The sequence below is a fragment of the Labeo rohita genome, unplaced genomic scaffold (assembly GCF_022985175.1).
Source record: "Labeo rohita strain BAU-BD-2019 unplaced genomic scaffold, IGBB_LRoh.1.0 scaffold_57, whole genome shotgun sequence".
In the NCBI taxonomy this organism is placed as follows: domain Eukaryota; kingdom Metazoa; phylum Chordata; class Actinopteri; order Cypriniformes; family Cyprinidae; genus Labeo; species Labeo rohita.
This window is the reverse complement of record NW_026129493.1, coordinates 1,023,883-1,077,265: the sequence shown is the minus strand read 5'-3', so window position 1 is coordinate 1,077,265 and position 53,383 is coordinate 1,023,883. Positions and strand designations below refer to the sequence as shown.

Sequence of the window (53,383 nt, the reverse complement as noted above, 5' to 3'; positions counted from 1 at the left end):
GTTTTCTCTCAGGACAGAAAACAAAATGATTTCTAATTTGAATCAGTACATTATAACGAAAACAATACCTTAAAAATGAAAAAAATTTGATTTTTATGATCTGAAATTTCTTAAACTGGGTGAACCCCTGTAATCTTTTGTTCAAGGATCCAGTAGACGTTCAAACACCCAACCGAAAAGCGTGCAGATCAGCTGAATCATTTTGCTGTTAAAAATGAACCTTCCATTCATCATATCATCATGCAAAACTAAGAATAAGAATAATCGTAAATGACGATCGGGTGTGGGCGGATAATTTATTTGAAGCTGCAGATTCGGGTGACGTTTGAGCTCATCCGCTCATCTCTAGTGCGCACATTAACCCGTCGGCTTTCAAGTAGCTACTGGACAAGACTTTCGTGATAATGCATCGAGTCAGTGACATTTCCGTCAACTGTCTCTGGACTCGGACAGACTCGGGATATTTTCCAAGTCCGAAAGGCTTGAGTCCGAGTCAAGTCCGAGTAAAAATGCATCCGAGTCCATGACAAGTCCGAGTCGCCTAAAAATTGTACTCGAGACCGGACTCGAGTCCGAGTACCCCAACTCTAGAAATAACCAAATCAATCAGGGTAAAAAAGCGGTACCACAAAAGACAATTTAGGTTCATACAATCTCACTAATTTGATCCTGGTTCATTGAGTGAAAATAATTTGATATGCATGCATATTCTACACTCATCATTAAATTATCTAAAATTAAAAAAATAAAATAAATAAATAAATTATATAACAGCCAGCTTAAACTTTGGAACAAGGAAACCTTGTGTCCACAAGAAAATACACACTGGAGAGAAGCCTTTCATCTGCCAAGAGTGTGGAAACAGTTTCATTAAAAAAAGGAAACCTTCAAAGTCACATGAAGATTCACACAGGAGAGAAGTATTTCACATGTTGTCAGTGTGGAAAGAGTTTGTCATCCTGGAAACCTTAACGTCCACATGAAAATTCACAATAGAGTGAAGCCTAACAGATCCCCTCAACCTGAAAAGAGTTTCAATCAAAGTGGAAATCTTGACGTCCACCAGAAAATTCACACTACAAAAGAACCTTTTTACCTGCCAACATTGTGGAAAGAGTTTCACTCAAAAAGGAAGCCTTAAGAGGCACATGAATGTTCACACAGGAGAGAAGTCTCACACATGCAAACAGTGTGGAAACAGTTTCAGTCGACGAGAAAACCTTGACAGGCACATGAAACTTCACAATAGAGAGAAGCCCAACAGATCCTCTTAATGTAAAAAAAGTTTCAAACAAAATGTATGAAAAAGACAGTTCCGGCCCTTGATTCTGGTTAGTTGAGCCACATTTGAAGCTGTTGTAAATTACTCTACAAACATACACCTTTTTTGTTTGTTGCCTGTGTGTTGCTCGGTAACCACTTTGTTGCAACCACAAAAAGCATGTTACATGCTTTTTGGAAGTGGATGCAGTTGGAACAAGTGCATGAACTGCAAAAAGGTCATTCACCCTGTTTTTGGGGTCAGTGTTGTATGGTGCTGTAGGAGTGTTTTCAGTTGGAGGGTCATCTCCTTCTTCCCCACCACCAGCCTGTTCTTGGCTGGTCCATGAACACTCTGGATGAAAGAGAGGAGAGTTTTACAATTACCTTGTGAGTTTTTTGCTTTGTAAATGACAAAGGTATTGAACAAACTGATCTGCAACAGATATGTGACAAATTTCTTTGTGTATTTGTGTGATTTTCTGACAAAAGGGAAGTACCCAATGTTCTGATCCAATTTGTCAGATCCATTCATTGCATTGTATTCCACAATGCATGCTGGTTTTTGCTTTGCAATTTTTTTCTTGGTGGCTTCTCTGCCATAACTAAACTTCTTCCATGTTGTTCTCATTGCATGTTGTGACCATTTTCACTGTTTGTTTGTCTCGCCATGCCAAGACCATCACATTGGCAGTGTGATGCATGACTGTTTCCCCAATCCTAATGCTGACCCATATTTGAGATCTCGAATGACTAATTGTCATTTCCTAATTGTACCACAGACATGGGTTTTCAAATCATGTAGGTGCTTACTCTGTGGTACAGAGTTGTAAAAAATATCCATAAATAATCTGTAACCATGACCTGCTGGGCGAACAAGAAGAGAGACAGCTGTGTCTTTCAGTAGCCTGTTTCAGAATCACACAAGATGCAGGGTTTTATTTTTATGTTTGATGGATTTTTGAGGATTGTACATCCTGAAACCTAGGCGCCCACACCACAGAAGCATACCCTCATCAATGCAAATGTTTGTGTTAGACTGATACATTTCACAGAATTTGGACACGAGGTAATCTTAGACAGGGGAGACTTTGTACAGTTTGTCAGTGTCATTGGCTAGTTTTGATTTATTATCATTGAAGTGAAGAAATCTGCATATGATTTTAAACCTGTTCCGAGATATGACCTTGCTGAAGTAGGGGGTAGCTAACATTTCATCTGTTGACAAGTACACATCAAGTTGAGGCTTATGAATGATACCAGTGAGAAAAAACAGCCCCAGGAAATTTTTCGTTTCATTTGACAGGCTTCCACGGATTGATTCTAGCGTGTTGTAAAGTACTGTCCATAGCCTGAATACACTGATCTGCATACAGGGTGGTCTGATCAACAATGTTCTGAATCAGTACATCAGAAATGACCAGCTCAATAAAGTCTTCAGGTTCTATTGAATCAAGAGCAGCAGCATCACTGACAGGCTCAGGATTCTCAGTGAAGGGAAGGTTTTTTGGCACTCATGAACATGTTCAGGATCTTCAGCTGGATGGTTCACAGCGGACCCGGTTGATGTGCTTCACGTGTCCAACCTCTGCCTCGTTGCTGTGTTCTACCTGTAAATAATTATATGAATAACTGAAATTACATTCAATAGACAGAACAGACAAACACATATGCATACATATGTTTACATACACACACAAACACATATACATATGTTTATATACATATTTAGATCATGCACACACACACGTGTATATATATATACAGAATCTCACAAAAGTAAGTATACCCCTCACATTGCAGCAATCATTTTGGTATATCTTCTCAAGGGACAATACTATAGAAATGAAACTTGGATATATTTTAGAGTAGTCAATGTGCAGCTTGTATAGCAGTGTATATTTACTGTCCCCTAAAGATAACATACAAGTGAACAAGTGAACTTGTCAAAACTGTGTCCAAAGTGTCAATATTTTGTGTTCGCATGGAATTCACCAGAGCTGCACAGGTTGTTGCTGGGATCCTCTTTAAATCCTCTATAATGACATCATGGAGCTGCTGGATGTTAGACATAGTGCACATGGTCACCTTCTGCTCGAGGATGCCCCATAGGTGCTCAGTAGGGTTCAGGTCAGATCACCTGCACCTTCCTCAGCAAGGCAATCATCATTTGGGGTCATCATCATGTTGGAAAACTGCCATTTGGCTGTTTTTTGAAGCCAGGTTCTGCACCTGATGCACAGAACAAGCACTCAACTTCGTCAGTCGACCCTTGCGAGGCCTATTCCGAATGGAAGCCATCTTGGAAAACCTCTGTATGACCCTGGCCACAGTACTGTAACTCAGTTTCAGGTTGTTACTGAACCTCTTATTACCTAGGCTGTCTTTGTGGAGAGCAACAATTCTAATTCTCAAAGTTTTTTTTGCCATGAGGTGCCTTATTGAACATCCAGTGGTCAGTTATGAGAGAATTGTACTCAAAGCACCAAATGTTAACTGCTCTAATACAAGATACACAACTTTGTATGGTCCTGTCACGCAACTGAAGGAGTGGACGCCTGAATCCATCTGGACCTTCAAAATTATATTAATATTTGTCTAATCATTAATAAGATTAATAATATTCTTGATTCTAATACGGTTGATTTGATGAGGGACTACAAGTAATCTGTCTCATTCACACTTCCTTGATCAAATAGAGTGTGTATCTTTTTCCTGCTGAGTTCTATTTTCTCCTAGGGTCAAGTTGTCACAATGTAAAAGGGGGTCAAGGAGGACCCCTGACCTAGGAGATCCATGAGTGACCAGAACAACTGTTACAAAGATCTAATAGTTATAAACATATATTCAAGTAGACTTTAGTTCATTTTGTATGTCTTTTCTTTGATGACTGTACACATAGTGAGATGTGTAACCAACCATACTGATAAGAGCCCTGCCAGGACTAGCCAACCTTGGAAGATGGATAAGAGTTTGATTGTATGTGTATTTTCTTCAATTGACTACATCGCTGACTCCTGGTCTTCATTACCACACACCTACACTTTGGGTTTAACTGTAATTCCCCTACACAACCAAAAACATGAACACGATGAATAGGACATGTGGCTTTGCATGGGTAAATGACATACTGCTGTTATCACTTAGGGTGTACTCACTTTTGTTGCCAGCTATTTTAACAATAATAGCTGTATGTTAAGTTATTTTCAGGGGACAGTAAATATACACTGCTATACAAGCTGCACATTGACTACTCTAAAATATATCCAAGTTTCATTTCTATAGTATTGTTCCTTAAGAAGATATACTAAAAATGCTGAAATGTGAGGGGTGTACTTACTTTTGTGAGATACTGTAATTGACTTTGTATGCTCAAAATCATACAATACTTTTTCTAATTTGATAACATTTTATAAAAAACTGCATACCATTTGTATCTTGATTGTCTTGCTGATCACTTTTTCTTGTCTGGTACCCTGCAAACTCATTTTAAATGGTGAATTTTTTTTCACCCTAATGACATTAGTTTGCTATTTGTTGAGAGCCGGTCGGGAATCATTTCGACAACCGTGCAAACTCAGTTATAGACATCCTTGAAGAATGATAATATTAGACTATGGAGCCAGCTGAATTGTGTATATAAATGTGCAGACAGACACTTGCCAGCTGTAGTCAAATAAGCAGACTAAGTATTATATAAGACTCTGAACTTAAAACTACATTTTATGAAGCAGTGATGGTACTGTGGCTGTGATGGGGGTGGGTAAAGATAGTTAGGGGGCAGTTGTGGCCTAATGGTTGAGAGTCAGTAAGCCAAAAGTCGCAGGTTCAAGTCTCGGTACCGGCAGAGATTGTAGATGGGGGGAGTGAATGTACAGTTCTCTCTTCTACCCTCAATACCACAGCTAAATCCAAAAACCTTGGCAGCTGACTTGTTGCTTCTCTGCGTTATCCGACAATAACTTTACCAGGATTGTGGGATATCATAGGCAAGGAAAAATACATCTATGCTGCCTTTAAAAATCAACAAGATGAAGGTATCTCAGGAGGCAGGAAGTGAAGCTAACACTGGATTCAAACATGCATTGATGCCTTTATATCATGAAACGTGTCCTCCAAATGCAGCATTTTCCAGTTTTTGGATGCAGCCGATGACTAAGTTGAGACTCTTGAGCAAGGCACCGAAACTATAACTGTTCCCTGGGCGCCGTAGCAAAAGTGGCTGCCCACTGCTCCGACTGTGTGTGTGTATACTTGTTTTTGCTACATTGTGGGGACCAAACACAAGATATTGTAAAACAGGGACTGAAAAAATATATTATTAAATATTATCATTTAATATGAATTTGAAAATTGAACAAATTGTGAATTATAGTGCTCAATACATATCTCTGGGTTGTATATTGAGGTCTTATAACTTCTTAAAATCTTATGTTTTTCTTAAAACTTACTCTTTTATATCAATTATTTTAATTTCCATTAATTCTGCTACATTTTTGCCTTAAGGATCTTCATTTTTCTGCTTCAGTATTCAAATTTTTATGACAGCAGTAGACAAACTCACTGCATGTGCTACAGCTATCATACCTATGGCTATAAAAGTAAAAAAAAAAAAATGTGAGCGATAAATGATTCAACAAAAGGAATCCTTATCACAACACTTTAAACTTATCATACCAAAGATAAATAAGAATCAATGTGTGCTCTTTGGCCTTGTGTGTTTATTTATCTGTGGAGAAAGCAGGTGCTGACTCTACAAGACTAACTAAAGTTTCACTGCACAAATCCAGTTGATCCAGCCCACAGTTCGGGGTTAGGGCCTTAAATTTGAGGAGAGAAATTTATTTTAAAAAAAATATAACAATATAATAAAGATATTAGATGTTAATGGTAACCAAAACACACTCTTTATTCTAACCTTAAAGGAAAAGAATGGAAAGGATGTGATGTGAGGCCAATTATGGTGTCCCATAATCAGAATTTGTGCTCTGCATTTTACCCATCCAAGTGCACACACACAGCAATGAGTAGTGGACAAACACACACAGACGTTTTTGTGAATTGTGGGGACTTTCCATAGAGCACACATTGATTCTTATTTATCTTTGGTATGATAAGTTTACAGTGTTGTGATAAGGATTCCTTTTGTTGAATCATTTATCGCTCACATTTTTTTTTTTTTTTTACTTTTATAGCCATAGGTATGATAGCTATAGCACATGCAGTGAGTTTGTCTACTGCTGTCATGAAATTTTAATACTGAAGCAGAAAAATGAAGATCCTTACGGCAAAAATTTAGCAGAATTAATGGAAATTAAAAGAATTGATTAAAAAAAAAAGAGTATTCATATTAACTTATAATATATAATAATATAATTTTCCAGTCCCTGTTTTATAATATATTGTGTTAGTTTGTACTATGACCTGAATCCACCTGAGTACAGAAAGGAAAAAAAAAAAAAAGAAAGACTGGTCTTTGACCTCTGTAAAATCACTCCACCCAACACTTGCTGCTTTCATCAAGAGGAACAACAACTTTAAATGCAGGAAACTTTACAGGTAAGCTTTGAAAGACCCTGTCACTTTGTTATGAAACATCATTATAACATACAACACACTAAATAAACCATTTGGTTTAATCATGAATGTATTTAACAACTGCGTAAGCTGTAGTAACCAGTTTTACTTAACAGAATTTAGTCATCTTGAGAGATTTAAAGCTAGAGTAGGTAAAGTTTTTGTTCCATGAGCTAAACAGTGGACATGTTTTATAGCTCTTTTTATTTTTTTATGGTTAGTTACAAACAGTGCATAAAAGCTTACAAAACCATTATATGTTGTATTATTGTAATGTGCTTTGTACTGTAATGTTATCTAAGTGGTGAATGAGACGAGTTTGACCCTCCACCACTGCTGTCTCTCATAGCACTTTGTGGATTCTGCTCTGGTTGTCTGTGGTTTTAATAGAAAATTGTATGTTACTATAGAATTTGACTTTTGTTTGTATAGTGTATAAGCCTAACAGATTGATCAAAACAAGTGACTTCATTATTATGTTACATTAATAAATAAGTAACTTATATAAGTGAAATATAAACTTAAATACTTAAATACATAATTTATTAACTTAAAGGGCACTTATTATGCACCTATTACAATCATAATACTCCTGCAGAGTTTTGTTCCAACCCTGCTTTAAAACACACATTATGCTGTTTTCAAATAAACCTGAAGGACTTATTAGTTGGATCAGGTATGTTTAATTAGGGTTGCATCTAGACTCTGCAGGGCTCTTGGTCCTCCAGGAATTGAGTTTGACTGGCATAGCATATACATCTCTGCTTTGTAAACCTACAGCAATTAACAGTTGGTAGCAGCAACATGACTGACAGCTAGAGAACCAGTTGTACACAGATCAGGCGTACACATGGGAAGAGAACACTCTGAAAGTGGGACGAAATTGCTTGATGGTGTTTGACTCGACAGTGCAGGGAGGACATGTTTGCTAGCACCACCAAACTAACAGTGCAGTGTGGACTTATTTCACTGGCATGGTGCAGATCAGTTAAAATACTTTGATAACATACGCACACAAATACGTTTAAGATGTTATCTAAGCACTTTAACGACATGACATTCACAAAGCAGTCTGGAGTAAAAATGATCTGCGCAGACATAAAGGTATTTAGTTAGATTTTGAGGCATAATACCTTGAAAAATAAAAGTAATCCACTGTGTCCTCAGTGGCTCAGATGTTGTTTTGGCAAGCTTCCCTTGGTAAAATTCGCATTCCACAAGCTAAATATCACGTTTTAACGCTTTAACCTGCGGACATAAAAAACAACCTGCGACAACAGTTTTACAGTAGCTCAAATCTGCATGAAAACGGCGGACTTGACAACACTGGTGTGTGTGACATTGCCACTCTTTTGCCTGGCTAGTTTCTCCATAGGTGGCTAAGATCAAACAACCACGTAAACAGCTATGCTACATTCAATATAAAAAAAGATTTAAAAAAATGTCTGAGACAGTTTGGTCTGTTTAGGAAACATTTGCGCTTATTGATATTTGGGCAGAGAGAAGCATTTGTGGGTATAGAGTGTATGCACAAGACTTAACTTTGATAAGAAATCAGAGATATTTTTTTATAGACTACCGAAAGCCACAGAAAAGTGAAGCAAATGAATTGCTGCAGTTCACAGAAACAAACTAACTCTAGGTGGCAAAACACAGATTCCCAGTTACCACGTCATGTTAATATGTCGAATTTTGAAGTAAAATCATACCCTATATATTAGATTACAATATATATCGTACTGACAATTCATCAGTTAAATATTTACCATCTTGTATTATGCATAACTGGATGTTTTTAAATAAATACTGACAAAAACTATATACATTTTTGGGCTGGACAATATGATGGTAATATAACTTTGATATAAGTGATTACATGGATTTAGACCAACCTGTTTTGTATTTACAAAATGCGTTGACAGGCAAATCGGTTTTATTTATTTCTCCGGTGTCAAAATCAGACACATATAAATGTCGGAAACACGATTCCTGGCTGCATATCAATATCCATGGACCACTGAATATGTGGTAAGTTGTAACGAATACTGTATTGAGTACAACACCCTTTAATTTAAACTGATAATTATTTGTTTTACTTGGGTTTTCGCAGCTTCCCTATTAAATACATTCATGCAGCAGTTCTTTTGCCACTCAGTCTGGCTGGCGGGAAAGTGACGTCAGTGCATACCCTCTATACCTGTTGTCGCCTTCTGTTTATTTTATTTTTCACATGAAGAGTTGTCCTTTTTTCTGTTATTTAAGAAAGTAAATATCATAAAAAAGGAGCCCCAAAAACAGAAATATCTAATTATCATTAATATCACTGTTTACAATACATTGGCGTTACCAAGGTAACGACTAATGCATTTGTATTACATTCCAAAGAGCTCCGTTATCAGCACCACAATGGAAACCATCTCTGTGCTGATTGGCCTGGATCGGCATGGAATGGAATGGTTAAGCAAAGAGAGAGCAAAGAGGCCCAATAGTGGAAAAGTAACTTAAGACCATGCAGGACTATCAGTCAGCTGCTGTGGGTGGGGCCTAAACAATCTGATGTCACATTGCTTAGAGAATCAAAATGGCATGGCTAGTGAGACTGATTTGGTTTAATGGGGATTAAAATATAAGGGGTGGGTGGATTTTTATCATTGTAGGGTGGTTGTGTTCACACACTGCCAACATACATTTATGACCAAACACCATGTAAATTGGATTTTACATTATAAGTGCTCTTTAATACATGAAGCATTTAATGAAATACGATTAAATATAGACAAATATGGATTAAAAATTCACTCTATAGCTCTGTAACTATTTTTCCAACATTGAGTGTTTGATACAGTTATCAATTGTAACGGGACTCGACAAAAGCATGGGTAGATCCAAGTGCGAGCTTTATTGTACAGATCATGGTCAAGACAGGCAGGGTCAGACACCAGCAAACAGTAACATCCAAGGCAAGACAAAAGTGTAATCCAAAAAACATGCAAAAAGATCAAAATCCAAGAGAGCAGTCCAAAGAATAAACAAGGCAATGAAACAAGGCAAAACTATGGCAAAAAAAAAAAAAAAAAAAAAAACAACAAGGAAAAACTTTGACTATGAAACAAAACAATGACCATGGAAATACAAAAAACAAGGCAAAAACGCTTGGTAGAAAATGCTTGGTAGAGTCCGCACAGGCAAAACAATACTTCACAAACTCCTGTTTGGCATGGCCCTCCTTAAATGGCTGCCTAACAGGAAGTCACCAAAGAAGCAGCAGACGGAGCTGTAACAGAGTACATGGGCAAGGGCTCCCTCTGCTGGCGTGGCGTTACAGAATCCCCCCCTCTAGGAGCAACTCCTGGTGCTCAAGAAACAACAGTCCAGGAGGGTGGGGGAACAGAGGTAGACCAGGGGGTGGGATGGGGGGGCCAGGTCCATGCAGAGGAGGTGGGCCTGGATCATAGCGCAGTGACAGTGAAGCACTGGAGGAACTGGGCCATGGAGCAGGGGCAGACAGTGAAACACTGGAGCAGAAGTCAACCATGTTAGATTCTGAGGAGCCATGTCATGGCAGGCGGAGCAGCGGGCCATGGCGGAGCAGACAGGAACAAAGATCCCCACAATGGAGCAGACAAGTCCAAAGATCTTCACGGTGAAGCAGATGGACCACTTCCTTGGCCGTGATGGAACAGGCAGAGAATTCATGATTGGCCTCCTTGGCCTTGACATGGCAGGGAGACAGCTCAGAGGTGGCCTGGTTTATAGGAGGACACCGCGCCCTTAGGAGGTTCTGCAGCTGGAGCTGCCACCTCCAGGGGCACTGGCGCAGACTCATGGTTAGACGAGGCCTCTGGAGCAGACTCGTGGTCAGACGAGACAGTGAGTTCATGAATGGATGCCACCTCCTTGAGAGGTTCTACAACATAAGCTGACACCTCTGGAGGCACTGGCGCAAATTCGTGGACAGGAGGAGCCTCTGGCACAGACTCGTGGACAGATGAGACCTCAGGAGCAGACTTGTGGTCAGATGAGGCCTCTGAAGCAGACTCGTGGTCAGACGAGGCTCTATACGATAAGCTGAGACGTGACGCAGCTCTAGGAGGTAAGAGGAGATGTGACGAGGCTCTGGTTGAACAGCTGTGACGTGACGTGGCTTTGGAAGGTCAGACAGGACCTGGCGAGGTTCTGGCATGACGGCCGTGGCTTGGCGAGGCTCTATGATAGCAGCCATGTCGTGAAGAGGCTCTGTTAGGAGCGCAGCTGTGTCTTCACTTGACTCAGGGAGGTCTGCCGTGACTTGACTTGACTCAGGGAGGTCTGTCATGATTTGACTTGACTCGGAGGTCTGCCGTGACTTGACTCAGGAAAATCAGCTGAAACTTGACTTGGCACTAAAAGTGCAGCTCTGACTTGACTTGACACCAGAGGATCAGCCATCACTTGACTTTCTTTGGGGGATGGCAGACGTATGGCAGACATGATGAGATTCTGATGAGATGACCTTGGCATGGTGAGGCTCAGGTAATTTTTCCTCCAGGTAACTGGGTTCGTTTAATCCATGGCAAAAAATGTCCTTAAGCGCCACATCATTGAAAGCCACCAAGTGGCAAAGTCCATGATATAATCCTCAATAGAGTGATTACCTTGACGAAGATGAAAGAGGTGTGATGCTGGATCCATGGTTGATCTGTATTCCGTAAGCTGCTGGATCTGTGGGTGGCGAAGTATTCTGTAATGTGACTTGAGAAAAGCGTGGGTAGGTCCAAGCAGGGCTCTGAACCGGTTCAAGGAACGAAAACGAAAAACGAAAACAAATGACATTGAACAGGAACAAAAACAAAAACAAAAACAAAATTAATTTTAATCATTCTGAACAGAAACGGAAACAGAAATTCCAAATTAACCGGTTAATAACGGTATTTTTATCGTTCTCTTTATTATATCAATTTGGCAGACCAAAAACATGAATTTAAATTGTGTGCTCAAATGCAACGGTGACGCATACAACGTGAAATGCCCGCGAAGCAGACGTCATAAGCAGAGCCGTTTCTGATGTGACAAGCTTAAGGTTACCAAGCACCTGGCTGTTTCATGTGCAAAGGTATGTTTAGAATTAATCCGTGTATCATTCGTCCATTCGTTTTTTGATTTAATATTGAAAGAAGAAACATGAGAAAACGGCTCCTTTTTCGTTTTTAAATTTTTTCCAGAAAAACGAAAAACAAGAATTCAGCTTGATTTTTCGTTTTTTGTTCAGGGGTGGAAAAATGAATAAACAGCTTGAATATTCGATTTCTACACGAATATTTTTTTTCAGAAAATAACCGATCGTTTTGCTAGATAAGATCCTTCTTCCTTAGCTGGGATCGTTTAGAGAGAATCGCTTTACATTTATTTTCCTCTTAAAAATACTTAAAATGAATATTTGCTTCAAGAAACATTTAAACACATTTTGCATTTCATAAAATAATTACAATAAATAAAACCATGATATTGTTTATAGACTGTAACATTGGATTTTTCAAAGCTGATGAGCAGCGTTTGTGTGTGCGTGCATGGTTGTGCATTTATGATGTCACACCTCTGCAGAAAAAAATAAAATGCAGCACAGAAGGCAGATGCAAAATGCCTACTGAAAGCCATTTCATAATATTGTAGTAAATTAACTATATAGCAGTTGACACTGCAATTACTTCTACTGCTATACTTCATATATATTATGAAGTATTTTTAAATTAAATTCTCAAAAGGGATTAATTCCCAAAATTGTTGTTTTTTTTCTCCATGTAATTTTACAAAGCAGGTATCCCAACATCCACCCACATTTATAAGTATGGAGTCAGTTCTGCTAATATTAAAAAGTTACATATGACTTCTCATTAGCATTAATAAACATTATCATAATGGCATTTTTTCATCAATATTCTTTATATATAACAGGAAAAGACAGTTTATTCATAAAATCTTCATATGAAAGCTAATGAGCAACAACAACAATAATAATAATAATAGTAATAATAAAATAAAAGATGTATCCTTCCAACTCTGTTAATAAAGACATTTTCTTTTAACTGTAATATAAACATTAATCTATAAAATTATTTCATGTATGGAAATGTTATGTACATAACATAATTTCCAAGCCTTGTGATTTGTTGGAATTAGACAACATCATAGGAAATTTACTAATAGAATTATCATGAAGTGATATATATATGATAACAAACAACATAAATGGAATAAAAAACCAAATTGAGTCTGATTTAAATAAACAGTTTGTAAGCCATTCTACTTTAAATGAATCATTTAAATAAAAAATCCAAAAGCTTAAATCCACTTTCATTACTTGGTCTCTGGAGGACTTCTTTTTCTTAAATGATGATGTTTGTTCCTTCAAACAAATTTAATATTATTATTATTTTATTTTATTTATTTATTTTTTGACATGTTGAATCTTGAACAAAAAGAGATAATGCAGAATAAACAAATCTAGATACTCCTTGTATTTTAGTTATTAAAACTCTACCTATAATACTCAGATCTCATTTTGTAACCAATTTTTGAAGATATTTTGAGCTTTTTTAAATTTAGGTAAAAAATTTTGTTCTTGTCTCTCAGCCATGTCTTTGGTGACCATTAACACCAGTTTATTCTAAAGCAAAAGCTATATTTGGATTTAATAGTAAAAAATTAGGTTATTCCAAAATATATCATATAATATATAATAAATACTATTTTTTTTAGTTTGTGTGAATGTAAATTTTTGTTTTTGAGAAAAATCATATATTTGATTAATATCAAATCAAAATTTAAGGTTTTAACCAAATCATAAATATAATTTGAGAAAGGAAAACAACAACAAAAAAAAAACAACAAAAAAAACCAAATAACTAATTATTTAAAAGTTGGTCCAAAGTTTATTTTATTTTTTTTATTTTGTGTGTTTGTGTGTGTGTGTAACTACTTATGTAGTTTTTGTGATAGTTTGTCTCTTCATCTAGAGTCAGTGGTGGAGAACTGTTCAAATCCATTATGGATGAAACAAAAACATCTGGAGATGAAGATTTTTTTCCAGGATGCAGGTACTTTTTGTGTGTGTGTGTGTGCGTTTTGTAAAGTTTAATATTTACATTTACATTTATTCATTTAGCATTTAATATGGAAAACAATAAGACCCCATAAGACTTGTCAAGGTTTTTTTTTTTTTTGTTTTGTTTTGTTTTGTTTTTAAACACTTTCTCATCATGAAGGATTAAATCTGTTCTGTTTTAGTTCAGTTCATCAGAAGAGATCAGAAGCAGAGCCCAGCTGTGTGTCTATGAAGAGTGACGGGTCTATGGCTAAGCCAATAATGTTTAACAGTGAAGATTCATGGCCTGGTCTGAGGTATAACATTTGTATAAAAATATAATTATAGCATGACATTTTATATTATCATATATTATCACAGATCAGTTCACAGTTTATGTAAACACAATTTCTGTATAAACAATGCGTAAATTGGTTTTAAAGTGCTCTTTACAATAAATTTGATGATAAATGATTTGATATTGACAAGTTGATTTGTTGCATACAGTAAATTTAAATGATAAACTTCAATCTCTCTTTGTTTTAGTTCAGTTCATCAGAAGAGATCAGAAGCAGACCCCAGCTGTGTGTCTATGAAGAGTGACGGGTCTATGGCTAAGCCAATAATGTTTAACAGTGAAGATTCACAGCCTGGTCTGAGGTATAACATTTGTATAAAAATATAATTATAGCATGACATTTTATATTATCATATATTATCACAGATCAGTTCACAGTTTTCTGTATAAACAATGTGTAAATTGTTTATAAAGTGTTCTTTACAATGAATTTGATCATGATAAATGACTTGACACTGACAAGTTGATTTGTTGCATACGGTAAATTAAAATAATTTTAATCTCTCTCTGTGTAGTCCAGTTCATCAGAAGAGATTAGAAGCAGAGTCCAGCCGTGATTCTCTGAAGAGTGACACATTTATGATTCAGCCATTAGATTATAAAAGTCGACATACACGGCCTGGTTTCAGGTATAAGATTTCTGAAAGAGATACTATATGATATAAAGATATGATACATAATGTAGAAGAAATTGGGTCTCATATGCTAAGCATGTGTATGCAGAAAGTTGTGCATGAAATGTGTGTATGAATGATTTTAAGAACAAATCATGATTCAACAAAAAAAAAAATTGTACTAAAATGTATTCTAATTTAACAAAAAAAGTAGAAACAACTGAAACCACTTTTGCACAAAAAGCACTTATGATCATGTTAAGCAGTTATATTTCATTTTAACATGATTAACCTATAATTATAAACAAAGTATGTTTACTAATTAATTGTTACATAAACCATATATAAAAATATATAATTATTAAATAATAATTGAATCTTTAATACATTTTATCACATACAGTGACAGTAAGAAAACTGCATTACATGTTCAGCTGTAAGGTTTCTCTGAATAACGCAGATATATGCACAACTGGCTCATGAGAGGTCTGTAATCTGGGTCTGTATGAAAGGTGTTTATAGTGAGAACTGGTGAGAATTTAGCATTGCTTGAGGATCAGGTGAGAGCACGTCTGCAAACAGCAGCATGTTTGACGAGACTGAGATTAGGTTGTAAAGGAAAGGTTGTGCAGACAGCCAAATTCCAAATTCACTAACATCAGGACAGGGTTAAGAACTAATTCATGTGTGTATATACGTGTAGTGAATTAGCCAGAGATTTTTAATGAGAGGTTCTCCTGTGCACACAAATACAAAATAATCCATGCCATTATTAGTGAATGAGACCCACTTTGCTTAATAACACATGTACTAATGTGGATTTTTATTATTTTTTTTATTATTATTTTTATTATTTTACAGACGTGAAGTCCTTAACACATTTAGATCGAATCTGATGAAGAAGTTTGAGCATCTCTATGAGGGAACAGCAATGCAGGGAAACCCAACACTGCTGAATGAGATCTACACAGAGCTCTACATCACAGAGAGTGAGAGTGGAGAGATCAATAATGAGCATGAGGTGAGAAAGATTGAGACACAATCCAGGAGAACAGCAACAGAGGACACAGCCATCAAATACAATGACATCTTTAGACCTTTACCTGGACAAGACAAACCCATCAGAACTGTGCTGACAAAGGGAGTCGCTGGCATTGGAAAAACAGTCTCTGTGCAGAAGTTCATCCTGGACTGGGCTGAAGGGAAAGAAAATCAGGACGTCCAGCTCATATTTCCACTTCCTTTCAGAGAAATCAACTTGATGAAGGACAAAACACTTAGTCTTTCAGATCTTCTTAATTTATTTTTTCCTGAAACAAAAGAAATGGGAATATCTAGTGATATATATAAAGTGTTGTTCATCCTTGACGGTCTGGATGAGTGTCGTATGTCTCTGGACTTTAGGAGTGAAGTGAAACTATGTAATATATCTGAATCAGCCTCAGTGGATGTGCTGCTGATGAACCTCATTGTGGGGAATCTGCTTCCCTCTGCTCTCATCTGGATCACCTCCAGACCAGCAGCAGCTGATCTCATTCCCTCTGATAATGTCCATCGAGTGACAGAGGTACGAGGATTCAATGAGCCACAGAAGGAGGAATACTTCAAGAAGAGAATCAGTGATCAGAGTCTGGCCAACAGGATCATCTCACACCTGAAGTCATCAAGGAGCCTCTTCATCATGTGTCACATCCCAGTGTTCTGCTGGATCTCAGCCGCTGTTCTAGAGAAGATGTTGAGTCAAGCAGAGAGTGGAGAGATTCCCAAGACTCTCACTCAAATGTACACACACTTCCTGATCATTCAGACCAACATCAAACATGAGAAGGACTATGAGAAGAACATGACAGATGAAGACATGATTTTCAAACTGGGGAAACTGGCTTTTCAGCAGCTTGTGAAAGGCAACCTGATCTTCTATGATAAAGACGTGAGAGAGTGTGGCATTGATGTGACAGAAGCATCAGTGTGCTCAGGATTGTGCACTCAGATCTTCAGAGAGGAGTTGGGCTTGTATCAGGGGAAAGTCTTCTGCTTTGTTCATCTGAGCCTTCAGGAACATCTAGCAGCTCTATATGCACACCTCTCCTTTACAAACAAGAAGAAAAATGTATTTGACCAAAACAAACAAAGTCTGTTGTTTAGGTTTTTTAACCAGAAGAAATATAATTTATTATCTGAGCTGCATCAGAGAGCTGTGCATGAGGCTTTACAGAGTAAGAATGGACATCTGGATCTTTTCCTGCGTTTCTTTCTGGGTCTCTCAGTGGAGTCCAATCAGACTCTCTTACGAAAACTACTGACAAAGTCAGGAAGCTGCTCCTACAGCAAAGAGGAAACAGTTGAGCACATCAAGCAGAAGATCAGGGAGAATCGTTCTCCAGAGAAATCCATCAATCTGTTTCACTGTCTGAATGAACTGGGTGATGATTCACTGATGCAGGAGATCCAGCATTATCTGAAATCTGGAGAAATAAGAGAAACCAAACTCTCCTCTTCACAGTGGTCAGCTCTGGTTTATGTGTTGCTGACATCAGAGCAGAAGATGGATGTTTTTGATCTAAAACAGTTTATTGGAAGAAAACATAGAGCAGATGAAGTTCTTCAGTATTTGTTACCTGTGGTTAAAGAATCCAGATCAGTTTGGTAAGTAACATTGAAAACAATCACTCCATGGCATTGGGGAAAATGGACAATCTACACATCAAAACAGAGAGAAGTCAGATAAATCCCAAAGTGGAATATGTGCACTTATTATTGTAAATATATGTAACTAGGATCAATGGCTGCTTGGTAGTACTCCTACAGAAATAAGTATCATGTCTATGAATGTACGACCACAAATATTCTCATATACATGCTTACAAATATTTGCTTATTTTGTAACCAGTTGACCAGGCTGAAATTTATTCAATTTATTTTTCACTTATTGTGTTATACTTTGGAAAAATATTTATGTATGTACCCATGAAGGAGTGTTGTTTGTTTGTTATTGTGTTGAAGTTTATAAAAATAAAGTAAAAAAAAAAAAAAAAAAAAAAGAAAACAATCACTCCACTTTAAAAACATGACCACATTTGTGATTCTAGCACACGCTTTAATTTTTTCCAAATTAAAAAAAAATCTAATTTTTGGCAGTGAGCAGGAGAGGTGTGTGAGACACTTACTAATCCACCTGAGGAGGTTTTGTGTGATCTCTATATCAGACCCTACAGGATTTGCAGGGCTTTTTTCTTGTGTTGTTTTGCAATGAAATATACCCAAGACAACATTACTCTAACATTATTTATTATTTTTCTGACCTCAAGAACCACTGGGCTCTGTAATTTATAAAAAGAGAACACTGATAATAACATATTTTCAACATATTTTTAACATTTCACTTCATATGTAATACCAAATCTACAATTAATATAAACATACCATCGATGCATTAACTTAACAAATGCAAACAATGCATTAATTATAAAACATTTAATTAAAAAATGAATTCGGATTACATAAGCAGTTAATTAACAGAATCAGGGACATGCACAGACACTTTAGGGGCAGGGGCTCAAATAAAAAAAAAGGGCACTTCTCATTTTATTTTATTTAATTTTATTTTTAGTTATTTATTTTTCAAAACAATGTTAAATATATTAACACACCTCTGAATTTCTTATTTTAATTCCCTCACACTTACCCAACTGTATCATGTTGTTTCATTTTTCAACAGATGTCTACAAAATAATTATTTCACATAGAGACCATGGTCTGCTTTAGCATTCACTAATTTTATCACAAGAACAGGCAACAACAAAGGAAACTAAGTCACAATGTACAGTCATGTGAAAAAGTTAGGACACCCTACTGAATTCCATGGTTTTATGTATCAGGACATCATTTTTTTTTTTAAAAAAAGGGTGCTTGGCTGGTCTTACTTTGAAAATAAAACCTCAGATGAACAACAACACATGACAAATTGCACCGTGTCATTATTCACTGAACAAAAATAAAGCCAAAATAGAAAAGCCATGTGTGACAAAGTTAGGACACCCTTACTATTAACACTGGAATTAAGAGGGTAAATAACAGTCAAGCACTGATAATTAAATACCTTTGATTAACTGATCATCAGCAAGTGCGAGCACCTCTATAAAAGCATAAGCTTTGTCAGTTTGCTGGTCTGGAGCCTTCAGGTGTGTGTTAACACATTGCCAAGGAGGTAAGACATCAGCAATCATCTTAGAGAAGCAATTGTTGCTGCCATCAATCTGAGAAGAGTAATATCTGACCTTTATTCACAAGTGAGAGACATTTAAAACAGACACCTCTCCTTCCAGGAGTGGACGTCACAGAAAATTCACCCCAAGATCAGACCGTGTAAAGCTCAGAGAAATGGCAGGCAACCCAAGAACTACACCTCAGACTCTACAGGCCTCAGTTAACAGGTTAAATGATAAAGTTCATGACAATGGCATTAGAAAAATATGGGACGAAAATGTCATGTTTGGAAGGCTTGGCAGAAGAAAACTTCATTGCAGCATTGCAGCACAGTTTAGGTCTGCAAAGTTGCATCTGAACAAAACACAAGTCTTCTAAAATAGTATCCTTTAAACAGACAAGACCGAAGTGGGGATGTTTGGCCATAATGCACAGCACCAATTTTGGTGAAAACCTAAAAAGCATATCATCACAAACACCTCATACCAAAAGACAAACATCCTGGAGGAGGGCTGATCATTTGGGCTTGTTTTGTAGCCACAGGACCTGGACACTTTAGAGTCATTGAGTTATCCATGAACTCCTCTGTATATCAAAGTATTCTACAGTCAAATGCAAGGGCATCTGTCCGACATCTAAAGTTGGGCCAAAACTGGATCATGCAACAGGACAATGATCCCAAGCACATCATCAAATCTACAACAGAATGGCTGAAAAGGAAAGAATTAAGGTGTTGCAACAGCCCAGTCCAAGTCCAGAGCTCATCCTGACTCAAATGCTGTGGTGAGAGCTGTGCATAAACAAATGCCCACAAACCTCAATAAACTGGAGCAATGTTGAAAAGAAGAGTGGTCCAGATTCCTCCAGAACGATGTGAGAGACAGATAAAGTCACACAGAAAATGAATGCTTCAAGTTATTGCTGCTAAAAGTGGATCTACAGGCAACTGACTCATAGGGTGTCCTAACATTATCACACATAGCCTTTCCATATTGGCTTTATTGTTGTTAAATAAATAATGACACAGTGTGATATGACATGTGATGATGTTTACCTGAGGACTTATTTTCTAAATTTTTAGACTTGCCAAGGACCAGATCATTTTTTATTATGTCCCGATACAGAAAACCATGAAATTCAATAGGGTGTCCTAACTTTTTCACATGACTGTACATGTTTTCTATCCTGAAAGTTTTAAGTATATATAATTATAATAAATGACTGCACAAAGGAGAGGGACATATTTTCACTAATAATTTGTTTATTTTACACAAGACAATAAATTGTTTTAATACTTTTGTTGTTATTATAGTATATATGCACATGATACATTGCCTTAGCTAAACTTTAGCTAACTTTGGACATGGTAACTCGTGAGTCATAGACGTTAACAATACAAATTAACTATATTTGCCTTTTGTCTTTTGGATAATTCAGTGTAAATTCGAGGCACTGGTAGTTTAGTCTTTGCACAAACAGAAACACGCGCACACACACATATACATATATTAATTGTAAAAAATCCCCAGGAAAAAAAAAGTGCTTTCTCTTCAGGAAAAAAGGGCAGGTGCTCGAGCCTCGTTTGATGTTTATGTGTGCATTTGCCTAAACAGAATGCCAACAGTGCATTAAGAAAAAAGGCAATGCATCAACTTACGTATTTAATTCATCTATTCTAAGAGTCCCAACTATGCGTCATTTCCACGTAAATGTAAAAAATGTGTGTGTGAAACTATAGCTCAAAGAAGATTAAAATCATCTCCGAAAACTATGATAACCTCAGTTCCATGAGAGTAGGAACAAGACATTGCAGAACTTTCTCTGCTATGAGTAATACTTCCCTTTCAACCTTTCCTGGCTCCCGCCAGTCTAATTGACTGACCAATTGTCGCGAAGTATACAAATTGCATGCAAATACTGACAAGCTCAAGAGGCAGTATAAAATGTGGTGCATGCAACAATTATGTCAGAATCTGATACAGAATGCACTTTGCTGGTCGAGCAGCAAACACGGTGTAGGGTAACAGAGCAAATCAGACAAATTGAAGATTCTATCAGAACATTGTTGAAACCTGAGTCTGAGTTCCACAAATTGGCCCAAGACAACATGGATGATTGTAAATCAGGCCCTAGCACCAGCCAGCCTGACATAAGCCCAAACAGCCAACTCCTTCACAGCTTTGAACATCTTGCAACATTAACACAAAATAACACAATTATTGATAATTCCAACTCAGGAAGGAGATTGTCAATTTTGGAGCAAGAAACCCAAGATTAACTTCCTGGGATTGATGGTCACATAAGCGATACTTAGAGATGTATCTATAGACAGCCTGATATCTCTACTTTTAATGTAAATGCCCACATCAATGTAAACAAAGCTTGACGATTCATCAAGTTCATCTTGGCTATTGTTCCTTTCTGGAAGAAGACATGCTGACAGGAATAACACAGAATTCACCTCAGATGAGATCATGGCTGATCCAGCGGAAGAGATCAGTCTGATGAGTTGTAACAAGTTGTTTGGGTGAGAAACGTGACAGATTGTGGGCGACCTTGAGGCTGGTGCAAGGTAGGAACAGGGCAGAGACAAGGAAGGCCTCCAAGGTGGATCAGGGAGTTCAGGAAGCCATGGCAGAGCAGGGAGCTCAAGGGGCCGTGGCGGAGCAGACAGTTCAGGAGGCCATGGTGGGGCAGGCCGTTCGGGAAGCCATGATTGGATGGCCTCTTATCCCTTTCTGATGAGGAGGAGATTGCAGTTTGGCGCTTCTCCATTTCCGTGCTGTGATTGGCTGGTTCCATCAGAGTGGGGGAACATGTGGCTGCCCACCCTTCTTTCCTGGAGGAGAAACATAGCAATATCCCAAGTTACGACAACATCTAATTGGTCAAGACACCATTTGGGATGTGTCCAGAGGCTGAGTTTAAAAACTCAGGACACCATCAAATTTTGCTTTTAGTCATGCTTCTAGCTTTTAGTAAGGGCTCTTAGCCATTGCTTTTAGTCATGCTTTTGGCTATTGATCTTAGCCATCGCTCCTATAACCATGCTTTTAGTTTGTGCTTTTTGCCATCAATTTTGCCGCCGCTTTTTGCGTTCTTTGAGTGCTCCCTGGCTTGCATGTCAGCCACTCTTTTAAAAAAAAAAAGATCCACCATCTAGTCTCATCATCTTATTTCTTTCTTTCTTTTACTTTAGTTTCTCTTTTTCCTTCAGTTGAGAGTTTCGTGTTCTAAGTTAAGTTTTACCACTAGGCTGTGTCTCAGATATCCGTGCCCGCCTCAAAACTTCAACTAGCATACACGACTCTGCATCATCTCCATCATCATTTGATGTAACTACAATAAAATCATTTAATTAAGACACTATTTAATGTTTCAATGTATTTTTAAATGCTTTGCATTGTGCAAAATTATCACAAATTATTATTAATGTTTTGAAATCTTTTTATATCGGTGTGTCTCCTTGTTTACAGTTATAGCAATGATGTGAACATGAGTTCCATCAACAGCTCCAATAACTCCAAGAAAGCCATAATCCTCATAAAAGTGGCATGTTTTTGCAACATGGTTTGACGGTCAGTTGGAAAGTCAATGAACTGCCATATAGTTGTGGCCAAGAGAAAAAAATGTGTTACTGATTTTGTAAGCATAGTGCATATTAGCTTGGAGTGAATTTTATTTTAATTCAATTTTATCAGTTTTATTTCTGATAATAATGCAAAGAAACAAGCCAAATTGTCCGGTCATAATTTTTGGCCATGCTGTCATACAAAGAAATTATGAACACATCCAAAAACAAGAGAGGACCAACAAAATGATAATAACCGATTATATTGTAGTCAGTGTCAGTGTTGCCAATTTAGTGCTAAATGTGACTTCCTCACACTGAGACATTATTCAAAAGCACAGCAAAAAACAAAAAAACAAAACAAAAACAAATAAATAAATTCTTGGACAAACCGTATTTAGATATTTGTATTTATATAGATCAGTGAACTCACCATTATGACCACATCCTCATCAGCTACATTTAGCAACTGTTTGAACTACTTTCAATTGAAAGCAGTTAGCAACACTGACCTGTGTTTTTGTTTGTTTGTGTTTTTTTTGTGTTTTTTTTACTTTAATATTTTTATGTTTTAAGTGAAATGTGAGGTCATTAAAACCCTCCACATCACTTTTAACCATACTCAATGCCGGTCGTTTCTCATAAAGACTTTTTAGAATACATCCCAATCCATCACTCCAGATAATTAAGCTCTGAGTGCTGCTGGCCCCAAACTTGTCAAGTAAGAAGTTAGTTCATTTTGTGGCACATCATTAAAATGTGAAATGGTCTTGTAACACATTGTCATCCATTAATGCAGTGATACAAGTGTCAAACAGCCTGATCTCCTGATCAACTTTATGACTGTTTGGCCATCTGCCATGCACTTGTTGAGTTTATCCTCTTCACTGTTGTATGCTTGACTGTGTCAAGAATCTGTCTTAATAGCAAATGGGAGTTCAAGGTTCTCAAAGTACTATGCGCATACTTTATACTGAAGCTCCTTATTGGCAGCAAAGCTAACATGTAAATCTTCCAGATAATATAATATCTTTGTGGTCACTGGACATCTACTCAGGAAGATTATGAGAAGCTGGAGGATAACCTTGGACTTGTCAGCCATAATGAACATCTGGGCATTTAGAGATTGAGCCAGATTTGTGTCTTGAAGTGTCTCATGTACTCTTTCCACCAATGATGCTGGACGCCTGCTACACATCTGTGAATGAAAAATTCAAACAGAATGACAGTCAGAACAATGTTCACCCCAATGTTAAATGTAATTACATTTCTGAAAATTAAGGAAAAAGTATACAACTAGGCTGTGACACTGATGACTTTGACAGATCAGCAAAGAATAATTTCACATAATTTATTTTGTACAGAGATTAGTATTTGATTCCTACCTCCATTTCAATCCAACATGCTCTGTGTTATACTGTACTGCTGAAAACTATGCTATCCAGCATGTCCTACATATATTTCTTTCCTGCTGGTACCTTTTTTGTGAGGAAAGAAATATATCTTTATTTACGTGAGCCAGCCTGGTAAAACACCTGGTACCAATTTAGCAAGAAACTATTTATTTGGTGAAATAATGAAGCAAAAAATGCCTTCTACCTGTAGGCAGCATTATTACTGTCAATCACAATGGTGTCTTGATTAACAATGTTGTATTCTTGTACACGCTTCACAACATCTTTCCAAAACGCATCAGCATATAAGTAATCAAGCACTTTTTCTCTAAAACCAGTGACAGAAAGACTTAAATTTTCTTTGTTCATTGGAACTTGCTGCAGTGGGGTCCAGCCTTCCCTGCATTGCTGTAACAGGTGTTTTATGAAGAAATGAATAACTGAAACATACATTTCAAAACTAAAGGAAGGCCATTTATTTGTTTTCAATATAGTTGTTTGTTTTGTTCTTCAAACAGGCTATGTGGATGCAATGTCACTGCTCAGACTTGTGGGAGTTTATCATCAGTTTTACAATCCTCAAACACTGTCCTGAGAGAGCTGGACCTGAGTAACAATGACCTGAAGGATTCTGGAGTGAAGCTTCTCTCTGATGGACTGAAGAGTCCAAACTGTCAGCTGGAGATACTTAGGTAAATGGTTTCAGTAAAATAAATTCAGGAGCACCTTCTGATCAGTATTACGAGGTGATATTTGAAAGTGATTTACAGGGTTTTTTATGCCTTTTTTTTAATGTCATTTTTTCCCTAACTTTATTAAAAGTGTCACCTTTTATGTTAAATTCAAAGATGTATAAGCTTTATCAAAATTTCTAATTAAAACTATAGAATAAGAAGAATAAGTTACAGATCAAATGAAATCAGTGTTAAAGTGCTCCTATTATGCGTTTTCAAATATGTCCTTTCATGCAGTGTGTCATGTAGCTGTATGTGAACATAAACTATCTGCAAAGTTGTGAAGCCGACAGTGCACGATACATAAAGTTATTGTCTATCAAAAAAAGAGTCAACTCACATTTGCCTAAACGAGTTGTCAGGATTTCGAATATTTTTCTGTTACGGCCACGTCATGAAGTAACAGATTTGCATAATGTCCACCCACGTTCTACGTCGCAAACAACTTGCCCGGCCATACATTTCCATGGGGTTTACGTCACATGGAAATTTACACGTACATTATACGGAAGACGCTGTATCATACGCTGTGAGTAAAACTGTTTTATATTCACTTCCAAAAGATGATGAATCTACAAAGATTGTATTTTCTGGCAATTGTTCAAAATACGTAGTTGTGTATGTTATGTTGTGTAACAACCCTGCACGTCTTGCTAACCGGCTAAATCACACTTCTGTAGTTCTGTTAATCAGCTGTGGACCCACTGTAGTCTGACAATTTGTGATTGATGCAGCTTGACTGTCTGTCTGTCTCATTAGTTGGAGTAATGAAAAAGGATGGCGCATGAAGCGGCTTTCACACTGAATGCGGAAAGCGTTGTGCTATGAAACACGTTCATTTCAATGCCTTCCGCCCTGCGAGGACGGCTTGTTTCTGCCTCGACCAAAGCGGACCCGCAGCAGAGCGCACACACTGCCAACAAAGTTCAAATGAACTTTTGCCGCTGTGCTCTGAAGGGCTGCACTGAACCCAGCGAACCCAGTTCGGTGTGAAAGCTGCTATAATGCATTATACATTGCTGAAGTTTACAACATAGAGGTGTGCCTGGTTCGGTTACAAAAGCAAATTGCGAGCACTTTCCATGGTAGTCCGAGCTAACTTGTCGATCAGCCACTTCAGCCGTTTCATCGTCAGACTCTGGCTGGAATTGTTATGGTAAAATCGATGCCATCTTTTCTATGTATTGAGAAGTATCAGGGCTGTCAGTCAGTTATGGCAGTGGGTGTTTCGTTCTCCGACACGCTGTAGCTGTAGACCAATCATAAAGGACTGTTCCATCTGACCAATCACAGCAGTGAGGGCTCACGGAAAGGAGGGGTTCAGAGATTCTTTGAACTGCTTTGTACGAGTTGTTTAGTAATCATTTAGAAATGGGGTAAAATTAAATCTATTTTTGGAGAAAACTGAAGTGTTTTTTGACCTTGCATACATGTAAACCTGTTTTAGGAGTCTCATGAAACAATATTAGCAATCTTTAAAATGGCATAATAGGGGCACTTTAACAATTGCAAGGAAGAACACAAAGTATAGGTGTAGGTGTTTTTACAGATGTTTAATGGGGCTAAGTAGTAACAAAGTTACCTTAAACCCTAGTGTTAAGTGCCCAGCTCACCATCACTTAGCTGAGAGTGCTCTTTGTTTCTCTTATACGTGAGCAAGAGTGTCTTACATACCACATAGACCTGATATGCTACATGTAAATAATATGCATTGTTGCATTTTCTTGTCAGAATTACAGAGTTGTTTTGGAATTGTTCAGTTTTTTCAAGAACAAACAGTAGCTGGTTTCTTCAGTAGTGGTTGGAAATAATGCATAAAAGGCAATTTCACTCTCACCACATGACATCAAATAGATAAAAACAGAAAGTGATGTTAAGCAATGTTTTAAGTGATGTTTTTCAAGTAACACTGGTGACTCCACTGGACAGCCAATTCCATCATATAATTTAGAATGAGTAATTTATGATGGCATTTTTTTTTCATATACATTTACTTTTAACACTGACCTTACGACATGACCATATAGGAATAATTCATGGCTGAAATGGGTATAAATATGTGAAAGAGATTTATCTGATTGTCACATGGACTATTGGTGTGTTTTCAGATTGTCTGGCTGTATGGTGACAGAGAAAGGCTGTCATTATGTTTCTTTAGCTCTGATTTTAAACCCCTCACACCTGAGAGAGCTGGATCTGAGCTACAATCACCTCGGAGATTCAGGAGTCAAACTACTCACTGAAAAACTGTTGGATTCAACCTGCTCATTGGAGAAACTGAAGTATGTCTAGCAGGAAGATTTTAGATTGTTCTATTTTAACTCCTCAGTATCTATGTGCTATATATATAATAGGGCAATCAATTAATTAGATTTTAATGTAGTATTTTTTAGAAATCAAGGAATCGCAATTTTTAATAGAAATATTACCAAATGTTAGAATTACACATATTGACAGTATGCCAATGATAACAGTAATGAGAAAAGAATGATCCACGTGATTAACCGCTAATGCATGACATGCTCATATTGCTAGGTGCCATTCACACAGATTGCGCTTTTGTTTTGACAAAGATGTGACAAGGGCAGTGGAATAGGAAAATGTGCATGAAGGGGGTGAACTTCCTTTAACTTGAGCCACGCATTTTTAGAATGTCGTTTCATGCATGAGATGCTGCAAGAGACCTGAGTGCAACAGTCAAACGTATCCATGTTTACATAGAAAAAACAATGGAAAAGCAGTGTAATCGAATTTTTAAAAAAGCCTGTTAAGAACTACTACTACTATTTCATGTTTGCATCATGGTCACAGGCTGAAAGCTGTTGTTTATTGTTTTTACAGAACATTTATAGTTAATTTTCTACTTGTTCTATACCTTCTGTCCTTTTGAATTTGAATTTTCCTTGATTTTTGAGATTTTTCAAATAATTTTCCTCGTAATATTTTTAAACATAAGACAAGTTTGTGCAAGATGTACAGTCGTGGCCAAAAGTTTTGAGAATGACACAAATATTAGTTTTCACAAAGTTTGCTGCTAAACTGCTTTTAGATCTTTGTTTCAGTTATTTCTGTGATGTACTGTAATAGAATTACAAGCACTTTATACGTTTCAAAGGCTTTTATCGACAATTACATGACATTTATGCAAAGAGTCAGTATTTGCAGTGTTGGCCCTTCTTTTTCAGGACCTCTGCAATTCAACTGGGCATGCTCTCAATCAACTTCTGGGCCAAATCCTGACTGATAGCAACCCATTCTTTCATAATCACTTATTAGAGTTTGTCAGAATTGGTGGGTTTTTGTTTGTCCACCTGCCCCTTGAGGATTGACCACAAGTTCTCAATGGGAGTAAGGTCTGGGGAGTTTCCCAGGCCATGGACCCAAAATTTCAACGTTTTGGTCCCAGAGCCACTTAGTTATCACTTTTGCCTTATGGCACGGTGCTCCATCATGCTGGAAAATGCATTGTTCTTCACCAAACTGTTGTTGGATTGTTGGAGGAAGTTGCTGTTGGAGGGTGTTTTGGTACCATTCTTTATTCATGGCTGTGTTTTTGGGCAAAATTGTGAGTGAGCCCACTCCCTTGGATGAGAAGCAACCCCACACATGAATGGTCTCAGGATGCTTTACTGTTGGCATGACACAGGATTGATGATAGCGCTCACCTTTTCTTCTCCGGACAAGCCTTTTTCCAGATGCCCCAAACAATCGGAAAGAGGCTTCATCTGACAATATGACTTTGCCCCAGTCCTCAGCAGTCCATTCGCCATACTTTTTGCAGAAGATCAATCTGTCCCTGATGTTTTTTTTTGGAGAGAAGTGGCTTCTTTGCTGCCCTTCTTGACACCAGGCCATCTTCCAAAAGTCTTCGCCTCACTGTGTGTGCAGATGCGCTCACACCTGCCTGCTGCCATTCCTGAGCAAGCTCTGCACTGGTGGCACTCCGATCCCGCAGCTGAATCCTCTTTAGGAGACGATCCTGGCGCTGGACTTTCTTGGACGCCCTGAAGCCTTCTTAACAAGAATTGAACCTCTTTCCTTGAAGTTCTTGATGATAAATTGTTGATTTAGGTGCAATCTTAGTAGCCACAATATCCTTGCCTGTGAAGTAATTTTTATGCAATGCAATGATGGCTGCACGCATTTCTTTGCAGGTCACCATGGTTAACAATGGAAGAACAATGAATTCAAGCATCACCCTCCTTTTAATGTCAAGTCTGCTATTCTAACCCAATCAGCCTGACATAATGATCTCCAGCCTTCTGCTCGTCAACATTCTTACCTGAGTTAACAAGACGATTACTGAAATGATCTCAGCAGGTCCTTTAATGACAGCAATGAAATGCAGTGGAAAGTTTTTTTCGGGATTAAGTTAATTTTCATCACAAAGAAGGACTATGCAATTCATCTGATCAGTCTTCATAACATTCTGGAGTATATGCAGATTGCTATTATAAAAACTTAAGCAGCAACTTTTCCAATTTCCAATATTTATGTAATTCTCAAAACTTTTGGCCATGACTGTAGTTGTAGTTAACATGCATCTTTTCTGCAAATCTATTTAACAAGTGATTTGTTTAACATTTACGTCATGTTAACAACTTCATGTTATTGAATAATGTTGTAATTACATCTTTAAGATGATTAGTTCAAAATCATAAAAAAATCAAGAAAAGAAATTAAATAAAAAATAATATAAGTATATGTTTTTTGCCATATCACCAAGCCCTGCTACATAGTATATATAGTTGCACAGTACTGTGCACAAGTCTTAGGCCATTAGTATTTTCACCAGCTAAAAATGGTTTAATGTGTTATTTCTATTTTTTGCTGTAGTGTGTCAGTAGGAAATATCAGTTTACATTTTCAAACATTTATTTTGCCATTAATTGTAATAATCCAATGAAATTTTTGTTTGCACAAGGAGTCTGCTCTCATTATCATCCAGTCTGTCTGGAATGACATGAAGAAAGAGAAAAAACTAAGACAATCAAGAAGAACTGTGGCAACGTCTCCAAAATGCATTTAAGGGCAAAAGTTGCTTTAAACTGGTCACACCAAATGTTCACTTAATTTATTGATCAAATCTATATATGATATTATTTTTGACAGCATCCACATTTGACAAAATTTTCCAAAAGCTTTTAACATTGCTGTAGCTTTGTAGGTAGGTTTCTTGAAGCATTTCTGAGACTTTGCCACAGTTTTGTGGATTTAGTCTGTCTCAGTTTTTGTGTTTCTTCATGTCATCCCAGACTGACTGGATGATGATGGTATCATATCTCTCGCTTTTAAGCTAATGACGGCATTTCAAGAGGATTCTTCTATATTTAATTGTACAATTTAATGTTTGGTAACTTTATTCAATTGCTGCGTATTTACGACTTGCTGAAGGACAAGTAGCAAAATATGGCATTATAATGGGTTTACATGGAGGTGAAGATTGATTTAGGTTCACTTAAATGAGAAGTTGTTATTTTTAACAGTCTAATAAATGTTAAAATTGATAGCTCTCAGTTATGTAAGTAATAATTGATGACAGAGCATTAAATTATTAGAAAAATAATGCACACCCACTTTGAGTGTGCATTATATTTCTAATAATTCAATGGACCAAAGTCAATTACTCCACTTAAACTACGGTTACCACACATGGAAAAGTTCGTTTATTTCAGTAATTCAACTCAAATTGTGAAACTTGTGTATTAAATAAAATTAGTGCACACAGACTGAAGTTGTTTAAGTCTTTGGTTCTTTTAATTGTGATGATTTTGGCTCACATTTAACAAAAACCCACCAATACACTATCTTAACAAATTAGAATATGGTGACATGCCAATCAGCTAATCAACTCAAAACACCTGCAAAGGTTTCCTGAGCCTTCAAAATGGTATCTCAGTTTTGTTCACTAGGCTACACAATCATGGGGAAGACTGCTGTCCAGAAGACAATCATTGGCACCCTTCACAAGGAGGGTAAGACACAAACATTCATTGCCAAAGAAGCTGGCTGTTCACATAGTGCTGAATCCAAGCATGTTAACAGAAAGTTGAGTGGAAAGAAATGGAGTGTTGCCCAGTGGTCCAAAGTCCTCTTTTCAGATGAGAGCAAGTTTTGTATTCCATTTGGAAACCAAGGTCCTAGAGTCTGGAGGAAGGGTGGAGAAGCTCATAGCCCAAGTTGCTTGAAGTCCAGTGTTAAGTTTCCACAGCCTGTGATGATTTGAGGTGCAGTGTCATCTGCTGGTGTTGGTCCACTGTGTTTTTTGAAAAACAAAGTCAGTGCACCCGTTTACCAAGAAATGTTAGAGCACTTCATGCTTCCTTCTGCTTTTTAAAGATGCTGATTTCATTTTCCTGCAGGTTTTGGCACCTGCCCACACTGTCAAAAGCACCAAAAGTTGGTTAAATGACCATGGTGTTGGTGTGCGTGACCAGCCAGCAAACTCACCAGACCTGAACCCCATACAGAATCTATGAGAGGAAAATGAGAAACAAGAGACCAAAAAATGCAGATGAGATGAAGACCACTGTCAAAAAAACCTGGGCTTCCATACCACCTCAGCAGTGCCACAGACTGATCACCTCCATGCCACGCCAAATTGAGGCAGTAATTAAAGCAAAAGGAGCCCCTACCAAGTATTGAGTACATATACAGTAAATAAACATAGTTTCCAGAAAGCCAACAGTTCACTAAAAATGTTTTTTTTTTTTTAATTGGTCTTATGAAGTATTCTAATTTGTTAGGATAGTGAATTGGTGGATTTTTGTTAAATGTGAACCAAAATCATCACAATTAAAAGATCCAAAGACTTAAGCTGCTTCTCCACTGTCGGGGCAAACGGTTCTTAGGTCAAGTATGGTTCCAGTTGTGTTTCTACCTGAGCCTGGTACGGCACGGCACGATTACAAACCGTTCTCGGCCCAGAATTCTCGGCACGGTTAGACAACCGTGCTGAAACGTGCTGATAGAGTGTGTGTCCTAAGCAGAAGCGTGCCATTTGATCAAACAGCCAAGTAAACAGTTACGCTGCGTTCATAGCTCATGCATTAATACTGTAAATAAATGTGGTATTTTTTAGAAAGGTTTTACCTTATGTGTCCGTCTCCGTTGGCATGCATATCCCCTCAGCATTTGTTGGTAACATGATACCTGTCATCACTTTCTGTTTATTCTAGTTTTTTTGCGCCAAAAGTTGTGTCCTTTTTTCTGTTATTTAACAAAGTAAATATCAGATTCAAAAAGGAGTCCCAAAAACAGAAATATCTGATCATTGTCCATATGGCTGTTTACATTAGAATTGCGTTACCAAGGCAACGACTGACGCATTTGTATTTACATTCCAAAGAGATCCGTTATCAGCACCACAGTGGAAAATAAAACCGCACCCGTGCTGACTGGCCCGGATCGGAACGGAATGGTTAAGCAAAGAGAACGGTTCGGCCCGAAGGTGGAAAAGTAGTTTTAAACTACTTTAGTCTGTGTACATTGAATTTAATACACAAGTTTCACAATTTGAGTTCAATTACTGAAATAAATGAACTTTTCCATGACATTCTAATTTACTGAGCCATTTCCAGTTTGCACAAACAATTCTATAACTTTTCTGTACAACATCTGTGTATCATCATTTCCAGTAGTACCAAATTCTCTTTCTTTTTCAGTAAGTTTTGAATGTAGTTCATTAGATACTGCAGTTTCCTCCATTTTCTGAGTCCATACCTCTTACTAAAACAGTTTCTATTCTAGGCGTCTCGTCGCAAGTAACCACTTCTGTCTCTCTATGGGATTCACCCTGTACAACTGCATTCTGTAAATCCACACTAGCATTACTTGTGCTTGAAAAATAACCATCATCCCCTTTCTCAGTGACTCCCTTTTCTGTGCAACTGCAAATTGAATGTCCTGTTTTTCCACAGCACTTTGTTTTAGCAGTTGTCACAAAAATGACGTAATAAAAATAATCAACTATAAAACTACGTGAAAGATCCAATACCTTATCATCCTGAACTATCATGTATACAAATCTTCTAAAAGAAACAATGTTTCAAACAAGAGAAGTCACGCTAATCGGGTTTCCACGCTAACCAGTTTCCACGCTAACCATAAAGTGATAGAGCTTTTGTTATTATCTCGTCACTGAGAAAAGGGGGCACATTAGACAAAAGACAGAAATCGTTCACTTACCCCGCACACGCTCAAACCACTCAGTCCACTCGTGCTAAACACCCTCACCAGAAACGAGAGAGACAGTGTATGTATTAATAACCAAAGTTATTGCCGTGTTTCTTTTTTTGACAGTGCAGCTGTGGCTTTAATTGCTTCAAAACAATGATGTTACAAACTCCTTGCTGAGAAAGATAATGTAGCTATTTTATTGATAAAACTGCGGGATAGTGTTGAAGTTTCTTTGTGTGTGAATGAGTGTGTGTATGTGTGAGCTACAGTGAGGACACGGTGAACATGATTTCACCAAGTACAACATGTTCCTAGATCAATATTCCAATCATCCAAACAGAATTAAGGGATAACTTTTCAAGATGTTGATCCAGGAACACGTCTTACTTGCCAAAATCCGTGAGGACACTGATTAGTTTGGTCGCCGTGATTTTGCCAAGTAAGACATGTTCCACATCAACATTCATGTCCAAAAATATAGGCTTAACCCAATCCCCTAAACCTAACCCTACCAACAATTTATTCCTAAAATCAGAGGGAAATGATAGCTGATTAACAAGGGTGTAAAACCACGTAACCTCTGTCATAAGCCTAAAACTACCATTTCCTAAAAAGTTATCCCTTAATTCTGATTGGTCGATTGGAATGTTGACATGGATGTTGATCCAGGAACATGTTGTACTTGGTGAAATCACATTCACTTATTAGTTTAGAACACTTCTCATTTTAATTTTTTAAAGGTGTGTTGATTTGTGCAATGATCACCTACCAGCAATGTGAAGATGATTTTATTAATATATGAGCTCAACTGTTTGCTCTGCCTGTAGTCAGCGATGATCTTACAGTATGCAGTGTTTCATAAACAGCGGTTTCACTCAATTCTGACGAGGTGAAATTCAGTGCAGTCCCGATACACAGCCCTACTAGCAACCACCTTTGGCAACCATGTTGCAACAGCCTAGCAACCACCCCAGGCACCTTAGCAACTGCATAGCAACAATATAGAAACTACCCAGAACACCCTAGCCACTAAATAACAAAAGCCTAGCAACCACCCCAAATACCTTAGCACCTGCATAGCAACCTCCCAAGTACCCAGGCAACTAAATAGCAACTACCTAGCAACCACCCTGAGTACCTTGGCAACTACATAGCAAAAGTTTTTTGACTGTCTGAACATGTCTGTGTGTGTTTTCTAGTGTGGATCATGGAGGAGAATCCAGGATTACAGCAGGACTGAAGAAATGTACGTCTACAAACAAACAAACACACACACACACACACACACACACACACACACACACACAGCTGTAGTGATTGTTGTGATTGTTGGTGTGTTATAAATGTCTCCGTTCTTGTGTTCAGGGGCCTGTTTTCTCACACTGGATCCAAACACAGCAAACAATTATCTCATTCTGTCTGAGGAGAACAGAAAGGTGACATTTGTGAACAAGAATCAGTCGTATCCTGATCATCCAGACAGATTTAATCATGTGTGTCAGGTGTTGTGTAGAGAGAGTGTGTGTGGACGCTGTTACTGGGAGATTGAGTGGAGTGGACGAGACGTATGTATATCAGTGTCATATAAGGTCATCAGCAGGAAGGGAGGTGTTGAATGTGTGTTTGGATGTAATGATCAGTCCTGGAGTTTGATCTGCTCCTCTGACAGATACTCATTCAGACACAGTGACATACAGACTAGTCTCCATGTGAAACCCATCAGGTGTTATAGAATAGGACTGTCTGATAATTTCGGTAGAATAGGAGTGTATGTGGATGAGAGTGCAGGAACTCTGTCCTTCTACAGCGTCTCTGACACAATGAGTCTCATCCACACAGTCCAGACCACATTCACTCAGCCACTCTATGCTGGGTTTGCTGTTTATCCTGGATCATCAGTGAAACTGTGTTAATAAATCAGAACAGACTGATGAGAGATTGTGCCCATAAAGCTTTGAACTGCATGATGAATCAGTAAGAGTGAGATGTTATTGAGTCTCTTCATGACATTAATACTGCAGCTCAACTTCTGTAACACAATAAATGTGTCAGAAATCCTCATATAGACAGTAAGATCAGTGTGTGCGTATCTATTTCATTGTTGTCTCATCATTCGCTTTATTACTGTCAAAATGCAAAAAAATGTCACAAACATGATTGATAAGAACATGTAATTAATTTCTCTATTGTTTTTGTGCAGAAATAATAAAACACAATGACAAATCAACTTGAGATCAGATTTTAATTGATGTTTGTATCATGAATATAGTCAATTCCTCACAAGACTGAAATGAGTTTCTGACAAAATATGACATTAAGCACAGCATTTAATCAAATACATTGTAACTACAGTACAGCTGTATTAAGTTATTATGTGATCTGTTATTATGGGATCTGTTACGAGTCCCGGACAGATTAAAACTACCTGAATTATCAGGAAAAATAAAAGCACACAGGGACTTCAGAGTCTTTCCACAGGTGCAGCTTGGTAGTGTCTGAGGTAAACACAACGTGCATCACCATGTTAACCCACAGCTCGGTATTCTCTAGTGGCTAGAGCTGTATTGTTTAAAACTCAATCTTTAGTAGTAATAATTAGTAAGTAATTCAATATACGATACACTTTTCACATCATATATATATAAATAAATACATTAATAAATAAATATTAATGACAAAACAAATATTGCAACTGTGAATACACAATGGTGTGTCACATACTCCCAACAAAGAAAAGATGGCTTCTGCCAGCATATTCTTCATCATAACACCTCTTTTATTCTTAATGTTCTAGTACTGTATTGTCCTTGGAGGTACCCAAAATGGAAATGTGACTTGTGGCGTAAGGACAGAATAAGGTGTACTAACGTAGGGTGTAATGTGGTAAGGTGTAGTGTCGTAAGATGATAACTCCCAATGTGGTGTCTGACTCAGCTCGTAAGTCTCTAAACTATTTACTGTTGGATATAACTAAATTGCTGGCTGACCTAGCATTTCAGAAATTAACCTTGGTGTAGGTCTTCTATCATGTGTGGATCTTCAGACTTGGCTTGTTTGGTCAGTTTCATCTGAACTCAAGGTAGGTATTTTGAAAATTTGAACCTTCATCTATCTGAGTGCATTCTCCTTCAACCTGTTCATCTTCTTCAGATCGTCCTGCCAGCTTTTCTGCCCATCACTTGTCTTTCACATGTAACTTCATTCTCATCAGGAAGATTACAGGTAAGTAGGTGGATCTCTTAAGAGTCCGTTTTCTTGGACTTTCTCTTTTAGGATTTTCACAGGATCAGTGTCGCAGCAGATCACAGGTAGGTTTCTGGTTGTCTTTAGGTTGTGCTCCCAATATGATCTAAATACTCTGTTATGAGGCTGAAGAACAACTCTTTTGGACTTCCTGTCATAGTACAGTTTTCCTCAGGCACTTCAGTTCTTAATGTTCTCTGAAGCAATTTCATAATCTTCTGCTATTTGCTTTGCCCACTGTTTGGCATACCCTCTTGGATCATCACTTTTCTCTCCATTGGTCACTTTGATCATAAGATCAAGGAGTAATCGTGGGTGTCGTCCATAGAGTAGGTAAAATAGTGAGTATCCTGTGGCTTCATGTTGTACGTACGCAGAATCTGTTGTAGATTTTCCTTCCATTTTTCCTTTTCTTTCTCTGCCAGTATTCTCATAATCTGGAGCAGTTTTCTGTTAAACCTCTCAGCAGAATTGCCCTGAGGGTGATATGGAGAAGTTCTTGAATGGCTCATTCCTGACAGTTAGTGCAAGGTTTTGAAGAGGTCATTCTCAAATTCCCAACCCTGGTCATGATGTAGCTTAGTTAGGAATACAAACCAGGGAATTAAGTCATTGAAGATTCTTTCTGCTGCTGTTCTTCCAGACTTAAAGAATCTGTCTCTGGCAAGGTGTACTACTCTCTCCTCTTCCACATGGCCCATGTCATCATGTGAGTGCTGGAATACTATCTGGTTGTATTGAGCTGGTAGGACGAATTGACATCGTTGCTCAGTTTTTTTTTGTACAATAATCCATCCAGGTGTAGTCTGACTATTCGTGCATTAGTTTCTTTACAGGTCCAATTGCTCTGTGCCTCATGTCATGATCCTTGCATTGGGCTCTTTCATCCTAATGATCTCACCAATAGCTGGGTCTAGTCTCTGGGCTTTCCGCAGCTCATCATGACTTCACCAGTATGACCCAAGCAACATCTATTTCTTCGGCTGTCCTAGTGTCCTCCCATGTGGTTTTGACAATCTGACTAGACAGCTCTTCTATGCACTCTGTGATGTATTGGCTGATGTCTCTCTTTCACACACACTTTAACTGCCTTGTCTTTAGCCTAAGTTTTGAGGCTTTCATGTTCTCACAGAGTAGATGAAAGTTTACAAATAAATACTTTAGTACAGAGAGAGCTTCAGCTTGTTGTTTCATCATATTGTCTCAGTTTGACAGTGTCAGTGTGCAAGATATATATAACTAAAATATAAGTTTTGGTTTGCTGTTCCATCAAATGTAATAATGTAAATACTCTTAATGTGTTCTTTCTTGTATGTCATGAAGGTCAGGTTTAACAGGAACAGCATAAGTGTTACTTTGGGTCCCTTTTTAGAAAATAAAACCATTTCAAAATAAAGGTCATGTTTGTCATCTTTTCCCTTTTTTAATAGCTGGCCATCTACAAGTGTGACTTTGTGCAATTTTGTTTTACGAAATAAAAGCATTTAAAATAAAAAATCCTGATTAAACATTAAAGCACACTAATATATATAATAATTTATCTCATAATGTGAAAATTATTCATACTTTTTTTTTTTTTTTTTTTTTTTTTTTACACTCAAAAAATGAGGTGCCTATTCTCAGATAAATGAGGCTTACGATTAATCTGATGCAAATAGGAACACAAAACCAGTCCTAAATGAAAGAAAACAAAGTTGACAAAAAGATTGAATCCAACATTTGGTGATAATATAGCATAATGAGAGATCTATAAGCACAGAATGTGTGACTTTTGCAATTTTTTTTTTTTTTTTTTTACAAAATTAGATCATTTAAAAGCAAACTTCCTGGTTAAACAGTAAATCACACAAGTGTGATAAACAGTGCAAATTTTCACAATTTTTTTTTCTCTTATTGTGAAAATAATTCATAAAAAAAAAATTTTTTTCACTCAAAAACAGGGTAAATATACATCATGAGAGTTTCATAAGCAGTTGTTTGGAACACCACAAGTATGACTAGTTGAAATAAAACCCACAAAAAAAGTTACTCCTCATATTGATGAGGAGTAAAGTCATGTCTTGTATTGTAATTACAGTTAACAGTTAAGAAAGAATATCTGGCAACAACAAATAAGGATAAAATCATATCTCTCAGACTTTAACTTGACATTCTTACAGTCTTTCACAGGGTGTGCCTGTGTCTGTGCTGTTACACCCCTTATGTTTTATTTGTCTTTGTTCTGTTTTTGGGAAGTGTTGTATGTGTGTTTCTGTGCAGGATGACGTCTGATTGGTTCCTGTCCTCTAACTCATGCCATGCCCTGACTTCACCCTAGATGGGCGTAACAGTGTGCACATGTAAGAAAAGTCATGCAACAAAAGCAACAATGCATCTCACATTATTTATTTATTTATTTATTTTAAAATTAATTAACTTATTTATTTACGCATTTATTTTTCTACAGTACTCTTTAAACATATTGTAAATATTGTAAATGCTCTTTGCCCTGAGCGCTGGAATGTTCTTTTTTTAATGTTTGTGTGATTACTGTCCAAATGGCAGCATCTTGTGATCAGAATATCTGCTTACAGCATGATTTTAGCTGCATTTTACATTGCATGGATATTACAGCAAATACTTCAGTTCAGCTGCACAAGGGATTGATTTTCAATTTTGGGGATAAAACATGAAATATTTCATTTTTATATTTTATGAACATCACATTTATTTTGATCAGCCCTTTTGCTTAAATAAAAATACCTGAGATTTAGATTTATTGTATATACATATATTATGTGTATACACATTTATATGGTAGAAAACATGAATCCTCTTAATGTTTGTTTGTTACTGAATGATAACACATCTACACACCTCTTAAAATACGTTTATAATAAGACTTATGTATGATTTATTTACTCACACTGAATGTTTAAATTAAGACACTAACACAAGAATAGTGTAGTTTCATGTCAGTTTATGTCAGGCAATATTAATGTGATTGTAGAATAGCAAAGTTTTTGCTGAGTTCCTTACTATTTTGTACGTGTTTGGATCTACTCTTTTAATGTGAATAAGGTTTATAGCAGGTGTAAACAGTGATTAACAACAATCTAAAGGTTGGGGTCCGGTGGGGTTGCTAAAAAATGTTTATGCTCTCTTGACTGGAGAGAATACAACCCGCACCTCTTTTGTCAGAAGTCTGACTGATCAATTTTGCCTTCTCAGATTATTACAACTTGACTAAAATAAAATATCTATAGATATAGAACAGTTCAAGTATAAAATAATGTTAGTTTAAATGTTAAACTTAGATAAATGTGCGCATTTGTGTGGAGAGAAGCTAAAGCCGCTTTGCCACATTTTTTTCAGTGGAAACCATTTTAAATATTCCATCATTTTTGCTGATAAAAGTAAGAATAATACATCATTCCAAACTGTAAAGGGTTTACTTTTATTTGTGTGCACTCACAATATCAACAAAACATTGCAAACGCTTCTGTAAAATAATGAAAACAAACGTGGTCTCAACAGGAGCTCTTCACAAAAATTAACCGAATACATACCTCACGGACATGACACATATATCTGTTACATCCACGCCAGGCTCCACCCTCAATACAACGCAACGCTCTCATTCACCCGAGTTCTGATCATCAGCACCTGTCAGCCATCAACTCTTCAATCAAGCACCACATAAAAGCACACACCACTCTGCATTCACTGTCCAAGCTCGACTATTCGAAGTGGACTCTCTGATCTCTGCATATTACCTGTTATACTTACCTGTTTGCACTTACCTGTGTTCTCCTTGTTGGTTCCTCGTTCTCCTTCAGATTCCCAGCGATCGCCTTCCTTGTGTCGTCCTGTGATTTGTGGTGTGTGATTGTGGTGTTCGTCATTGGCTTCGTCTTCATCGGCTTATCTGTGGATACAACGGAAATAAGTACTGGTTACATTCTCAAACAACTCTCTCAAACTCTCTCAAGATTGTCTACTTACCTATTCTGCTAATCCTGTCAGCTGAACTCATTTTCAATAAACTGTTATTGCATACTTACCATCTGTGTCCCGTCCGCTTCGTAACAATATCTATAGAAAGCTTTAAATTATAACTTAACGAAATAAAGCAAATTGAAAACAAAAACGCTTTCATTATGTAATCTGTAAAGATGCTTTTCTCTCTAACGGCGCATCCAAAGAGGAGATGGCGAGTCAGGATCGGCAACTTCATCCTTGCAACACTGACTCAGAAAACACTAGTTTATTAATGAATAATTAAAAAGTCTCCTTACCATTTCCCTCTGACACATTTATGTTAATAAGCTTTGCCGGTGCTTTGCGGCAAGCTTTAGCCTATTGCGTGCACTTGAACGTGGAACTGTTCCAGCAAAAGTGAAGTCTCGTGTTGTTTCAACCAGCGCATATTTTTTTCATCACCATATATGGTGGATGTCTAAAATATAAAAATAAGAAGAAGCTTAAAACTGGCCCGAAGACTGTCCCGCGGCTTGACTATGAACTATGAAGTTTTTTGGTGTTCAGTATTTACATTTTTTCATGATAAAACATTCTCACAGAATCAAATGCTTAAATTTACAGTTACAAAACTATCACACTCAGAAAAGGGAATCATTTTGGGGAACATTTTACTTTGCGAATATCTTCTGCAGTGATGCAAGTGTTGCAAATGTTCATTTTAGGCTTAACTATTTCTTTGGTTGAAAGAAATGTTATATATTACAACATATTTTGTTACATTACACATTTATTTGTGGACTGGAACTGACGTCTGACAATCGTCTTTTGTAGTGTTGACTGCCACAATCACACGTTGGTGGGCAGAGTTAGTGTAAATAGCCTTTGCCAACAAGGCAGGCTGTTTGCACTTAGTGTAAATAGACACTGAAGAAATGAATACAGGATTGGGACAACATGAGAGTGAATAAATAATAGGATCATCTGAGATGCGGCTAGCCTTGTCTGAAATTTAGGCGAGAGTAGGTGGCTGCAGTGAGAGGACGAGTGAAATAAATGCAGTAAAGATGTGCAGTTCTGACCTCTCAAAGTGGAACAGATGTCTACAAGATCAAAGGTGGTCAAACATCTAATCTGAATTTTTTTTTCTTATGTGCAAATAACGATACCACAGTGGTGGAGACAGAAAATAGTTGGTGGGTGGGCCTGAATAATTCACATAATTCACACAGAATTAGCATCCATTATGAACAGCTGATATGTACAGAGAGACATCTGATAACCAAACTACATCAGAATTCGTGAACAGAAAAATAAAGTGATCTAGGCCAATACAATGCATGTTTTTTACGAACAATACATTTAGCTCGAAAGACCACCTCCCGAGTACAAATCATTTCTGAGGGGTCTGAGATTGGTTGGAGTGTTAAATGGTGAAAGGTTCCTTTAATGCAGTAATACATAACTACACTGATAATAAAATTCCATATAGATTTCATATTTATGCTAAAATACTACGGTGCAGTTAGTGTTATTACAGTAAATCCATGGAAAAGCATTCAAACTGGATGGTCCATGACCCTAGTGTGAATTTTCATATGGACTTTAAGGTTTCCTTGTTGGTCGAAACTTTTTCCACAATAAAGGCAGGTATAAGGCCTCTCTCCAGTGTGAGTTCACATGTGCCTGTTAGTGCTTCCTTTATGATTGAATCTTCATCCACTATGATGGCAGATGAAGGGATTTTCTCCATTGTGTATTCTCATGTAGACTATGAGGTTTCCAAGTTGACAGAAACTTTTTCCACACTGACAGCAGGTGTAAGGCTTTTCTCCAGTGTGAATTCTCGTGTGCCTTTCAATATCTATTTTACGAGTGAAGCTTTTTCTACACAGTTGGCAGGAAAACTCGTTTTGGTTTGATAGAGTTTTGGGTATATGTAGCCACGCTCCTTTTGTAAATGACCCCGTTATAGCTAACCAAAGGACAAAATTCAACATTTTTTTGATAATTATTGATCTAGAGAGTCCAGAGAATATTACTGCAGTGGTTTGATCGAGATTAAGCAAAAAACCTAGGACTAGTTCGCAAAAGTAGGTTAACATATTTGTGAATATTTAATGAATGATTTGATTGACAGCAATGGTTCTTGAGGCAAAGTTTTTTCATCATGAGGAGATCTATCAAATGATATGCATATTGTGTGGATTTGTGAAACACAACGTGATTACAGAGCCATAAAACTCATTAGCGCCAACTAGTGGCCGATTTGTTTCAAAATTCTTACAGACCTTTACGGCCATGAGTCGAATATGCCCAGTGAGTTTCGTTCCGATCGGCCTTAGTTAACCTTGTCTAATGGGTGCTCAAAATTCATTGGCCGATGGCGGCCATGTTTTTTGAGATATGCCAATGTCCTTATAGACCCTTATGGCACATTGGACAGAGACAATGCATACCAGTTTTCAGGTCGATCGGACCAACGATTGTATAGTAATTTTTACGTTTTTTCAGGCTTACAGCGCCACCAAGTGGCAGAGATGTGCATTTTTTTTTTAAATTTGACCAAAGATTGAGCTTATACACATGTGTACTGAGTTTGGTGATATCTCATTTGGTTCATGAGTTATAGCCATTTTAGTAAAAAAAAAGGCCCCCGACCTTACAAACTTTTTGGGACCCTTTCGCAATGAGGAGTCAAAATTTAAGATTTTTTTGATAATTATTGATATTCACTGTCCAGAGAACATTTCTGCAGTGGTTTGGTTCCGATCGGGCGAAAAACCTAGGACTAATTCGCAAAAATAGGTTTTGAATTTACTTCAAAATGGCGGAAAAACCGGGCCCCGTAGAGCGAATCTGATTTTTTAGGCTTTTTATCGCCTTGACCCAAGGATTCCAGAAATTTAATGTTTTTGAGTCTATGACAAAGGGTCTAGGAGCTATGAGCATTTTTGCATTTTTGATCACTGTAGCGCCACCTATAGGCCGATTGGGCCGGTTCTTTGCGCCTGAGTAGCGAGGGTGACTACTACCTTCTGACCAAGTTTCAGCTCTCTAGGCCTTACGGTTTGGGCTGCACGATCAGTTCTAGGGAAGAATTATAATAAAAAAAAATCCTAACAATTACAATAGGATTTCAGTGCTACGCACTCGAACCCCTAACAACAGTTTAATGGCACAAGACAACAGGTATCAATACATTTAGGGTATGTCTATAGAACAACTTTTTCAACTAAAAAACAAAAAGGAAAAACTGCAGGCATGGGCATGCCGAAAGGTTCAGGCATGTTTAAATGTAGGGGCATGGAGAAATGTCTTTATGATTGGTGAGCAAAGCTGTCTGTCAGGGTGTGGGAGAAGGTTAAAGGCTAGTTTCTGTTATACCGATTTACTTTTGGGCATGCCCATTGCTCCAGACTGAGGCTACTTCTGTCTCTGAATTTTGGCAGTTTATTTACACAACAACCTGATTTAGGGAGCCTAAAAACACAAGCTTTTGAAAATATGTTTGAAGGTGCAAGGTTGTGAAGACAACTTTTGTAAACAACAAACACATGAATTTGTCAAAGCAGTGATGTCAGACCTGGCATGCAAAATACAGCCTTTTTAGTCATTTTCACAGATCTGTGTGAATTAGGATCTTTGATAATGTTGTTGTCTGTTATTAGTGTGTTGTTGCCACATAAACATAACTGTTTATATGTTATATAAAAGAGTATATATAAGAGTAGGGGTGACCAATATTGGATTTTACCAATACCGACAGTTAGGTTAGACCTCACTGGCCAATAACTCAGTGTCATGAGTCAAAAACAGCACAAGGCGTCAATGAAGCCGCCTCTAGAAGCCACTCTTGTACTGTATTATTATATCGGATCTTCTGATCCACTAAAGCAATGGACACAAATTGGAAAAACCCTGGGGGATGGTTCTCTAAAAACCACCCTGCTGGCTAGATCCTAGAACAGAGTTCCTACAACTACATGGTTCGAAAGCCCAATTAAAGAGACTTTTGTATTGACTCTGAAAAACACCAGATAAAGATACCCAGTATTCCTGATCACCTGTGTGAACATGCTATAGTCCTGCTGCAGGAGGCATGAAAACTGCAGATGTGACTAGAGCAGGAGTGGTGAATGTCGGTCCTGGAGAACCGCAGCCCTGCATAGTTTTGCTTCAAAACCTTAACCAAACGCACCTGAACAAGCTAATCAAGGTCTGAAGGGTTACTAGAAAGCAACAGGTGGGTGAGTTTTAATTAGGGTTAGAGCTGAACACTGCAGGGCTGAGTTTGCAAAAATCGGTCTAAATCTGTGCTAGTGAGCACTTCTGCTTTGCCGAGATAATCCATCCACCTCATAGGTGTGGCATATCAAGATGCTGATTAGGCAACGTGATTATTGCACAGGTGTGCCTTAGGCTGGCCACTATAAAAGGCCACTATAAAATGTGCAGTTTTATTCCACAGCACAATGCCACAGATGTTGCAAGTTTTGAGTGTGGAATTGGCATGCTGACTGCAGGAATGTCCACCAGAGCTGTTGCCCTGAATTGAATCTTCATTTATCTACCATAAGCTGTCTCCAAAGGCGTTTCAGAGAATTTGGCAGTACATCCAACCGGCCTCACAACCGCAGACCATGTGTAACCACACCAGCCCAGGACCTCCACATCCAGCATCTTTACCTCCAAGATCGTCTGAGACCAGCCACCTGGACAGCTGCTGCAACAATCAGTTTGCATAACCCAAGAATTTCTGCACAAACTGTCAGAAACCGTCTCAGGGAAGCTTATCTGCATATTTGTCATCCTCATCGGGGTCTGGACCTGACTGCAGTTTGCCGACGTATCCGATTTGAGTGGGCAAATGCTTACATTCAATGGTGTCTGGCACTTTGGAGAGGTGTTCTCTTCACAGATGAATCCTGGTTTTCACTGTACAGGGCAAATGGCAGACAGCATGTATGGCGACGTGTGGGTGAGCGGTTTGCTAATGTCAATGTTGTGGATCGAGTGGCCCATGGTGACGATGGGTTTAAGGTATGGGCAGACTTTATGGACAAGAAACACATGGCATTCATCCACAACCATGACCTCATGTTGCAGCATGACAATGCACAGCCCCATGTTGCAAGGATCTGTATACAATTCCTGGAAGCTGAAAACATCCCAGTTCTTACATGGCCAGCATACACACCGGACATGTCACCCATGCACCCATGGGATGCTCTGGATCGGTGTATACAACAGCGTGTTTCAGTTCCTGCCAATATCCAGCAACTTCACACAGCCATTGAAGAGGAGTGGACCAACATTCCACAGGCCACAATCAACAACCTGGTCAACTCTATGTGAAGGAGATGTGTTGCACTGCGTGAGGCAAATGGTGGTAACCCTCCCTCCCTCACTCCCTAACACAGATTTAGACAGATTTGTGAACAATATTTGGGAGAAATAAGCCTTTTGTGTACATAGAAAAAGTCTTAGATCTTTGAGTTCAAGTCAGGAAAAAAAGGGGGGGATATATATATATATATATATATATATATATATATATAAACAGTGTATATAAAAATATTAAACATATTAAACAAGGCCTAAGACAGTGCAACAGGGAGACAGGAAGGCCAGCTGATCTACCCTGTAATGCCAGAGCCCAGTAGTGTAACATAGTCCATGTCCATGAGGATGTGATGCTCTGTAGTACTTAAAGCAGCTGCTGAATTGACCTTTTTATGTTAATACAAATATTTACACATTTTAAGAAATTTGCTAAACATGTTTATTTGGGTTGTGATATATGACAAGCTCTAATCGTGTCTGGCTCAGAATCAGCCAAAGGACGAAAGCAGACATGAATTTTTAACAGTTCATCACATGACACTCTGAACGCGCTAATCACACCAGTGTGATTGCACACATTAAAGGGCTACTTTACTGAAAACTTTACTGAAATTGTCATCACACTTCTTACCAGTGTGAATGTTCATGTGTTTTTTAAGGTTTCCTTTTTGAGTGAAACACTTTCCACACTATTGGCAGGTGAAAGGGTTTTCTCCAGTGTGAATTCTCATGTGCACATTTAGGTTTGCTTGTTCAGTAAAACTCTTTCTACATTGTTGGCAGGTAAAAGGTTTCTCTCCAGTATGAATTCTGATATGGACATCAAGATGCTGTTTATGTGTAAAACCTTTTCCACATTGAGAGCATGTGTAAGGTTTGAATTCTCATGTGCGAATTAAGGCTTGTTTTTCGGGTGAAGCTCTTTTCACATAGTTTGCAGGTGAAAGGTTTCTCTCCAGTGTGGATTCTCATGTGGACATCAAGTTTTTGTTTATGTGTAAAACTCCTTTCACATTGAGAGCATGTGTAAGGCTTCTCTCCAGAATGGATTTTCATGTGATTTTTAAGACTTGATTTCCGAATGAAGCACTTTTCACATTGTTTGCAGGTGAAAGGCTTTTCTCCGGTGTGAACTCTCATGTGCATTCTAAGAGTTTGTTTAAGAGTAAAACTTATTCCACATTGAGAGAATGTGTAAGGCTTTTCTCCAGTGTGAATTCTCATGTGGGAATTAAGGTGTCCAAATCTGTTAAAACTCTTTCCACATTGCTGGCAGGTGAAATAACTTCTATTTCCTGTCTTATGAGCTCTTTTTTGTGTCTTTACAGTCTGTGAGCACCTAAAAATTTTTTCTTCAGTTGTGAAATCACAGTGTTTATGATACTGATCTTTGTCTTCATTTTCATTGAGTTCTTGACTCTCTTTTTTCAGTAACATCAAATCTAAAGCAAAAAAGACATGCAAGTTAAAACCATTTATAATGGCACAAAGCAACAAACATCAAAACCAACATGTATATTAGATCTTATATGCACTAAGCTAGTAAAAGGTGTTAAATGTAATCACAAAACCTCTTCTCATTTTTATTAACTCTTCACTTTCTTCAGGGCGTGCTTAAAAAACTTTCAAACTGGCAATTATCAAAGCCTAAACAGGGTAATTAAATTATAGACCAATCTCAAATCTATCATTTATTTCTAAAATATTAGAAAAATACTGTCTTGTCAACTGTTAATTTTTGCATGACAGTATCTTTCAGGATTTTCCCTAATGCATTTTAGTCATAGTACAGAAACTGTGAACGAAGAGACGTTTCATCAAACACAAGTATGGAGTGCCACAGGGATCAGTATTACGTCCTCTGCTTTTCTGCTTGTATGGTGCTTTGCGAAAAGTATTCATACCCCTTCAGTGTTTGTTACGTTTGTTGCACATTTTATTACGATGCTTCCTTATGTTAAACTGCTTTCAATGACCCACATCGATCTACACTCTATACACCATAATGGCAAAGCAAAAAAAAAACAAAAAACTGTTTTTTTAACATCTTTGCAAATTTATTAAAAATAAAAAAACTTAAATGATTTCATTGCATAAGTATTCACACCCTTATCTGGGACAGTTGAAATTTAGCTCAGGAGCATTCATATTGCTTTAGATTTTACTACACTTCGAGTGAAGTTAACCTGTGGCAAATTCATTTGAATGGGTAGGATTTGGAAAGATACACGTTTTCATAAAAGGTCTAACAGCTGAAAATGCATATCAGAGCAAAGTCCAAGACCAGTCTGTAGATCTCAGAGACAGGTTTGCATCAAAGCACACATCTGGGGAATAGTTTTAGACTGCATTGAAGGTTCACAGAAGCATTCTCTGTTACCCTTAATGGAAAAAGTTTGAAACAACCTAACTCTTTCTAGAGCTGGCCTCCTGGCCAAACTGTTCAACTGATGGGGAAGGGTCTTGACTAGAGTAATGACCAAGAACCTGATCTTCACTCCTACTTGAGCTCCATGATCATATATGCAGATGAGAGACTTACAGAAGGACAAACTCCACAACACTCCACTGATCTGGGCTTTATGGTGGTGTGGTAAAACTAAATCCTTTCCTCAGTGAAAACTTGGAATTTGAAACCCTAAAGGACCCTCAATTCCAAGCATCATGCTTGAAGGAAACCAGGCACTGCTCATCATCTGCAGAGCACCATGCCAAATGTAAAGTGTACTGGTAGCATCATCATGCTGTGGAGCTGTTTTTCAGTAGCAGGGCCCGAGGGACTCATCAGAGTAAAAGAAAAGCTCAATGCACCAAAATATTAAGATTTTAATGAAAATGAAATCCCAGTCCAGAGTATTCAAAACCTCAGACTGGGCCAAAAGTTCACCTTCTAACAGGACAATGAACCCAAGCACACGGCAAGAGTGGCTTATAGGCAACTCTGAATGTCCTTGAGTGGCCCAGCCACAGCCTGGGCTTTAACCCCAATCAAATATTTCTGCCAGATCACAGCCAAGCTGACAGAGCTTGAGAGGTGAAGAGGTTAGGCTAAGAATGACAGATAATTGCCAAATGTTGATGTTCAGAACTTCACATCCAAAAAGCTGTAAAGGTGCTTCAACTAAGCACTGCATTAAAAGTATGAATACTAATGCAATTTACTCATTTCAGTTTTTTTGAATGGCTGGAACTTCCCAGTACTTAAGCAACCTTCTATATTGTTATAATAAAATTATTTTTATCACAGTCACAAAACTCTTGCTTTTTTTTCTTTAATAGCCTTCATTGTCAGAGACTTAGGTGTGTTCACACTTGTAGTTTGGTTTGTTTGGTTCATTTGGTCCAGACCAAAAAGGAAAATGATACATTTGGTCCTGGTCTGTTTACTGTTCTCACTGGCATTTTTGACAGCAAACCTAAAGATACATTGACAACCTGATTGGTCGGGTTGAATGACGTATATTTTGTGATAGAACTCACCGAACATGAAAGGAAAAGGTGTGTATGACTTAAAGCGGGGCTGGGGGCATTCACACTTACTCAAACAGACCACACTAACAGAGCAATCACACCAGAGTTTGTTTTAATCAAACCAAACATGACAAGTATTTATACACATCCGTATAAGCCTAGACTTTTCAGCCAAGCATACACATGATGGTTACTTGTGATATCTCTGATTTAAAATGATTTATGCCATTTTTAGTAATATTGGTTATGAAACCCAAACATGGAACCCATTCAATATGACAAAATAATACATTGTAGATACATTGTAGAGCCACACTATCTATGCTCAGCCAAATATAGCAAAATCTAACAACAGCCAGCCTGCCTGCTGAAGCCATGCACTAAATACTAATATGTGTATCACAACACCAGTCCTTGGATCACAAAACCAGTCATAAGGGTCAATTTCTCAAAATTGAGATTTATACATCATCTGAAAGCTGAATAAATAAACTTTCCATTGATGTATGGTTTGTTGGGACAATAGAACATTTTGGTCGAGATGCAACTATTTGAAAATCTGGAATCTAAGAAAAAAAGTGCTCTAAAAAAAAAAAAAAAAAATTAAATATTGAGAAAATTGCCTTTAAAGTTGTCCAAATGAAGTTCTTAACAATGTATTTTACTAACCAAAAATTAAGTTTTCATATATTTACAGTAGGAATTTTACAAAATATCTTTATGGAACATTTACTTAATTTCCTAATGATTTTTGCCTTTAAAGAAAAATCAATCTTTTTGACCCATACAATGTATTTTTGCCAATTGCTACAAATATACCCCAGCGACTGGTTTTGTGGTCCAGGGTCACATATAATATTGGTTTATCTTGAGATAGAGCAGAAACGTAGAAAACAAAATTGTTAAATAATAATAAACACATTTATGATTTAAATGCAAGATTGATTTAGTATATACATGTCTTTGTTTTCAAATGGATTAACATGTTGGTGCTGTGCTGCCCACGTGCCCAAACAGACAAGTCACGGCTGCACTGTTGCATAATTATCTTATAGAAATGAATGGTTTTTAATTCAGAAATATATATTGGATTTAATGTTACACAAAATATATGTATTTAGGAAAAACATAGTATTTTTTTACCATCAGCTTTGAGAATGAAAACCAACCTGTTTGTTCCTCAGTATCTTCATGTTTGACTCTGAATGTTTCTTCAATCTTCATGTCTTCACTCTCCTCTTTAATAAACACCATCTTTATAATAGTGTCAAGTCGATCTCAGCTACTTCACCAGGAGCTTTTCTGTGTTTGAACACTTTGTCCTGTTTAAGATGAGAATGATTATCAGAAAGAAAAATAAGTGCAGAAAACTTAATTCTTGGATGTTAATCAGCTTCCTAGTTCAGTAGTCAGCACTGGTAAGGGAGTCAGTCAGACATAGAGTTAATGGATTTGACAAGAAAAAAAAACCAAGCATAAAGACAACATCACATGTTCACATTTGTACAACCACATTTGTATATTTGGTAAATAAAATTTATTTAATTATTTTAATGAAAACATTTGCAGTTGGTTTGTAAAAGTTATCATTACAGATGTTTGCGTTTGTTGTTCTCGTTGCATTTACACTATTTGAGCAGCAGGTGTCATCAGCGTGCAGCGATTCGAGCGATTCAAAACTGAATCATTTTGCGAATCAGTTCATTCAGTTGACTCGGAGTTTCATAAAGTTCCGTTTCTACTCACCAGTGACTGAATTCGTGTTTAGGATAAACTGATTCACGATATAGAGAGAGAAATGAGACATAGTTTCTGTTACTCATTTGCCCTTAACTTAGTGTTTCATTCAGTAATGATTCATTTCACAATTTCATATAAAGTTCTATAAACAAATTTTGTTGATTTAAACACTTTAAATGTTTTAAAACACACACCTTTCTTCAGCTGAATCACAGACGCAGGAGCGCGGCACAGCTTTATGACGTCACATCTCCAGACCAAAATAAAAGTCCTGTTCACTAAAGCATCAATGCAGAGCCATCAAACCCCCAAAGATATCAGCATCATTGAGCTGTACATGTAGTCTTATATCTAAATGTAAACAACTGTGCCTTCTGTTCATGATAAATTAGAGAGCATTTGTGATATTCTCAATAAAGCATAAACTCCAGTATCTTGGTCTTAAAATTACAGGATTGAGAAGAACTTATAAATATTACAAATTAATAAACATATTTGTAGATCAAAATTAAATTTGTGTTTGCAGAGAGTTTAACTATTTAGTTTATTAACTGAAACTAAAATCTTATGTCAGTGTTTTCATCCTATTCCATCTCAGTTTCTCCCCAGAACATAAACACAATAAATACATTTTCAGCTTTATTTGGTTAAAGTGGATTTCATTAACAGTCCATGACTGTAAAGAATTACATTGACTGTGAGTTTAAAGTTGATTTTGACTGTCTAAATGTAAATGAAACGTGATTTACATTTCCCCAGATTATCTTTATTAAAATTGGCAGTATATAATCTGTGCCAAAATGTGATTATAATATACAGAAGTTACCTATAAAGCTGCTAGATTTCAATTATTGGAAATTGATTTATAAACATAATTTCTGCCCCATATCTGCCCTATATGAATAACAGATACACACTGAAAATGATCAAATCTGTCGTCTATAAGGACTGGATGGAAAGGTGGTCTGTGTTTGATCTTGATGAGTTCAGTGGTAATTTTCTTTTATATGAGCAGTTTCATATTAATTACAGTTTTTGCCTTATAAAGGAATATGGTTCATTGATTACGACATTTTCAGTTTCTTTAAAAAAAATGACAATATATTCAGTTGTTACTCCTCATCTTCCCTTATTAAGAGTGAACAGTTCAGTTGATTAATTCAAGACACGAAAAACAGTTTATTAGAAACTCAAACTCTAGAAATACATCCGTAAGAAAAATACATATATATTAGTGTTATATGCTTAAAGTGAAGTTAAAAGTTCTGAAAACAAAATACCTTCAATATCCAGTTACATCGGTCGTAAACTCAGAAGTGAAGATCAGAGTGAATCTTCAGCAGATTCTTGATTGAGATGTACTGTGTGGCGCTGCAGTCATCAAGACTGAATAAAGCAGTGAATCACTGTAGTTTTATACTGATTTCAGGGTCATCGTTAGAATATAAAGGATGCAAAGAATATAAGGATGCAGTTACAGGAATTTTCCCAGATTTTCAGCAACTCTACTCCAATCAGCATAACTATAACACTCATTATCACAGTGATCAGGAAAAGTCTCACCTTCAGCCACTGCATTCACATTTAACGCAGGTATTGATGAGCAGGAACAAAGACACCAATTAAAGAAATGAGGCAGAAGCATCAACAGCCAATAAAGACAAAAGGTGACAAGGCTACAATTTAATTATTTTACCATTGATGTTAGATTTTTATAGATTTATTTTATGCAGTTCGAGATTTGCTTTATTTTTATTTATTTTTTTCAATTAATGTATATTGTATTTACCATAGCAGTCAATTTGTGCCAAATGCCAATGAACTGTTTTTAATTCATCCAGACATAAAGTACTTTTTTATTTATTTTTTTATTTTTGACATTAATTGACCAGATTTATTTTGCGATTTCAATACGAACCAGCACTGCAGTGCTTCAGGTTTGGCCTGAGGAGGAGGGAGTTTCAAAAGGACATCTTGATGGACACAGCTGACGAAAAGTTTGTGGCTAAAAGAATAAGAAAGACCAGCGTATAATCAAGGTAAAAAATGGTGTGTGTGTGTGTTGACAATAACTTGCCAACAGCTGTTAGATAACGTAAGCATTTGCTCGGTGATGTTGCCTTTACCTCGGTAAACTGGGCTAATGTTTAATTTCACAAACAGTTTTGTGAGTTTGTTGTATTACCTATTAAACCTTGAATTATTTTAACGAGCAGAGTTTGTCTTATTTAAGAATTAAGTTAATTATTGTGCTTTTCTCTGGTTTGGAGTAGCTAGTTGAGAAAATAACATCACAAATTAATCTAGATTAAAGTATTCATTTAATCAAATCTGTTGATTGCTAGCTAATGTTACTTTTCTTGTTTTAGAATTAGATTGTTATAGATATATTTTGTGCAGCCCTACAGGATGGTGAAAGTTAAGGGGTTACATTCACTTACTTTTTCTATTTTACCCTTTAGGGTCATGTAGCCTCCTTTGGTATAGAGATCCTCCTCGCTTCCGGTCATCTCTGTAGAAGGGGGGCTAAGGGCTATCTTCGCCTTACTTTCAGCCTCCTCCGTTAGGTCCAGTGGAGGAGCCAGAAACTTTTTGCTTCCTGGGCCCAGAAAGAGGCACTCCCTCCCATATTTTAATGACAGAGTCTAGTTCTTGATGACATAGGTGCTGC

General features: G+C 37.3%; 1 protein-coding gene across 1 annotated transcript; it reads left to right on the top strand.

Moving 5' to 3' along the window:
• The first annotated feature begins 6,779 nt into the window (after positions 1-6,779).
• LOC127161169 (NACHT, LRR and PYD domains-containing protein 3) lies at positions 6,780-35,179 on the top strand. The gene is made up of 10 exons (XM_051103815.1): positions 6,780-6,819; positions 13,830-13,910; positions 14,101-14,214; positions 14,444-14,557; positions 14,771-14,884; positions 15,731-17,515; positions 24,559-24,732; positions 26,883-27,056; positions 34,152-34,198; positions 34,318-35,179. Exons 2-10 carry the CDS (start codon positions 13,861-13,863, stop codon positions 34,863-34,865), a joined length of 3,120 nt encoding a protein of 1,039 aa, XP_050959772.1. The 5' UTR covers positions 6,780-6,819; positions 13,830-13,860; the 3' UTR covers positions 34,866-35,179.
• Positions 35,180-53,383: the final 18,204 nt, after the last annotated feature.

Excerpts from the sequence above, each read along its gene's own strand:
- LOC127161169 (XM_051103815.1), top strand. The coding sequence starts at position 13,861 with ATGGATGAAACAAAAACATCTGGAGATGAAGATTTTTTTCCAGGATGC. Across the intron at positions 13,911-14,100 it reads GATTTTTTTCCAGGATGCAG|TTCAGTTCATCAGAAGAGAT; the intron begins GTACTTTTTGTG and ends GTTCTGTTTTAG. Across the intron at positions 24,733-26,882 it reads TGTCAGCTGGAGATACTTAG|ATTGTCTGGCTGTATGGTGA; the intron begins GTAAATGGTTTC and ends GTGTGTTTTCAG.